Source organism: Mobula birostris, chromosome 10 (assembly GCF_030028105.1).
Source record: "Mobula birostris isolate sMobBir1 chromosome 10, sMobBir1.hap1, whole genome shotgun sequence".
Lineage (NCBI taxonomy): Eukaryota > Metazoa > Chordata > Chondrichthyes > Myliobatiformes > Myliobatidae > Mobula > Mobula birostris.
Window position 1 is genome coordinate 67,726,943 of NC_092379.1, and position 72,089 is coordinate 67,799,031.

Sequence of the window (72,089 nt, forward strand, 5' to 3'; positions counted from 1 at the left end):
AATATAATACATAACTTGTGTACACAGATTGATTGTTTGTCCATAAACTGATGCAAGGCACAGAAATGTCTGTACATCAAGTGACTCTGACAGGAAACGATAAAGTAGTGCTGGTGCGAGATGTGGAGGAGTTGGTTAGTGAGTGGAGGTGTTGATTAGCCTTACTACTTGGAGAAAGTAAATGGTTTTGAGTGTGGTGGTCCTGGCATGGATGCTATGTACTCCCTCCCTGGGACATATAGTCCATCAGAAGGGTGTCTGGGATCCTTCATGATATTACTGGCCATTTTCCAGCATCTTTCTGTGTACATGTACTTGATGGTGTTAGGCTGGTGCCGGCGACGCGTTTGGTAGTTTTGATTATCCATTGTGGAGCCTTCCTGTCCACCGCAGAATAGTTTCTGTACCAAGCAGTGATGCAGCTTGTTAGGATGCTCACTACTGCACATCTGTAGAAGGATGTGAGTATAGATATACATAATCCAGCTCTCTTCAGCTTCCTCAGAAAGTAGAGTTATTTGTGAGCTGTTCTGATACTGTAGGATGTATTCTGGGACAATGAGAGGTCGTGAGTGATGTGCACTCCCAGGGGTTTGAACTGCTTGCAGTTTCCACTGTTGTGTGAGCAGTGTAAGGAGGGGTGTGAATGGTTGAGTTCTCCTGAGTCAATAACAAACTCATTGGTCTTGTTGACACTGAGGAAGAGGTTATTTGCCTGACAACAGGCTTCAAGCTCCCCCACATCCTCTTTTCAAATCGTCCCGTCATCATTTCATCAGTGAACTTGCCAATAGTTGGAAACCTTTTATAAACTACCAAAGGCAACTAAAAAGCAATAAGGAGAGAAAAGGTGTATTATGCAGATAATCCAGCCAATAATCTAAAAGAGGGTACCAATTTTTTTCCAGATATAAAAAGAGAAAAAGAGAGGCAAAAAAAGAGGACAGCTGAAAATGGGTGCTGAAGAGGTAGTAATGGGATAAAAGAAATAGCAGATATATTGAATATATTAGACCAGAAGAACATAAGAGAAAGGACAAGAATTAGGCCATTTGGCCCATCGAATCTGCTCTGCCATCTTGTCATGGCTGATACATTTTGCCTCTCAGCCCCAATCTCCTGCCTTCTCCCCATATCCTTTCATGCCCTGACAAATTAAGAATCTATCAATCTCTGCCTTAAACATACCCAATGACATGGCCTCCACACTCTCTGGCTAAAGGAATTCCTCGTCATCTCTTCAAAATGGATGTGCCTCTATTCTGAGGCTATGTTCTCTGGTCTTAGGGGCCCCTGACATTGGACATTTCCTCTCCATATCCACTGTATCGAGTCCATTCAATGCTCAATACATTTCAGTGAGGTCACCCCTCATTCTTCTGAATTCCTGTCAGTAGAGGCCTAGAGCCATTAAAGGCTCCTGATATGACAATCCTTTCAATCCTGGAATCATTCTGAGAAACACGAGAAGCTCTGTAGATGCTGGAAATCCAAGCAACACATTCAAAATGCTGGAGGAACTCAGCAGGTCAGGCAGCATCTATGGAAAAAGATTAAACAGTCAATGTTTTGGGCTGAGACTCTTCATCAGCATATCATTTTTGTAAACCTCCTTTGAACCTTCTGCAACGTCAGCACATCGTTTTTCAGATAAGGGAGACAAACTGATCACAATACTTCAAGTCATGCCTCACCAGTGCTTTACAAAGCCTCAATAACACATCTTTGTTTTTATAGTCTAGACCTTCAGAAATAAATGTTAACAACACATTTGCCTTCCTCACCACCAACATAACCTTCTCAAAACTACTTACTTCTCCACCTTTGTATCATCCACTAACTTTGCCACACATCCACAATTCCATCATCCAAGTCATTGGCGAATAACATAAAAGGAAGTGATCCCAACACAGATCCCTGTGGATCACCATTAGTCACCAGCTGCCAACAAGGAATGTCTCCATTTATCCTCACTCTTTGCTACCTGCCATTCAGCCAATGCTCTATCCACATACTATCTTTCCTGTAATACCATGGGCTCTTAACTTATTAAGCTACCTCATGGAAGGCACTTTGTCAAAAGCCTTCTGAAAATCCAAGTACACAACATCCTCCAGCTCTACTTTGGCTATTCTGCTGATTATGTCTTCAAAGAACTCCAACAGGCATGATTTTCCCCTATGGAAACCGTACTGACTTTGACCTGTTTATCATGAGCCTCTGAGTACCCCGAAACCACATCCCTAACAACTGGCTCCAAAATCTTCTCAACCACTGTGTTCAGACAAACAGGGCTGTCTTATCACGCAGTTTTGATTTAAAGTGAGGTTTTACTTTCTATTTTAAGGTGCAAAAGTTGTTACCGGCATTTTCGCTAATCGCTGCCAGTTTTTGCTTGTTGCACCTTTGTTTTACCTTTACAGTCTAGTATTGGAGAGTGAAGACTTTACCAAAGTACGGGAACCCGAAGGATTGAGTAAAGTTGGTGTTGTTCGGAGGTTTTATAAATGATCGACCTTATTGTATCTTCCTTCAGGAATAATGGCCTGAGTCTGAGATAACCCCTGCAAGATCAGGAAAGTTTGTACAGTGTTCATCCTCCAGCAAAAAAGGTCAGTTCCTTTAAGCCATTTTATTTCCTTCGACCTCAATCCTTTGGACAAGGCATCTCTCGGCTGAGATCAGCAGTAATGTCACATCTTCAAAGAAATCAGTTTTCAGGGAAGTCTCTCCTTTCTGACTGTATAAATCACTTGGATTTCTGAATTTACCACTTTAAGAACTATTCCAGAGTTTGGCTGTTTGTTAAATTGCCATATAGCAGTTAACTTCCGGTTACATTAGTGGTTTGTTTACTTTTCACTATTGTTGAGGAGAGTTTAATAAATGTTTATGTTTGTTTATAAAACCTGACTCAATTCTATATTTAATGTGCCAACCACCTAACACAGCCTACAGAAAATACCCTTCCCAGACAATTTGCCCCGTAACCCACTCATGTCATGTTCCCATCAATCCCATCACTTGCCTGTACTTATGGCAACTTACAGTGGCCAAGTAACCTGAAACAGAGCATTTGGGGAAAAACCCATCCCAACACAGAAAGAGAAGTCAGGAAAAGGTTAAAGTGGGAACAACGGAGTCAGAATAGAACCCAGATCTGTTCTGGTCCCGATCATTTATTCCCTACCTTGCTCCTAATTTCCGTTGATTGTGCCACGGTTCCGACTGTTTATTTCCCAGTTGCTTCTAATTCGCTTTGATGACAGCACACCTGGTTTCCATCAAGAACTGCAGTACAGGAACCCCAGCGTCACAACCACTAGTCCCCAGTTCGTTGGTCTTATTCCTGTGAGTAAACTACTTTTCCCGACTGCTTAGAATTGTTTGTTCTAAGTTAGTTCCAGTTTCAAAGCATACCTACGAGACTCCATCTCTCTGAGTCAAGACTCTGTGTCATGGCTCCTTGTCAAGTTTCTGAGACAAGGCTCGACATCGGGGCTCCACGTCAAGATCTCTCCTGTTTCCTGTTCGGCGTTTACGCCCGTGTAAGCATCCAAACGCAGTTTCCGTGCCTGTGCCCTGCACTTGAGTTCACTCCCCTCGCTCATTGCAACAAGATCACTGAAGCTCTGAGGTGATAACTTTAACCCTCAGTTACCTGAGGTGATAACTTTAAATGTTTGAATAACTTCCAGCCCATAATTTGAGCTACTGAGGAGTCAAATTTGCCCATACTACCCCAGACTACTGTGGGTGGCGAGGGAGGAGATTGCTGAGCCTCTGGCAATCATCTTTGAATCATCAATGGGGGCGGGAGAGGTTCTGGAGGATTGAAGAGTTGCAGATGTTGTTCCTTTATTCAAGAGAGATAGTAGAGATAGGCCAGGAAATTATAGACCAGTGAGTCTTACTTCAGTGGTTGGTGAGTTGATGGAGGAGATCCTGAGAGGCAGGATTTATGAACATTTGGAGAGGTATAATATGATTAGGAACAGTCAGCATGGCTTTGTCAAGGGCAGGTCGTGCCTTACGAGCCTGATTGAATTTTTTGAGGATGTGACTAAACACAGTGATGAAGGAAGAGAGGTAGGTGTAGTGTATCTGGATTTCAGCAAGGCATTTGATAAGGTACCCCATGCAAGGCTTATTGAGAAAGTAAGGAGGCCTGGGATCCAAGGGCACATTGCTCTGTAGATCCAGAACTGGCTTGCCCACAGAAGGCAAAGGGTGGTTGTAGATGGGTCATATTCTGCATGGAGGTCGGTGACCAATGGTGTGCCTCAGGGATCTGTTCTGGGACTCTTACTCTTCGTGATTTTTATAAATAACCTGGATGAGGAAGTGGAGGGATGGGTTAGTAAATGTTGTGGATAATAAAATTCAAGTAGAATTTAGACGAGGATGCGTTGCCTCACCGGAACTATTTAATATCTATAGTAAAATGATTCTCAGGGAAATAGAAAACCTACATTGGATAAAAATTGGAAGTGTTAACATTAACAATATGAGATATGCAGACGATACCATCCTAATAGCAAGTGCTGCAGAAGACCTATAAATCCTCCTCAACAAAGTTGTACAAACAAGTGCAGATTTTGGTCTAACCATCAACTGTAAAAAAAAAAAAAAAAGCAGCAAATGTGTGGTGATACCAGAACAACAAGATACCCCCAACTGCCAATTATGCATCGGTAACCAAGAGATTGAACAAAAGACCAGCTTTAATTACCTTGGTAGCTTTCTATCACAAGATACTAGAAGTAAAGTAGAAAGAAAATGAAGAATTGCCATTGCGAAAACCAGCTTCCAAAAAATGAAACCCATTTTTACCAACAGACACACTTCTGTGACAACAAGGCTTTGGCTACAAAAATATTACATCTAGTCAATCTTGCTGTATGCTTCTGAAACATGGACGATAACACCAGAACTCCAAAGAAACTCAGAAGCAGCAGAATGCTGATAATATCATATAGAGATAGGGTAACGAATGAGACAGTACTCCAACGTGCCCATACAAAAAGATCTTTAATGAGAACATTAAATGAGAGGAAACTTAAATTCCTGGGCCATGTCATCAGAAAGGGAAAAAAATAGAATGTCTTACATTACGAGGCCATATGCCTTGGAAACGCGAAAGAGGAAGGCAAAGAAAGAGGAAGGCACTGAGAAAGAACTAACAGATCTAGATGAGCGAGATATCATTGACGCTGCGAGGGATCGTTCGATGTGTAGAGCCAAGATCGCCCAAGCGTGCAATGCGTAAGGCACATGAAGAAGAAGAAGGAGTATGTTGGCCAGATACACTAAGGTTAAAACATTAATGTTATTTTGAATATGTGTTGTACATTATCCAAAGAAAAATGAATGTAGTACTTGAATGATATTTCATTTCATTAATGGTTAATGATTAATCAGAGAAGGAGATTTCATAAAACAATATTTAGACGTAACTGCACGTTGAGAAAATATTACCCGCCCTGGCAACACAAAAGCTAATTTCTTAGCATTTCTTAAAGTCACACACTTCTGGGTTGTCAGGAACAACCAATCAATGACTTTTTAACTCATTTTTTTCCCATCAGTAATACTTTCGCTTGCATTGCTGTTCAATGTAATGAATGACATCATCCTTGCACAAACTTCAGACTGCCGTGCAGGGTTGTGATTTTAATCTTTGTAGCTATTACATGCATAACGTAGGGCAGAATTTATTCAAAGTATGTTCAGAATTTAATTACTACACAGGATACTACAAACTGGCAGCAATCTGAAATGCAATGCAACTGACCTGATATTTGATTTGGTATGATGAAACTACACTTCAAAGAGAATTTTAAAAAACTTTAGGTCCCAATAGGTTATATTTGTACCTGTTTTAATCATGTAAATTTGTCCTAAGGCAACTATACACACATTTTGAATTTACTACGTTAATTAAAGAACAAAGTACACCACAACACTAATCAATCCAGTATTCAAATCTGTAAATAAGTAGAATAGTTCAAGTGTGCTGGTGTAAGATACTCCCACAAGTTACTGCCAATGCAACAAGCCTTCTGAAGATGGCTTCTTTCAGATCATTTTCTCTCCTTTGATGGCACTGTAGTGCTGTAGCGTTCTGTAACCCACACAATGCTGGACGAACTCAGTAGTTCAGGCAGTATCTATGAAGAAGGATAAACAGTTGATGTTTTGGTCTGAGACCCTTCATCAGGATCTGATGAAGTCAAATAAATGTCAACAGATTACTCCTCTCCACAGATGGCGTCCGACCTGCTGGGATCCTGCAGCATTTTGCGTGTGTGAATCTGGATTCCCAACATCTCTGAGATAGATTGTGATTTTGCTGCCACCATTCCTGATCACAGCCCTTTTGACGATGATGGTGCAAAGCAGGCCCATGACGGCTCTACTGGAGACTGGATAATTCCTCTGAAAACTGAGTCCAGGGAAGAAAGCCTGGGGGCACTCAGTGTTTGTTCCGTAATGTCAATGTCATAATGTACACTGTTTTCTTCAATTATGTTGACCTATTTTCCCCACACAAATTAAAGAATCATTAATGCAGCAGAGCATTGAATTAATTGCCAAAATTTTAAGGAATTGAATTTACTTCACATATTTCAATGTTTTACTCTGTATTCTTACATTGATTCAACAATATTTTGTGATGTTTTGGTGATTATTACCAAACAAAGATGAGATTATTTCATGCTTTGCACTGAAGTTGATTCTGTGCCCTTCTGCTATACAAGGACGAATCACTGGAATATTTGAAGAAACTTTTGATGCAGTTTCAAATGAAGAGAATTGACTTGTATCATGAAATTTACTTCTCTCTGTTTAGTTGCTACCTGATTTGATGAGTATTTCCATCAGATGGTTTTCATTTCAGTTTTCGAGCAACTATGGCATTTTCTCTTATTTTTCAACCGGTGGGCGAGGGAATCCATGAAAGCAATAGTTCAGATAGAAGGAAGACAGTTTATAGATCTGTTTACCGCAGAGTTTCTATGCAAGGAATGCCACAGAACACTCAGGACAAGTAAACATTTAATAGGGCAAGGTCTTTTCAGTCCTCAATTTCCTACTGACAAAAAAAAATCCAGCTTGATATTGATGATGGGATATAATTAAATTCATTAATACTGGACTTGTGGTGGAAAAAGCTGAATGTAATATGCACAATCACAAATGGTGAGTTTTGAATAAATTCACAGAAGTGAGTTTCATTTTTGGAATAGTTAGAGATATCGTATGTGACACAGCACTGGTATCATCCAAAGCAATTTCCTCCAAGTGATCATAAATGTTGAGTTAAGCTCAATTAGAGCGAAAAAGGATATTAACTGAGCTTAGTTTATAGTTACAATTGAGATGTAAGGTTTGATGAGTTTATTTCAATAATGTAATTTATTCTGTTATCTTGCAATATTTTGTATTATTCCTTACTTTTTGCATTGTGATTTATTAACAAGTATTAATAAACTACTTAGAATAATCCTGACTTGCTGTGCTGTATGGGTAATTGTTCATGCAAAACTCTCAGAACCTGCAGAAGGGAGAATTATCAACAATTGTTTGACTATATTAAATGAGATCTAAACACGCAAGGCTTTATTGATTCCTAATCTTGCCATGAGGTTTGAGCCAATTTCTCTAATAATGCTTTTTAAAGCTTTTCAGAGGTTCTCTTGAAGGTAAGTGAAACTGTACAGGTCAACAAGCACTAAACACTAGCTGTGATATTCTTTCCGATAGTTAACATCAGATGGTTGGGGTGGCACTTGATCTTCCAACCAATGGTTTATGTCTTATTTGATACCAACACCTATAGGCTGCACAAAAGTATGAGCTATCATTTTTCCTCTGCAGCTCTTTTTTAAACAGGTAATTGGCTGAACAATGCAAGGTGCGGCTGATGTTTATCGGGTACATACTTCATGTACACTTCTGAAGGCAGATATAGTTTAATTTTAAAGTTTACTTCATAGAGTTGCACTCTGTTAATCTTGCACAAGTTTTCCAAGTGCCACAGATCGGAAACTCCATCTGAAGCCCCTTCAGTAATGAATGAGAAACATTTCCAGGAACAAATGTAGTGGAAGTGAACATTATCAACTAGAATTATAAGAGGATTTGGTGTGAGATAACATCAAATCCTTAACCACGGCATAATATAAACTCACTGGGTAGATGTTTGTACAGCTCAGTTAATCAGTTTCAAAGGCAACTTTCATCACTCTCCCTGCAATGTCTGTAAGATCTTTCAGTGCAGCACTCAGTATCTTGTACGTCATGAGAAATGATGAGCCTGCTCCGAAAATGGAGCCAAGGACAGGGACAAAGTTGAGAGCGAATTCCAGGGCTGAAACGGTAACAGCAGCAGCACCCCAACCTAACCTCATTATTGCATCTGGGGTCATTTCACCCAGCAATGGAGCTTTTACTGTCGCATTCAGCTTTTCTACAGGTTTTCCTGCTTTGTTGGCCAGTCTTTGAAGAGAAGCATCATCCAGATCCAGGCGTTTCCGGAAGTGGACAATAGCCCCAATCAATATACCGATATCACAAGTGAGAGAGAAGCCGGGAAATGGGACCGCTCCCAATCCCCCAGAGAGTGTTGCAAACATCCAGATATGTTTTTTCAGAATTGTATTTTTCTTCTGAACTATCTCCACACTTAGATTTGGAAGGGCCAGGACAAAGATCCTTTTCTTTACATTATTTAGATCACCTTCGAGTCCTTCACTTAAACGAATGAAATCAAAATGATCCGGCTCAAAACTGGATATCAGGAACACAGTTGGATCCGGAAACCCTTTCGCTGCCAACCTCATGACACAGTCAATCCGAATCTTTTCCAGCTCCTCCTCTTCATTAACCACCTTCTTCTCTTTCCTCATGGAATCAAGATCGACGTCAATCTTAGAGCGGACAAAGTAGAACTTTTTCCCCAGCCGCTTAATCTCTTTGGCAAGATTTAGATCATTTTCTTTGAATCAAAAAGTGGAGATTATGATAAAGAAATCAAATCTTTTGAATTTCATTTCTGTGAGATACTTAGCTGCTCGAAATTCTGGAGGTCCAATCCCTGGCAGATCCCAATAGCGAACATTGGGCAGAGTGGGATGTGAGTACCCGATTGGCTCCATTGTTGTTTCTATCGTCCCAGATTTAGCTGCTCCCAGATCAGTGCTCCGAAGTCCTCTCATGGCATTGATGAAGGTGGATTTTCCCGTACCTGCTTCTCCCGTCACTGCGATGTTAAGATCTGTTTTGTCCAAGTTAGTTATTTTCTTCTGTATCAGTGGTTTAACTTTTTCCAAACCACCTGTTTCAAAATCAGACTTCAGTTTGCTCAGTTCTTCCTGTGTGAAGAATGAGGGGGTCTCAGTTTCTTCCACCTGTTCACTGAAAGAAAATATGTTACATTAAAATTCTCAACTGAGACAACTTCCATTTATATTTCATATCATGGCATTCACAGAACATCCTCATGTCAGTCCTTACTTTCAGTGGTCCAAGTGCTCTTTCCTGTTACAGTTTGCTACCCAACAGCTATCTATATTCATTATTATAATGTGCATAAGCACATGTAATGAGCATAACCAACACATATTCCACTCTCCCCTCCTACCCGTCCTCACAGTCCCCCACCCTGCTCTCATGACTATACCTCTTCCCCACACGAAACCACCACGGTGGGCTTCACAGCTGAACAGGTGAGAAGACAGCTGAAACATCTCAACCCAAGCAAGGCTGCAGGACCGGATGGTGTCAGTACCAGGGTGCTCAAAGCCTGTGCCCCTCAGCTATGTGGAGTACTTCGCCATGTATTCAACCCAAGCCCGAGGCTCCAGAGTGTTCCTGTATTGTGGAAGACATCCTGCCTCGTCCCTGTGCCGAAGACGCCGTGCCCCAGCGGCCTCAATGACTACAGACTGGTGGCATTGACCTCCCACATCATGAAGACCCTGGAGAGACTGGTTCTGGAGCTGCTCCGGCCTATGGTCAGGCCACACTTAGATCCCCTCCAGCTTGCCTACCAGCCCTGACTAGGAGTTGAGGATGCCATCGTCTTCCTGCTGAACCGTGGCTACGCCCACCTGGACAAGCCGGCAAGCACTGTGAGGGTCATGTTTTTTGACTTCTCCAGTGCGTTCAACAGCATCTGCCCTGATGTGCTAGGGGAGAAGCTGACAGCGATGCAGGTGGATGTTTCCCTGATATCATGGATTCTTAATTACCTGACTGGCAGACCACAGTACGTGTGCTTGCAACACTGTGTGTCCGACAGAGTGATCAGCAGCACTGGGGCTCCACAGGGGACTGTCTTGGCTCCATTTCTCTTCACCATTTACACCTCGGACTTCAACTACTGCACAGAGTCTTGTCATCTTCAGAAGTTTTTGGATGACTCTGCCATAGTTGGATGCATCAGCAAGGGAGATGAGGCTGAGTACAGGGCTACGGTAGGTGTGAGCAGAATTATCTGCACCTTAATATGAAAAAGACTAAGGAGCTGGTGGTAGACCTGAGGAGAGCTAAGGTACTGGTGACCCCTGTTTCCATCCACGGGGTCAGTGTGAACATGGTGGAGGATTACAGATACCTGGGGATACGAATTGACAATAAACTGGACTGGTCAAAGAACACTGAGGCTGTCTACAAGAAGGGTCAGAGCCTTCTCTATTTCCTGAGGAGACTGAGGTCCTTTTACATCTGCCAGATGATGCTGAGGATGTTCTACGAGTCTGTGATGGCCAGTGCTATCATGTTTGCTGTTGTGTGCTGGGGCAGCAGGCTGAGGGTGGCAGACACCAACAGAATCAACAAACTCATTCGTAAGACCAGTGATGTTGTGGGGATGGAACTGGACTCTCTGACGGTGGTGTCTGAAAAGAGGATGCCGTCTAAGTTGCATGCCATCTTGGACAATGTCTCCCATCCACTACATAATGTACTGGGAGGGCACAGGAGTACATTCAGCCAGAGACTCATTCCACCGAGATGCAGCACTGAGCGTCATAGGAAGTCATTCCTGCCTGTGGCCATCAAACTTTACCACTCCTGCCTTGGAGGGTCAGACATCCTGAGCCAATTGGCTGGTCCTGGACTTATTTCATAATTTACTGGCATAATTTACATATTACTATTTAACTATTTATGGTTCTATGACTATTTATTATTTATGATGCAACTGTAATGAAAACCAATTTCCCCCAGATTAATAAAGTATGACTATGACTATGACTATGTAAAGTCATTGGAAAGTACAGAGCGGAAACAGGCATTGACCTGCACTGGGACCATAACCCTCCATACACCTATTATTGATGTACCTATCCAAACATCTCTTAAATGTTAAAATCAAGCTCACAAGATCCACTTACCCTGGTAGCTCATTCCACACTCTCACAACCCTCTGACCGGTTAATATGCTTTGACTTTGCTTAACCACCATTGATTTTACTAATGGAGCATGTAGATCTCGACCTGTTTGTCCAAAGATGCAGCATCTTCACACACTTCTACCATTTTATTTCTATTCACCAATGTTGCTTTACCATGTCATCTCCTCTCAGTCCAACAAAGTTTTCTTAGCTTTTGCCTCTCCGAAATTATATTGCCCGTGAAGTTGGTGATGGGATATTTGGAGCACATGAACCCCTATTTTGTGAGGGGCACTAGTAACTGTTTGATAGGGTGCAGAAGAAGAGTGGTTGTCAGATGTTCCTATGCAGATGATGCATTATGTCTGCAGTTTGGTGCATCAATAGGAATGGGAACGGCTCATTTCTGACCTGGCATACTTCAATCATTGATACTCTTTACCACAGTCAATAATCTAGTTTCAGCACATACAGTTCTGAATGATGCTGCATAGTCAATTATTTGGAGGGGAAAAAAGAAGGGAACAGTTTCCAAGAACATGCTCATCCTCAACCATTGTGGCTGAAATGTTCACAATAAATGTGTGGCTGACATATTCACAATTATGCTGTTTGATAACCAGGTCAAATGGGGATAGGACCAGGAAACTTCCACAATATAGTACAGAAGACCTAGACTCTGTCAATGTAAGTATCTACACAACAAGATGTAACATTGCTCAGTTGTCAAATTCAGTATGGGTAATGATCACCAAATCTGTCTACGCTAAATCATTAACAAAGCAATGGGTCTCACCATCATGGGCTCTCAAGAAGCTCTTATTCACATGCACACCTAAGCCTAATTTGGATCTTTTCCTGGACAATTTGATCTTCAAACCTCATTTTCAACATAGTTGAATTGTGGCCATGAGAGCTTCTTCCCATACATAATGAAAACTGCCTTTGATCCCAGACTAATACATCACTGAGTGTGGCAAAAAGAACCACACTCTTTCAGTAGGTAATAAAAAGAATGCATATCAATATTAGTGATGTTATCTATATGAACTGGTGTTTTAGATTATGAAGACATACAGTCGTCTTTTATTGTCACTTAGTAATGCATGCATTAAGAAATGATACAATATTTCCTCTGGTGTGATATCACAAAACACAGGACAGACCAAGACTGAAAAAAAACTAACAAAACCACATAATTATAACATATAGTTACAAACAGTGTAACAATACCATAACTTGATGAAGTCCATGAGCACAGTAAAAGTTCAAAATCTCTCAAATGTCCCACATCTCACGCAGACGGGAGAAGGAAGAAAAACTCTCCCTGCCATACCCGACCACGGTCCGACTCTGAGTCATCCGAAAACATTGAACTCAGATCAGCTCTCCGACACCGAGTACTGAGCGCCATATCTATCTGAACGATTCGACCTCCATCTCGGTCGCGAACAGCAGGCAAAGCCGGGGATTTTGGGGCCTTCCCTCTGAAAGATTCCCGACCGCGCAGTAATGACAGCAGCGAATGAGCTTTTCAGAAATTTTTCCAGGTGTTCCTCTGTGCTTTCACGTCCATCTCCATCAAAATAACAATAGTGAGATCTGTTTGGGTGGGGCATAGAAACGTGAAAATCTCCTTGATTGGAAGTTTCACTTGAGCCAATAAAATGTGTGGTTTAAGCAGAACAACCATTGTTGGCATGGGCAGTATTAGAGTGGTGAACTGAGACCTTGGGTCAAGAGGCTTCAATGAGAAGAAGTGGAACCCAAGATCTCAGAAGCCATTTTGGATTGGCCCTTGTGTGAGTGGGTTAGTGGATTGGTCTGACATCTGACACTGTGACTTGAGAGGCTTTGGTCAGGAAATGCAAGAGCGTAGCTGTTACATATAAATCTCAGGAGCAGAGGACAGAACAAATCAGGCCGATTCGGAGAACTGTTGCAAACTAAAGGACTTTATTAGACATGACATCACGGACAGCTTCCGTACCTAAAAGCAGTGCTTAGGGGCTCTCCTTAGCTTGTAGACACACTTCATTACATAGACACAGCGTACGTGAGTAAAAGCACTTAACAAGAACATTGCTTGACTTTGAACTTAGAACTAGATTGCAACAAACAACGTGGCTTTGAACTTACAACTAGATTGCAACAAACAACGTGCTTTAGAACTTATAACTAGATTGCAACAAACAACGTGATTTTGAACTTAGAACTAGATTGCAACAAACAAGAACATTACGTGAATGCGGCGCCACAAACTATCAATGTTAGTGATGTAGTCCATATGAACTGGAGTTTGAAATAGCAATCATGAGATCTGTTTGGGCGGGGCATTGTAACGTGCAAATCTCCTTGATTGGAAGTTTTACTTGAGCCAATAAAATGTGCAGTTTAAGTGGAATAACCATTGTAAGCATGGGCAGTGTTACAGTGGAAGTGTTCTTGCAAGGAACCCACCCTTCCCCCCCGCACAATAACAGAGAAAGGCAACATGATAACTAATCTATGCTCTAAACCCCCACCCCTGCACAAAATGCAAGAAGAACATCAGACACCACAAGAAATGCAGCAAGAACATCAGCCCCACTCCCCGTTCAGCACATTCCAGGCCCTTCGGCCCACAATGTTGTGCCGACCCTCAAACCCTGCCTCCCATATAACCCCTCACCTTAAATTCCTCCATATGCCTGTCTAGTAGTCTCTTAAACTTCACTAGTGTATCTGCCTCCACCACTGACTCAGGCGGTGCATTCCACACACCAACCACTCTCTGAGTAAAAAACCTTCCTCTGATATCCCCTTGAACTTCCCACCCGTTACCTTAAAGCCATGTCCTGTATTGAGCAGTGGTGCCCTGGGAAAGAGGTGCTGACTATGAACTCTATCTATTCCTCTTAATACCTTGTACAACTCTATCATGTCTCCTCTCATCCTGCTTCTCTCCAAAGAGAAAAGCCCTAGCTCCCTTAATCTCTGATCATAATCCATACACTCTAAACCAGGCAGCATCCTGGTAAATCTCCTCTGTACCCTTTCCAATGCTTCCACTTCCTTCCTATAGTGAGGTGATCAGAACTGGACACAGTACTCCAAGTGTGCCCTAACTAGAGTTTTATAGAGCTGCATCATTACATCGTGACTCTTAAACTCTATCCCTTAACTTATGAAAGCCAACACCACATAAGCTTTCTTAACTACCCTATCTACCTGTGAGGTAATTTCAGGGATCTGTGGACATGTACCCCCAGATCCCTCTGCTCCTCCACACTACCAAGTATCCTGTCATTTACTTTGTACTCTGCCTTGAACTTCCAAAGTGTTCCACCTCACACTTCTCCGGGTTGAACTCCATTTGCCACTTCTCAGCCCACTTCTGCATCCTATCAATGTCTCTCTGCAATCTTTGACAATCCTCTACACTATCGACAACACCACCAACCTTTGTGTTGTCTGCAAACTTGTCAACCCACCCTTCTACCCCCACATCCAGGTCGTTAATAAAAATCACAAAAAGAAGAGGTCCCAGAACAGATCCTTGTGGGACACCACTAGTCACAACCCTCCAATCTGAATGTACTCCTTCCAGCACAACCCTCTGCCTTCTGTAGGCAAGCCAATTCTGAATCCACCTGGCCAAACTTCCCTGGATCCCATGCCTTCTGACTTTCTGAATAAGCCTACCATGTGGAACCTTGACAAATGCCTTACTAAAATCCATGTAGATCATATCCATTGCACTATCTGCCCTTCACAAAGCCATGCTGACTGTCCCTGATCAGACAATGATTCTTTAAATGCCCATAGGTCCTATCTCTAAGAATCTTTTCCAACAGCTTTCCCACCACAGACATAAGGCTCACTGGTCTATAATTACCTGGACTATCCCTACTACCTTTTTTGAACCAGGGGACAACATTCGCCTCCCTCCAATCCTCTGGTACCATTCCTGTGGACAATGAGGACATAAAAATCCTAGCCAGAGGCTCAGCAATCTGTTCCCATACATCGTGGAGCAGCCTGGGGAATATTCCGTCAGGCCCCGGGGACTTATCCATCCTAATGTATTTTAACAACTCCAACACCTCCTCTCCCTTAATATCAACATGCTCCAGAACATCAACCTCACTCATATTGTCCTCATCGTCATCAAGTTCCCTCTCATTGGTGAATACCGAAGAGAAGTATTCATTGAGGGCCTCACTCACTTCCACAGCCTCTAGGCACATCTTCCCACCTTTATCTCTAATTGGTCCTACATTCACTCCTGTCATCCTTTTGTTCTTCACATAATTGAAGAATTCCCTGGGGTTTTCCTTTACACTACCCACCAAGGGCTTCTCATGCCCCCTTCTTGCTCTTCTCAGCCCTTTCTTAAGCTCCTTTCTTGCTTCCCTATATTCCTCAATAGACCCAACTGATCCTTGCTTCCAAAACCTCATGTATGCTGCCTTTTTCACCTGTCTAGATTTTTCACTTCACTTGTCACCCATGGTTCCTTCACCCTACCATTCGTATCTTCCTCAGCGAGACAAATTTATCCCTAACATCCTGCAAGAGATCTCTAAACATCAACCACATGTCCATAGTACATTTCCCTGCAAAAACATCATCCCAATTCACACCCGCAAGTTCTAGCCTTATAGCCTCATAATTTGCCCTTCCTCAATTAAAAATTTTCCTGTCCTCTCTGATTCTATCCTTTTTCATGATAATGCTAAAGGCCAGGGAGCGGTGGTCACTGTTCCCCAGATGCTCAACCACTGAGAGCTCTGTGACCTGACCCGGTTTGTTACCTAATACTAGATCTAGTATGGCATTCCCCCTAGGTGGCCTGTCAACATACTGTGACAGGAATCCATCCTGGTCACACTTAACAAACTCTGCCCCATCTAAAACCTTGGAACTAATCAGGTGCCAATCAATATTAGGGAAGTTAAAGTCACCCATGATAACAGCCCTGTTATTTTTGCACCTTTCCAAAATCTGCCTCCTAATCTGCTCCTCTGTATCTCTGCTGCTGCCAGGGGGTCTATAGAATACCCCCAGTAGAGTAACTGCTCCCTTCCTGTTCCTCACTTTCACACATACTGACTCAAAAGAGGATCCTGCTACATTACCCACCCTTTCTGTAGCTGTAATAGTATTCCTGACCAATAATGCCACCCCTCCTCCCCCTTTCCCCCCTCTCTATTCCCTTTAAAGCACTGAAATCCAGGAATATTGAGAATCCATTCCTGCCCTGGTGCCAGCCAAGTCTCTGTAATGGCCACTACATCGTTATTCCATGTATGTATCCAAGCTCTCAGCTCAACACCTTTGTTCCTGATGCTTCTTGCATTGAGGTACACACACTTTAGCCCTTCTACCTTACTACCTTTACATCCTTTATTCTGCTTCTCTTTCCTCAAAGCCTCTCTATATGTCAGGTCTGGCTTTACTCTATGCACTTCTTTCACTGCTCTATCACTCCAGATCCCAACCCCTTGCAAATTAGTTTAAACCCTTCTGAACCATGCTTGCAAACCTACCTGCAAGGATATTGCTCCCCCTCGTGTTCAGGTGCAACCCATCCAATCTGTACAGGTCCTAGATTCCCCAGAAGAGAACCCAATGAACCAAAAATCTAAAACCCTGCTCCCTGCACCAATTCCTCAGCCACTCATCCAACTGCCACCTCCTCCAATTTTTAACATCACTGTCACATAGCACTGGCAGCAATCCTGAGAATGCCATCCTTGAGGTCGTGTTCTTCAGCCTTCTGCCTTGTTCCCAAAACTCACACTTCAGGACCTCATCCCTCTTCCTGCCTATGTTGTTGGTTCCAACATGTATCACAACTTCTGTTTGCTTTCCCTCTTGTACTAGGATGTCGTGCACCTGGTCAGAGACATCCCGGACCCTGGCACCTGGGAGGCAGCAAACCATGCGGGTGCCCTTCTCACGTCCACAAAATCTCCTGTCTGATCCCCTGACTATAGAGTCTCCAATGACTACAGCTCTCCTCTTCTCCGTCCCACCCTTCTTCACCACAGGGTCAGACTCAGTGCCAGAGGCCCTGCCACCGTGGCTCACAGCTGGTCGGTCATCCCCGCCAACAGTATCCAGGACAGTAAACTTATTATTCAGGGGAATGGCTACAGGGGTTCTCTGCACTACCTGTCTGCTCACCTTCACTTTCCCCCCTCTGACTGTCATCCAACGACCTGCTTCCGACAGCTTAGGTGTGACTACCTCCCTGTAGCTGTCATCTATGACTGCCTCATTCTCCCTTATGAGTCAAAGATCATCCAGCTGCTGCTCCAGATTCTTTACATGGTCCTCCAGATCGCCCAGCCGTATGCACTTCTGGCAGATGTGATTCTGTGGGAGAGGGGCGTTCCCCCAAGTCTGCCAGATCTCACATGAGAGGCACATCACCATCTCAGGAGGCATTGTAAAGACTAACTGCGAGCAAGCTTGTCCTCCGCCTCTTCTCGTTGAAACCTCTCGAGACAAAGCCTCAAAGCTCTACTCCTTCACTGGCCCACTCACTCACTGGCCGCTTTCCACTTACTCAGAAAGGTCTCAAACGTATTATATATACATACATATATATATATATATATATATATATATATATATATATATATAATAGGGATATAAGATCATGTGATGTTTCAGTTAAAATGATGTGGGAGCGGGTGGGCTCCATTGTGGTTAATGGTTAGCAAATCTGAAGCATGTGTTAGTTGTTCAAGGAACTCAAGCTCAGATTTGTGGAGCTGAAATCTGACCTTCGAACACTGCAATGCATCAGGGAGGGCGAGAGTTTCCTGTTCAGTCTGTGATCAGGGCCAAGAGCTTGTGACTGTGTGTGAGGCACTTGGGGAATGGGGGTTCCAAGAGGGAGTGTTGGAGGAGTCTCAACCTTTGAACTTGCCCAACAGGTTTAAAATTGATGGAATACACACAAACAACTGGAGGAACGCTGTAGGACAGGCAGCATCTATGGACAAGACCAAACAGTCGACATTTCAGGCCAAGACTCTTCATGCTCCCCATGTGGATGAGAATGGGGGCCTGTAGGGAAAACGAGCAACAAAACCATTGCTCTTTGGTTCATGGAGCTGTCTGGTGCCTGAGTCTGGGGCATCTCATTGAATTGCAGGAAAATTATGCATGGGAAGGGGAAAGATTTGTTTTTTTTATGAGGGTACCAGTGATCTTCAAAGAAAACGGGAAGAATTTCAACTGAGGAAATTTAAGAAGTTAGGAACTAAGTTAAAATGCAGAATCAAAGAGATATTAATCACTGGATTGCTACCTGAGCAATGTGCAATTTGCACGGGGTTAATAAGATCAGAAAGCTAAATGTGTTGTGAAGGTTTAGTGTGGGAGAAGTGGGTTTAAATTTGTGGAACATTACCACCAGTGTTGGAGAAAGGGAACCGTTCTGATGGGGCAGGCTCCACCTGAACCAGGCTGGGACCAGAATCCTTGCAAATCACATAACCAGGGCTATAAACTAAATTGTAGAGGATGGATTGAACAGGTGGGAAAAGTGAGGATATCATTAAAGGGAATGAGAATCCAGGAGAGGTTACAGAAATCTCTCAATTAATGAATAAGACAAAGTTTAGAAAGGGATAAGAAGTTATCTTCAGAAACACGGCGACAAAATTGAAAAGAGTGGTGAATACAGAACTGAATCTGTTATATTTCAAGGCATGATCTATATATAATAAAGTCAATGATCTCATAGCAGATTTACAGATTGTCAGGTATGATGATATGGGTATCATTGGGTCATGGTGAAGGAAGGTCACAGCTGGGAGCATAACATCCACGGATACACATCGTATCAAAAAGAAAAGGCAGCCGGGCAGAGATGTTGGGATGGCTTTGTCTGTTTTAAAAAATAAATAAATTCACTAAAATGTAAAGGCATATCATTAGAAGATGCAGTCTACAAGGGTTTAAAAAAAGACCCCAATGGAAGTATTACATAGGCCTCCAAATGGTAGCAAAGTTGTGGGGTGCAAACTACAAAGGAAAATAGAAAATACATATAAAGAGGGTAAGGTTATATTGACCATGGGAGATTACAATATGCAGATTTTCGGAAAATCAATTTGGTACTCGATTCCAAAATAAGGAGTTTGTAGAATGCCTCTAATCTGGCTTTTTCAAACAACTTCTGGTTGAGATCATGACGGAAAATTCTGGATTCAGTGTTGTGTAATCAGATTTGATTAAGAGACTTAAGGCAGAGGAACCGATAGGAGGCAATCATAATACTAGTATAGAATACACCCTGCAGTTCGAATGGGACAAGATTGAATGTATCAGTATTACAGTGCAATAAAGGGAATTACAGAAGCAGGAGGGGAGAGTGGGCCAAAGTTCACTAGAATGTAACACTGGCAGGGATAACAGAAGAGTAATGGTTGGACTTTTTGAGAATGATTACACCATAAGACATAGGAGCAGAATCTGGCCATTTGGGCCATTGAGTCTGCTCTGCTATTTCATCACGGCTGATCCATTTCCCTCTCAACACCACTCTTCTGCATTCTCCCCGAAACCTTCCAACCCTGACTAATCAAGAACCTATCAACCTCCACCTGAACTGTATTGAATAACCCACCCCCCACAACAGCCAGTGGCAATGAATTCCAGATATTCCCCACCATCAATTTTTTCTAAGAAAATCATCTTCATATATGCTGTAATTGAAAGTTCTTCTATTCAGAGGGTGTTCCTTGCGGTCCTGGACTCTCCCATCATAGGATATATCCTCTCCCACATCTGAGGTATTCAGGCCTTTCAACATTCAATATGTTTCAGTGAGATCCCCACCCCTCATTCTACTAAATTCTAGTAAGTGAAGTCTCACAGCCACTCATCCCTTCATTCCTGGAATCATTCTTGTGAACTTCTTCTGTGGTGGGCACGTGGCAAGTGGTTAAGGTGCTAGTCTAGTCATCTCAAGGTCGCGGCTTTGAGCCTCAGCTGTGGCAACGTGTTTGTGCCCTTGAGCAAGGCACTTAATCACACATTGCTCTAGTCTGTGCGAGGAGTGGTGCCCCACACAGAGTTCCAATCTGCACCTTGTAAGGCATGAAAATGCCCGACGCAGGCCTCTTATGGTCTGAGCCGACATTCCTTCCTTCCTTCCTCTGAACCCTCTCCAATGTCAGCACATCCTTTCTTAAATAAGGGGACCAAAACTGCTCACAATACTCCAAGAGAGACTTCACCAATGCCTTCTAAAGCCTCAGCATTACATTGTTGCTTTTATATCCTAGTCCACTCAAAATGAATATTAATTTTGAATTTCCCTTCCTTATCATTAACTCAACATTCAAAAGAACATTTAGGGAATGCTGCACGAGGACTCCAGAATCTGTTTGCACTTCAGGCAGAAGTCATATGCATGCAGGATGACTCCTCACTTTCCTATAATGAATCAGGCTCCTGCAGCACTCAAGAAGTTGGACAGGTACGCCATATGCTACCCAAAACCGTCATACTTTCCGCCAGTACCACACAGAGGATGAAGTGAATACCATGAGCCAGATTTAATGATGCTGCTTATTTATGCAGTTCTACAGTAAAATGACCACCAAAGAGAATGGATTAAGGTTTTAGTATGAGATAACATTTCCTCATGTATCTTTATCTCCATCATGCACCATGCTTACGAGGAAATGTATCATGGTTCCTTGAGTGTCACCAGGCTTACTGTGATGAAATCATGGGCCAACCCCAGGATTGGATCAGGTTGATCGAGAATGCAAAATTTCAGGAAAGCAAGTGCTCAAGGCTGCTAGGAACTTTTAATATCTGCTGTTCTTGATGTCAATACCCACATCTCAAAAATCAACAAAAGGGATTGATTCTGCCGTAGAGCCAGATCTGTCTTGTTCTAAAAACAAAAGCTGAACACTGTACGGCTTCTGCTCTGGCAGGTTTTGTTGATGCAGGAGAGCTGGGAAGAAGCAAGGTGCGTAATTTCCAACCTACCTGGAGCTTGACCCTCCCATTCCTGATCTGCGTCGTTCGTTGGCTGGTCTGTATAGCAACCAGCGATGACAGGGCTTTAATCGGATGCTCAGGAAGCCTTTATCGCCTTTTCTTGTGTGATGTTTCTGCTTCTAGAGGAGATGACACAATGAGTTGTCGTTTTTTTATACCAGACATATTCAAGTCTGTGAGGCTGACTTGTTGAAGACATTTGCTGTCTTCACAGAAGGAATAAAATACTAAAGATATAGTTAAATACTAAACTAAAGCAAGAGGACGAGATTTTTCAGTGCTGTATCCATAAAGCATTGATAAGTGAGAAAACAAAGAGAGTGAATTCTAACTGGCTGCACCACCGTCTGGTCTGGAGGTGGGTGGGTGACCACTGCACAGTCTCGAAATAAACTGCAGGAAGTTATAAACTCAACCAGCTCCAGCATTGGCACTCGGCTCCCCGACATCCAAGGAACCAAGCCTCAAAAAGGCGGCATCCATCAACAACCGGGACATGCCCTCTTCTCATTACTACCATCAGGGAGGAAGTACAGGAGCCTCAACAGATTCTATATTTTGGCGATTCCAATGTTTATGCGGATAAGAGCTATCCGTACTGGAACGAGAGAGGCCGGGGAAATTGCGCTTTCGCTTCTATCTTTTGCGGGACGACCAACCACATCCTTCCCCAACTTCAGATTCTCTTCATCCTGTTTTTCACAACAAACCTATACCTTGTGGTTTCACAACTTCTCATATTCCGCTTTAGATATGTCTCCGAAATTTTTCCTCTAATATATTTTGTTTTTTTTCTCTTTAAATAACATCTTAAAATAACAAAGCCACACTTGAAATCTCGTCAACGCTCTGCTAGACGGCTCCAGCAACTTCCTCTGAAACTTTCCTCAGGAAGGCACTAGCCAGCCAATATGAACTGTGCGCTCACTCTCCATGGCATGTGATGACATTCATTCAGTGCTGGAAATTCTCAGAGAGGCTGGGAATGTGAACTAAACATATGCTGGAACTTGTTTCCGTCACTTGTTTTCTGGCGGTCTGCAATAAGCTCTTGTATTGCAGCACCTTACGATTAACTCTATAGTGATTTGCGGCACAGAGTTTTCCTACTTCCTGGAAACACCTTAACCTCTTTATGTACCCGACGACTTTTTAATTTATTGTGTTTTGCACTACTTGTTTTAACTTAACTACTTAATATATACATGCACACTTAGTGTAATTCAATGTTTTTTTCCCCCCCGTTTATAATGTATTGCATTGTACTGCTGCATCAAAGTTAACAAATTTCACAACGTACGCCGGTGATATTTAACCTGATTCTGATTGTGAATTTGGGGCAGTTTGCTGCTGTTGTTACGTTCTCAACTTCAATTTCATTCAAACACCCGCATATCCCCGAAGCGAAATCCCTACAAGTAAAATAGGTAGAAAATAGGACAAAAGTAACAGCTGTTCAGGAGTTTTCTCAAATTGTTTGTGCAATATATTGGTTGTACGATCATTGGCACCGAAACCCAGTTTACAAATACGCAACTGCCCACAATTTTCTCAATCGTTTAGTATTAACATTATGTAACGGTAATGAATAGACCCAGTTTGTCATTCAATTTCTTGTCTTTACCTGCACTGGGTCTTTGATCAAGGAGGCTCCGTCAGTGAAGGTCCGCTTTGATCAGCAGTCTGTTGCGATTTGTGTGTTCTGTGTTTCCTCTCTCACTCACACCGTGTGCCTTACTCGGATTGGGCAGATTGATTGATCCAATAAGAATTAAAGATATGCATGTGATTACTTGTTGCCGGGTGACTTTATTCTTTTCATTCTGCTGGTTCAGTGTGTGATGAGTGTAGATGCTGCACTCAGACACCGTGTACTTACAGAACGATCCCTATTAAATACAATAGTTAAATCACCACAACGTACTCTGTCAAGCTGCCAATCGATTTATACCGTCCTCAATTCCTCAGCCAGCCAGCTACATTGAGGATAATTTACCGCAGGATGTGGAAGGGCATATCAACCCTGGAGAATCCTTTAAGATCACGGAGAGAAGATTCAAACTGCCCTCTGTGTCAGGATCGAAGCCTGGTTGCAGGGTTTTGCAGATAAATTAATCCAGCACCATGATATTGATATAGAATTTCATCAGGTCCTAGCGGCAGGTAAAAACGGTTTCAAATGATCATTAACAACCTTCTCTCCTTCAAAGTTAGAACTAAATCAGAAGTTGGATGTTTGCTCATGACTGTACAATATTCCATCCCATTCGCAAGAAGATTCGATCATGTTTATACTAACAGACACGGTACTTGCAAAGGCATCCCACTCCCTCATCCTGGCCTCTCTGAGCCCATCTCCATAATGTTAATCTCAGCATTCCGACCACTGCTGAAAACGGAGGAACCTGTCAGAGGACCGTCACTGTGTGGCCCAATCAGGCAATTGATATGCTTCAGGACTGTTTTGAACGGATGAACTGACAAATGTACAAAGAAGCCGATAGAAACTGAGAAGACACAGACCTCGAGGAATATGCCTCATCCATCACCGGCTGCATTAGTAAGTATGTAGACAACGTTGACGACTCAAGAACGGTCATCTCACTGTCCAACCAAAAGCTCTGGCTGATATCTGAGCAGCGCTTCCTATTAGAATCCCGAATGCTGCCTTCAATTCTAGTGACAGAACGGCTCCCAGAGTAGCCAGGAGGAACCACAACTTAGGTTTCAAGAAGACCAAGACCATTTCGCCTCACAAAAGATCAATAACACTTGTTCGGTAGCGATTCCCGTTTACGTGACTGGGTAGCAAGGTATTCTGCAAGAAAAAAACCTTTTCGACTCTACCCCTGTACCAGTCGTGCCTCCCTCCCCGACACTCTAAACAACTTTAATGCATGCTTTGAGTCATGCAACACAACACCGGCCACAAAATCTACACTTTCCCAGGTGAGCAGTAACTGTAGCAATATCAACGTGAGAAAGACTCTGCAGAGTTAACCTCCGTAAGACGGCCAGGCTAGACAATATCCCAGGTCGCGTTCTCAGGGAATGTGCACACCAGCTCACTGATGTCTTCAGGGATATCTTCAACACATCTCTCATCCAGGTTACAGTCCCCACGTGTTTTGAATCAGTCACCATTATCTCTGTATCAGAGGACTCTACACCTTCACAACTAAACAGCTACTGCCCAGTGGTACTGACACCAATCATCATGAAGTGCTTTGAACAGCTGGTAATCAACAAGTCCATTCCTGTTACACCAGTCATCAACAGGCTTACTGAAAGAACCTCTCCAGAACAGATGGCATAGAATCCGCCATGCCCCTGGCTCTGACACACCTAGCAAGCTAAACACTTAGTTAGAATGCAGTTTCTGGATTTCGTTTCGGCATTTAACACTTTTGTCCCACAGACCTTGGTGAACAAACTTCTACTCCTACTCCTCTGTCTAAAAACAGCACTATGCAACTGGGTATTCTACTTCCTAACCAATAAACCTCAGATAGTCAGGATGCACAAATGCACGTTCATTCTATCATCCTCAAAAATGGGATCCTCCCCAGTGCTGTAAATTGAACCCATTGTTGCACAAGCTGCTCCCACGAGACTGCATGTCTAAACACCCGAGTAACATCACTGTCAAGTTCACTGATGACAGGACAGTGGTGGGGCTCATCACCAACAGCAATGTGTTGGCTTACAGCAGCGGTCTCCAACCACCGGGCCGAAAAGCATGTGCTACCAGGCCGCGAGGAAACGACCTGATTTGGCGATAGGAGTCAGCTGCACCTTTCCTCATTCCCTGTCACGGCCACTGTTGAGCTTGAACGCACGCGAGGTCATTACCCGTGCGTCATCCATGTCAGCGCGGGAAGGAGATCAACTCCTCGAGCTTGCAAATGACGGTGGGCTGAAAAGTATGTTTCACATAACATTTCTGCCGGCATTCTGGATCAAAGTCAAGGCTGAAAATCCTGAGATAGCCACGAAAGCACTGAAAACGTTGCTTCCATTTCCAACATATCTCTGCAATGAATGCAACGAAAACTAAATTGCGAAATAAACTGGACATAAGGAACCCCCTTCGAGTATCGCTGTCTCCCATCATCCCTCGATGGCACCGTCTTGTTGCAGAGAAACAAGCCCACGGCTCCCACTGATTCAGTGATATTGGTGTGTTGCAATGATTTTATATGTTCATACGGGGAAAATATGTGCTGTGTGTTTAATTTCCAAACATTACTTAAAATGTTATGATGCTATTGACTTATAAGTGACTTATATAACCATATGACAATGACCGCACGGAAACAGGCCATCTCTGCCCTTCTACTCCGTGCCGAGCGCTACTCTCACCTAGTCCCACCGACCTGCACAAAGCCCAAAAACCTCCATTCCTTTCCTGTCCATATACCTATCCAATTTTTCTTTAAATGATAATATCGAACCTGCCTCTACCACTTCTACTGGACGATCGTTGAATACTTACTTCAAGCTCCCCTGTCGTCCCCTGATAATTGACTTATCACTATATTCATGCGAGGAAAATATGCGCTCTGTGTTTAATATTACATTCGTTAGATAAACCCTTTTAGAAACGAAATTGAGTGTATTAGCCACTTATCACCTATATTCCGGTCGTCGTTAACACCTCACCCCGCGAACAGAATCGCCAAAAACGATCTGTAGAAAAAATCGGCACGTACACGCATGCGCACTGGTCCCGCGCAAGGCTTCATGGTCATTGTAGTCTCAATAGGGGCAAACACAATGTATTTGACTGCTACCCCTGTCCGTTGACAACACCCCGCCCACCGCACCCCCCCCCCCCGACAGTTGGCCGGTCTGCAAGAATATTATCAATATTAAACCGGTACGCAGTGCAAAAAAGGTTGGGGACCCCTGGCTTACAGAGAGTAGATGGAGGAGCTCCAGGGTTAATGCCAGTTTACTAACCTTTTCCTCAATGTCACCAAGACAAAGGAGATGATTATTGACAAACAACAGGAATTCTGCAGATGCTGGAAATTTAAGCAACACACATCAAAGTTGCTGGTGAACGCAGCAGGCCAGGCAGCATCTGTAGGAAGAGGTGCAGTTGACGTTTCAGGCCGAGACGAAGGGTCTTAGCCTGAAACGTCGACTGCACCTCTTCCTACAGATGCTGCCTGGCCTGCTGCGTTCACCAGCAACTTTGATGTGTGTTAGATGATTATTGATTACAGGAGAAGTCACACCAGTCATACCCCTTATTATATCAGTGGAAACTGCAAGCAGTATTGGACTTACGAGTGTACATCTCACACAAATTTTCATGGTCCCGGAACACATTCTACACTATCAAGAAAGTTCACTAATCTCTCTACTTTCTAAAGAGACTGAAGAGAGCTGGAGTATCCTCATCCATTCTCAAATTGTTCTTCAGGTGTGGACTAGAGAACATCCTAACCAGCTACATCACTGCAGGGTATGGAAACTGCATTGTGGAAGACAGGAACGCTCTCTAACAGGCAGTCTACACTGCCATCAAGGCCATGCAGTTGATACAGAAATGTGCCAGAAGAGGGCCAGTAACAACCTGAAGGATCCCACCCACCCAACTTGTGGATTGGCTGTCCCACTCCCATCAGGGAGTAGGATACAAGGACCATTAGAAACAAAAACAGTTACTTTGCCCAAGCAGTAAGGCTTATCAACATCTCCACCCATTAACTCACCTCTCCACACTTCTAATGACCAGTTGTTTATTACTTCCTGTCAGTAATCTTAAGTTGACACGCTCCTGTGGCTAGCATCATTTTCTGTCCATACAATCTATGTATATAAATTATCTTACATATTTATATTTATTATGTTTTTTTATAATATTATTGTGCTCTCTATCCTGATTTAGTGCTATCCTGGAAGATAAAGAGTTGTGGACATTGTTCCCCAACTCTTCACCCTCTGACAGCTGTCGTGTATCTCTCTGCTAAGTCTGACAATACACAATGCAGACTCTGAGTGGATCTTTATCAAGCGTCTTTATTCTTTGTCCACTTGCAAAGGGAAAAATCACCTCTACACACACCAGGGATGATCAGGGATGTCCAACACACCGTTTACAAAGCATTCCTTTTATACATAAGAATGAGGCAAGTGTCATATTTCCAGTGAGCTCAGTTCTTCTGATGCATTTGTTGTAGTCTGCTCATCTCTGCTACTTCCTTATTTTTGTCCCGCACAGTGTTCAGTAGATTGGGTGCTTGCAGTCATGTATTTCGTTAGTAAGCACATTTCTGTAGTCACGCACATATAATGCAACATATTAGCTTTGCACTCTGGGATTGTCTACGACTCCATTTTATCACATCAAACAGATACAAAAACTACAAAGTTCAACACCTGTCTCCACAGAGTTCGGTCATCTGGCTCGGCTCCTTACCCAGGTAAGAGTTCAAAGCAAGTTTTTAAACAATTGAATATACATAAATGGTTTCTTTTACACTTAATAATTGTTTTTGCTTTTGATTGTTTAAATTGTTTTTAATGCTTTGGTGAATATTAACAGTTCTAGAATATTATTTACTGTACAGTATATGAGTGCCATTCAATGATTTTTGACCTTGTGACAATCGCCTTAGAGATGTGATTTAGCCGTTGCATATTGCATACAATGTGTCTGAGGCACAATGTTGTTTTGTCTTGCTGTGTGAAGGGACCTAAATACATTAGACTCCCCTCTACCCACACTCAGATTGGTGGAAATGTCTATGATGTACTTTACCTTGGAGATTGTGCATAATGCAAAAGGGGGCAAGTGGCCGTTTCTGGATGAACTTCAGCCCATTGTAAAAACCATTTTTCTCTTCAATATACTGGAAGTTACACACTTCGGTTACACTGATTTACAATGCTCATATTATCATTAGAGAACACTAAACAGCATTGTTCATTTGTATGTGTAGTAGGGTCCATTATTTCTTGGAGATTATTCATTGTGACATTGGTAATACAGCCTCTCCTTTTCAGAATTCCCCGGGTAAGCACACTTTCTCCATAGTCAACGGTCAATAATACAACTCTAATATGAATTCTCAATAAAAAGCACTGACTAGAGTGATACAATGGCTCTGCAAGTAATCTGATGGGTATTTTATGGTCAGCACACACATACTGCATGACTCTTATGAATTTGGTTGGGTTTCTGTTGACTGAGACCTGCAAAAATATAATATATTGTGAATTATGGAGTAATTATTGGACCAAGCACAGCCCACATAGAGTAATACCAGAGAAGTTTCAGTAGCATCAGAAGGCATGCTAAACAAGATATTCTTTTCAGTAGTTACATCTCTTTATATCTTTTATCTGGAGCCGTAGTTGATAAACTTTCTTCCCGTTCCCGGTCAGAGAGAGTTATTTCATTTGACGACTTGTTGTTCTTTACCGACATGAGAATTGCAAGAAATGAAGAAAGTAAAAATTTTCATAGCTATTGACACTTCATTCAAAACTCTCACATTCAAAGTAAGTTTATTGTCAAAATGCATTAATGTTATTTTACACAGGAAAATAAAGTAACACAACAGAATTTATGAAAAACTATATATAAACAAAAACTGACAAACAACCAATGTGCAAAAGAAGACAAATTGTGCAAATGAAAAATAAATCAACAATAATGAGCACATGATCTGTAGACTCATGAGTTGTGGAGCCCCTGAAAGTGAGTCTGTCGGTTATGGGATCATTTCTGAGTTGTGGTGAGTGACGTTATCCATGCCGATCAAGTGCCTGAAATTTGTAGTGTAATAGCAATTCCTGAACCTGGTGATGTGGGACCTAAGGCTCCTGTACCTCTTGCCCAATGGTAGTAGTGAGAACACAGCATGGCCTGGATGCTGGAAGTCCTCGATGATGAATGCTGCTTTTTTTCTGACAGTGATCCATGTGAATGTGCTCAATGGTGGGGAGATGCTTTCCTGTCATGGACCTGGCTGTATCCATCAGTTTCTGTGGACTGTTCTATTCATGGACACTTACAGTGTTTCAAAAACCAGGCCATGATTCAACAGGTTAGGATACTCTCCACTTTGCACTTGTAGAAGTTTGTCAAAGTTTTGAGTGATATGAGCAGTTCCACTGCAAGTGAGAAATATTCTAATTGGATACTGGCTCTCAAACACACTCAAATTCTGGAGCTGAGATTCAGATGTATTCACAGTAAGCAATTGCATGAGGCATTTTACAGTTAATGAAGTGTGGTATAGTATATATTTTTCTTTCCAGTCGATGGTCCATTTCTGAGGGAGATGACAGAGGTTCTATACCATACTTTCATTCCATGAGGATTACGTTAGGGGATTGCTGGATGGTGTGCCTGGAAGGGCTAGAAGGGCCTTCTCCGTGTTGTATTTGAATGAATGAAAGACTGAAGGAACTGAAAAAATGCACCAGCATGACAAAAATTTCAAAACACTGCTGGGAAATAGATTTTATATATATATATCCAAGGATTAATACAGTAAAACAGAAGTTACAGTAGGATTTGACATTGAACTTCCTCAAAATATTAGAGTATGACATGAACTATGTGGATCAATGTTTGTAGTGACCAGTTAAATAGTCTGAAACACAACATTCACCACTCTCTGCGCTCACTGCCGGATCCTTCTTTACCTTGCTCAGTAAAAAAACAAGGAATGTTTATGCTTCTCTAAAAATGGATCACTGAGTAGGACAAAGTCAAAAGTGAATAACATGACTGAAACAACAACACTTGCACATTTCCCAAACACTATAAATTAGTCTAGTGCGATTTGTCTCTGCTGATGAGCTTTTAGTCCAACCTTCAGCTCGTCCACAGTTTCACCTGTGCTGTGGCAGTTTTCAAAGAGAAACATTATGCAGACCCAGGAATTTACAGCAAAAGATTATTTGTCTAATCACCATATAAATGTCACCAGGAGAGACTAGGTACCAGGATCGCTCCCAATTGTCCTGAGAAAATGGCCAACATCTAGATGCATTTCATCAGCATCTTGCTTATGTCATGAATAATTTCCACACAGGTTGGTAAGGGCCAGGAAAAGGATCTTTTTCTTGACATTAGATAGGTCTCTTTTAACTGTTTCATTTAATCGATGGAAGTCAAAGAGTCATAATTTCATAGAGAAGTACAGCACAGAAACAGGCCCTTTGGCCCATCTAGTCCATGCCAAAACCATTTAAACTGCTGACTCCCATTGACCTCCTCTGGGACTACAGCCCTCCATACCCCTACTATCCATGTACCTTTACAAACTTCTGTTAAATATTGAAATTGATTTCATATGCACCACTTGTGCTGGCAGCTCATTCCACACTCTCACAGCCCTCTGATTGAAGAGATTTCCCCTCATGTTCCTCTTAAACTTCTTACCTTTCACCCTTCACCCATGACCTCTGGTAAGAAACATTGAAAAACTACAGCGCAAATACAGGTCCTTCAGCCCACAATGCTGTGCCGAACTGGTACTTACTTTGCAAAATACTTAGGGTTACACATAACCCTCTATTATTCTAAGCTCCATGTACCCATCCAGGACTCTCTTAAAAGACCCTGTCATATCCACCTCCAGGACCATCGCCAGCAGCCCATAGGTAGGTGAATCAAAACTGCACACAATACTTCAGATTGGACCTCACCAATGTCTTATACAACTTTAGCATAACATCTCATCTACTGTACTCAATACATTGATCTATGAAAGCCAATATTTAAAAAGCTTTCTTTATAACCCTATCTACCTGAAACACCACATTCAATGAATTATGGACCTGGTTTCCCAGGTCCCTTTGTTCTACCAGACACCTCAGTGCCCTACTGTTCACTGTGTAAGGCCCACCCTGGTTGATCTGACTGAAGTGCAAAACCTCGCACTTGTCTGCATTAAATTATATCTGCCGTTTTCCAGCCCATTCTTCCAGCTGATGCTGATCTCTCTGCAAGACCCGATCGCTTTCCTTACTTCCACTGCGCACCCAATCATTGCGCTATCCGCAAATTTGCTGATCCAGTTTACCACATTATCATCCAGATCATTGATATAGATGACAAACAACAATGCACCCAGCACTGATCCCTGAGGCACACCACTAATCACAGGCCTCCTGTCAGAGAGGCAAGCATCCAGTACCACTCTCTGGCTTCTCCCACAAAGCCAATGTCAAATCCTGAATGCCAAGCGACTGAAGCTTCTTGACCAATCTCCCGTGCAGGACCTCGTCAAATGCCTTGATAAAATCTACATAGCCAACATCTACTTCCTGTCAGTTTTTCGAAATTATCTACTAGTACAGTTAGACATGACCTACCATGCACAAGTCCTTAATCAGTCCACGTCTATTCAAATACGTATATATCTGGTCCGTTTGAATATATTCCAATAACGTTCCCACTGCTGATGTCAGACTCACAGGCCTGTAATTTCCTGGTTTCTGTTGAGAGCCTTTTTTAAACAGTGGAACAACAGTGGCTATTTTCCAATCCTCTAGTACCTCCCCTGTTACGAATTATGATCTAAATATCTCTGCTAGGGCCCCAAAAATTTCTGTACCTGCCTCCCCTTGGGTCCAAGGAAACACATTGTCAGGTCCTATGGAATTTATCCACCCTGATTTGCCTTAGTACAGTAAACAGCTCCTCCTCTTTAATCTGTACAGGGTCCATGAAGTTGATGCTGCCTTGCCTCATTTCTATAGACTCTGTATCCATCTCCTGAAAAAATGCAGAGGCAAAGGATTCATTGTAGATCTTCCCCATCTATTTTGGATCCACACATGGAATTTCATACTGGTCGTCCAAAGGACAAATTTTGTCCCGTGCAAACCTTTTGCTCTTAACATATCTGTAGAATCTCTTAGGATTCTCCGTCACCTTCCCTGTTGGAGCAACATCATGCCTTTTTTTTAATCTTTCCTGACTTCTTTCTTAAGTGCTATCTTGCATTTCTTAGATTCCACAAGCATCTCATTTGTTCCTACCTTCCTATTCCTGCTTTGCACCTTTTTTTTTTCTTAACCGTGGTCTCAATATCACTTGAAAACCAAGTTTCCCTACTTTTACCTTTTATCCTGACAGGCAAGTACAAGTTTTGCCCTCTCAAAATGCATTTTTGAATGCCTCTAACTTACCAAGTACACCCTTGCCAGAAAACAGCTTGTCCCAATCCATACTTGCTACATCAAGATTGGCCTCTCTACAATTTAGCCTCTCTATCTGTGGACCATATTTACTTTGAAACTAATGACACTATGGTCACTGCAGGCAAAGTGTTCCTCTAGTCGTCTTCTGACACCTGATTCCCTAATAGCAGATCCAGTACTGCACACTTGTAGAGCTGAATACATTTGATGTACTCTAAACCAATATACTGATCCACCTCACAACCAGATATCATGGATATTGTTGGATCACAAATCTCTGTTTCTACCAGCTTCCTCACACAGTCAGCCCATGCTTTCCTGCACTTCTTCATAAATTACCTTATGCTGTTTCCTCATGGAATAAAAATCACTGTCAGTCTCATAGCAGGGAAATAGAAATTATTCCCCAGCTGTTTAATCTCTATGATGAGTTTTGCATCAGTTTCCCTGAATCTTACAGTTTTCATCATGATAACTAAATCATATCATTTAAATGTCATTGCCTTTAGCTATTTTCCATCAGAAAAACTTGTTGTTCCAATCCATGTTAGGTCACAGAATCAAACATTTGGCAGACATAATCTATTGTTTATTTTTTATTTTCTCCCATAATACATGTTTCCATTAACAGTACACATAATGTGCAGAGATACCCACTATACAGATGTGAGCGGGGAGTGAGACAGAAACATGTAGATTATAGATGGGAACATATAGTACGGTACAGGTCAACCCGATATCAAAGCATCTTGAAGATATTCTCAGGAGTGTGACATGCATCATTGGCCCCCACCTTTTGGGTAGGTACTCTTCTTGATGCTGCCATCAGGAAGGAGATACCAGAACCGGAAGTCCAACACCTCAAGGCTCAACATAGCTTCTCCTTCCTCATATTCAACATAATCAAACATCCTAATTGCACTTGCAAAAATACTGCAGCACATGTACATCATTGTAACATGTTCAACTGCACACACATCCTGTCAGTAATACTTAGAGAAATGGTATTACATCATCTTCTTCCTTGTTGAACACTGTCAACTACAGAGTCTCTGCTCTTTCTCCAGCTCCTGAATTACACTTTCCAGTCCATTCAAATGCTGAGCTGATAGTGTGCTGATAGTGTGCTTGCTGTGAGATGCTGTACAGTGTAACTGGTTCTGTAGTCTCCATATCCTGTCACTGGTGCTCTTGGCATTGGTAAAGTATGCTTTTGAAACTGAGAGAATTTCAGCTGAAGGTGGGAAAGTCCCTATGATTTGGTAACACAGTATCAGATCATACGTCTGAATAAATAGGCTCGTTCTTGCATCTCCTGAGAAGATTAGAACAACAGCATTTGCAGACATTTCCCTTTAAAGCATGGAACTCTTTTTTGGAATATCTTTTCCTTTAAGTCAATTTTAGATAAATTGTAATGGCATACTGATATTGTTTGTTTGATGTCCATTGCAGATGAACTACTTTTGATATCAAACAAAGAGTATGTCAGTACATTGGATGCATCACAAGCTCTGGTACTGAAGTCATTTCAGTGTCACTGGACACCTCGTTGTTAACCCTTGTTTTGAATGTTACTGTAAGGTTATGAGCAGATCATTGTGTTCATATTTGTGAGCAATCTGGATTTTGTAAATGTGTGAACAAATTCTGTGCAGATCATTCAGCAATCAGCAGTGGGCAATCTGTAGTGTGTGGAGTGAGAATCCTGCAAGGCACAAACTCGTGAGGTATTTGTAGTCAACAGGAATTCTGCAGATGCTGGAAATTCAAGCAACACACATCAAAGTTGCTGGTGAACGCAGCAGGCCAGGCAGCGTCTCTAGGAAGAGGTGCAGTCAACGTTTCAGGCCGAGACCCTTCGTCAGGAACTTTTATGTGTGTTGCAGGTATTTGTAGTGTCAGGTTTAGTATCTAATGTTATATCTACAGTGACCAGACTACTGTGACAGGTCTAGTGAGCTATCTGTGGTAAATGAAATCACATGTAGGGAAGATAGAAAATTGAATGCATGCAATGCCTTTACTTTCTGATGAATCACAAGATTATCGAATATTGTCCACCCTCACTCCACCTCATTCCATCCGTGATGAAATCTTCAGCCAGGTTCTTTACCTTTATTCCAAATTCCTCCCAGTTAGTCTCTCTTGTTCCATATTTTTCAGATTAAATATTGTGCAAAATACTCCAGTCTCCATTCTATTCTGGGTTTATCCATCACCTCTCTTCTGGAAAGTACTAGATACCTTCCAGAAAAGCAATAACATGTAGTAGTGAGGTCAGAGATGGTATTAAACAGGAAATTAGAAATGTGTGCAATAAAGGAACAGCAGTTATAATGGGTGACTTCAATCTACATGTGGATTGGGTGAACCAAATTGGTAAAGGTGCTGAGGGAGAGGATTTCTTGGAATGTATGCGAGATGGTTTTTTGAACCAACATGTCGAGGAACCGACTAGAGAGCAGGCTATTCTGGACTGGGTTTTGAGCAATGAGGAAGGGTTAATTAGCAATCTTGTCGTGAGAGCCCCCTTGGGTAAGAGTGACCATAATATGGTGGAATTCTTCATTAAGATGGAGAGTGACATAGTTAATTCAGAAACAAAGGTTCTGAACTTAAAGAGGGGTAACTTTGAAGGTATGAGACGTGAATTAGCTAAGATAGACTGGCAAATGACACTTAAAGGATTGACGGTGGATATGCAATGGCAAGCATTTAAAGGTCGCATGGATGAACTGCAACAAATGTTCATCCCAGTTTGGCAAAACAATAAAAACAATAAATCAAGGAAGGTAGTGCACCCGTGGCTGACAAGAGAAATTAAGGATAGTATCAATTCCAAAGAAGAAGCATACAAATTAGCCAGAGAAAGTGGCTCACCTGAGGACTGGGAGAAATTCAGAGTTCAGCAGAGAATTATGAGAGAAAACTGGCAGGCAACATAAAAACGGACTGTAAAAGCTTTTATAGATATGTAAAAAGGAAAAGACTGGTAAAAACAAATGTAGGTCCCCTGCAGACAGAAACAGGTGAATTGATTATGGGGAGCAAGGACATGGCAGACCAATTGAATAATTACTTTGGTTCTGTCTTCACTAAGGAGGACGTAAATAATCTTCCAGAAATAGTAGGGGACAGAGGGTTCAGTGAGATGGAGGAACTGAGTGAAATACATGTTAGTAGGGAAGTGGTGTTAGGTAAATTGAAGGGATTGAAGGCAGATAAATCCCCAGGGCCAGATGGTCTGCATCCCAGGGTGCTTAAGGAAGTAGCCCAAGAAATAGTGGATGCATTAGTGATAATTTTTCAAAACTCGTTAGATTCTGGACCAGTTCCTTTGGATTGGAGGGTGGCTAATGTAACTCCACTTTTTGAAAAAGGAGGGAGAGAGAAACCAGGGAATTATAGACCGGTTAGCCTAACGTCGGTGGTGGGGAAACTGCTGGAGTCAGTTATCAAGGATGTGATAACAGCACATTTGGAAAGCGGTGAAATGATCGGACAAAGTCAGCATGGATTTGTGAAAGGAAAATCATGTCTGACGAATCTCATAGAATTTTTTGAGGATGTAACTAGTAGAGTGGATAGGGGAGAACCAGTGGATGTGGTATATTTGGATTTTCAGAAGGCTTTTGACAAGGTCCCACACAGGAGATTAGTGTGCAAACTTAAAGCACACGGCAGTTGTACAAGGCCTTGGTGAGACCACACCTGGATCATTGTGTGCAGTTTTGGTCCCCTAATCTGAGGAAAGACATCCTTGCCATAGAGGGAGTACAGAGAAGGTTCACCAGATTGATTCCTGGGATGGCAGGACTTTCATATGAAGAAAGACTGGATGAACTGGGCTTGTACTCATTGGAATTTAGAAGATTGAGGGGGGATCTGATTGAAACGTATAAGATCCTAAAGGGATTGGACAGGCTAGATGCAGGAAGATTGTTCCCGATGTTGGGGAAGTCCAGAACGAGGGGTCACAGTTTGAGGATAGAGGGGAAGCCTTTTAGGACCGAGATTAGGAAAAACTTCTTCACACAGAGAGTGGTGAATCTGTGGAATTCTCTGCCACAGGAAACAGTTGAAGCCAGTTCATTGGCTATATTTAAGAGGGAGTTAGATATGGCCCTTGTGGCTACGGGGGTCGGGGGGTATGGAGGGAAGGCTGGGGCGGTGTTCTGAGTTGGATGATCAGCCATGATCATAATAAATGGCGGTGCATGCTCGAAGGGCCGAATGGCCTACTCCTGCACCTATTTTCTATGTTTCTATGTTTCTATGTTCATAGCATTCTCTTACCTGTATCCAACCCCCTCCATGGCGCCTTTCCTCTTCATCTCTTTATCTCCATCATTCTCTTTCATCTCTTTATATTTCCTGCCCCAGTCAGATTCCTAGCTGAAAAGAAAAGGGAAACAATAAACAATTGATTTATCACAAATTAAATCAATCGGGGGTGGGCTGATCATGGTACTAGACATGGACTGATATGTTGGAATGTGAGTGGGAACTGGAATTAAAATCAATGGACACCAGGAAAATCCACCTTTTGTGATGGACAGAGTGACAGTGCTCAATGAAGTGGTCCCCCCAGTCTATGTTGGGTCACCAATGTAGACGAGGCTGCACAGGGACCACTTGACTTGCAAGTGAAGTGTTGCTTCACCTGGAATGACTGTTTGGGGCACTGAATGGTGGTGAGGGAGATGGTATAGGGGCAGGTGTAGCACTTGTCCCACTTACAGCGGTAAGTACCAAAGGGAGATAGGTGGAGAGGGATGAGTGGACAAGAGAGTTGCATGATCCTTTCTGGAAGCAGAGAGTTGAGAGAAGTGTAAGATAGTTAGTGGTAGCATCCCATAGAAGACGTTACGGAGAATGACGTACTGGATATAATGGCTAGTGGAGTCGTTGGTATGGACAAGACGAACTCAATCTCGGTTATGATAATTGACATTTTAGGTCGTCTGCTATTGACTTTCTGGGCCATGCCTCACCGCTGAAGGTGCGAAAAACCTGCCGCCAAAGATCTCTTCCGAACGCTCGCCCTGTCCCCAACACAACAATAGCTACCACTACTGATGCGAAAAGTTGGTTGGACGCATATAGCAGCCTCAGTCGGTAGCTGCGCGCCCCCACCCCACCAACCTAGGGGATGTCTACGCCGGCATGGTAGCCGTACAAGCTACCGACCCAGAACTCCAGGCTTGTAGAACAGCTGTCACAAGCCTGCAGTTCGCTGACGTCTAGTTCGGGAACGCCGGAGTTTCTCTCCTGTGCAATGTAAACGGACAGTGCCAGTGAGATTAGCTTGGCTCTGACCAAAGGCCGTGAGGAGAGTGTGGGGCGTTATGATTGCTTTGTTATTAGTTTGAGGAGTGGCATAGCTGTTAGATAAAGTGAGGCAATAGCATTAGTTTAGGAACAGATGCAGGGCTGTGAAGAGAGAGTGTAGCAGTGGGATCAATTTGGGGAGTGAAGCTGGCTGTGGAGACAGTGCGGGACAGTGACAGTTGTTTGCGGACTGACACAGGGCTGTGGGGAGAGGGGTGGTCAGATTAGTTTGGGGACCGACACGGCGATGATGATAGAATTAATTTGTGGAATTTGTCTGGTGACAGACAGAGAGCTGGAGAGAGGGCGTTGTGCAGTAGGATTGATCTGAGGAAGGTATCGGGCAGTAGGACTGATTTGGGGATGGAGTGAATAAGTGGCACCTGAGGGATGTATTTGGGAAAAGGAGAGTGGGAGTGCAGTGGGGGAAGGGAGAAGGGGGAAGGGGGAAGGGATGGGCGTGCTGCTAATTGCAGGTGGTGGGGGAGGAGGTGCCAGCCAAGCGGCCGGAACGCATTCACAAAAATCACAGAGTTCACTCGGCAAGGATGATGCCATTCATTACATTGAACAGCAATGCAATCTAAAGTATTACTGATGGGAAAACAAATGAGCTAAAAAGTCATTGATTGGTTGGTCATGATAACCCAGAAATGTGTGACTTTAAGAAATGCAAAGAATTTAGCTTTTGTTTTGCCAGGGTGGATTAATAATTTCTCAATGTTCAGTTACGCCTAAATATTGTTTTATGAAATCCACTTCTCTGATTAATCATTAACCATTAATGAAGTGAAATGTCAGTCAAGTACTAGATTCATTTTTCTTTGGGTAATGTACAACACATATTCTAAATAACATTAACGTTTTAACCTTAGTGTATCTGTCCAACATACACATGCCAGTGAAAGTCCTGTCCATGAGAAAATTCGACTGATCAGTAGCTCAAACCATGGGCTGGAAGTCATGCAAGTATTTAAAGTTATCACCTCAGAGCTTCAGTGATCTGGATTTTGTCCTGTCAGCTGTGGTTCCCGCTTTAACAGTTTCCTGCCTCTTATTTCTGCGTTGGGATGGGGTTATCCCAAATGCTCTGGGATAAGTCCCAAGGTTACTTGGCGACTGTAAGTTGCCACAAATGCAGGCAAGTGATGGAATTAATGGGAACATGGTATGAGTGGGTTACGGGGCAAATTATTTGGGAAGGGTATTTTCTGTAAGCTGCCATAAACTCAGCATGCCAAAAGGGTACCTGCTACTGGGCTACCTTGAAATATGTCCCATGAAGATTTTTAAAACAACAAATGAAATATGTAATATATGACCCTGTTAACCTTATGGGGATATTTTGATTAAAAATAATATTAATCACAAGAACCGTTATCACGGTACTTTCTAACATACTGTATATATTAGACTGTGGATTTCAGAGTGCTCGGTGTCACAGGAGATGTGATGGGAAGTGAATTGTGCCTGCCTGAACTGGGCATCAATGACTTTAAACTGGCAGTCCTTCAAGGAATGGGAGGTAGGTAGATGCAGCGACGAATTAGCACCCAGAATGAAACAAACTGATTTAACTTTTCAATACTGATCCGAGGCTGCCGACAGATTCCGAATCGCAGGGATACATTCCTGGTTGTTTTTAACCTTTTTTTTTAAGATTCTCCTCTCTGGACGATCAGTCGGGACTTTGTTCACGATGGAGAGCGGTGTGGGATGCGAAGCGAATATCTGCTCCAATGTAACAGAAAAGTTCCCACCTGTCACAGTCCAGAGTACGTAGATGAGCAGTCTCTTCATTCGTAGCAGCTATTACTCCTGCAGTAGAGGAACCTTCTGCAATTAGATTCCTTCTTTTTATTCTGGCTCTGCCCCCAACTTCGGAGTTCCATTGAAGAGTTTCAGCCCGAAATGTCGCCTGTTTATTTCCCTCCGCATTTTTTTTTCCAAATAAAGCTACCGAGGATTATTCACTCGTAAAATACACACGCTCATCAGCGGTGAATGAAACTGATAAGGATTTCAAATTAAAATACAAACACTATTATCCACAAAGCACTCAACTTTCGAGTGTGGGAGGGGCAACCCTTCTCGGAAATCCCGCTCTCGTCCCAAATAACCGCATGCTGCTTCTCTAAGCACACCCAGGCACGGTTCAGGAGTTGGGGAGTGCGGTGTCATTGGAACAAACAGAGTTCGTTCCTTGACCTATTTCATGTGGGTCCATGTCACCACAGAAATGTGCCGAAAAAACTCAGAGGGAGACAGATGAGCAGTGTACAGGGAACTGGATATTCTTTTTCGTTGTAAAGATCTCCCATAATTCGTTACTGAATATCGTATTTGTGAAGTAGGATACCGTGAACAAATCCGGATTTGATGGAGACAGCCGTGACAAGCGCAAGGAACATCTGGAGAAACTTCTGAAATGCCTGTTTCCCTGCTGCTGCTACTGTGCGATCAAGAATCTCCGGAGACGAAGGCCCCAAATCCTCGGCTTTGCCTATTTCCTGTTGCCGGGGCCGGGGTCGAAGCGCTCGGCAGAGATGGTGCTCGGAGGCTCGGAGTTTTCGGAAGGACTCGGAGTCGGACTGTGGTCGGATGCTTCCAGTATGCTGCATCGACAAGTTGGCGGCGCTGAAGGTTTACCATCTGCGTGAGATGATGGAACTTTCGAGAGACTTTGAGACTTTTACTGTGCCATGGGCTGTTCTTATTAAATTACGGTATTACTTTGCACTGTTGTAACCATATGTTATAATTATGTGGGTTTTGTTAGTTTTTTAAGTCGTGTGTTTTCGTGATTTCATTCTGGAAAAAAACATTGTATCATTTCTTAATGTATGCATTTCTAAATGACAATAAAAGGGGACTGCGTGTCCTCATAATCATAATCATAATCATACTGTAGCGCAAATTCAGTCCTCTATTTGGGTCACTACGCTAATGTCTGTAACGAAGAGTGTCTTAAAAGATATTTGACATAATGGACTGAAAGTCTGAAAGGCAGAAAGCGAGGAATGGCTGACGAGAGTTTTAGGGAAAGTGTGTATGGATATCTAATTATTATTAAGTGTATTTAGGACAGTTTCTGGTTCATGTTCTCCGTGAGCTTCTCTTAATGTTCAGCGGGAGGAGTGCCAGATTTTAAAGGTAGGAAGAGTCATTCCCGCCTGCAGCCACAAGTGGGTGCCATAGCACTTCTCCGTCCCCAATGAAAATGTCAATAAGGCATTTTAATGTAACACTCGCTTCGCCTAGCGTCCTAATCTAGGGGATGATAATCCCCTTGCCCGGCCAAATTTAATAAATCTCGTTCGGGTGGATGCTGCACCATGTGTCCCCTGTGCCAAATCAGTACCTAGAAATAACAAACAGTACACAATATTCGGTTAAATGATTAAGATTTATAACTCTTACTTTGACTATGTTGTTTGTAGAGAAACAAATTTTAAAAAGAATAAGGCGCTAGTAATCTTATTGAACAGCCTGTGCACAAATCGTTGGAGCTCACTCAGCAAGATCTTCTATCCACCATTCGATCTCCTCCGTGCGTCGCCGCCTCCGGACTCGCGCCCGGAGCCCACCCGGTCGGGCGGCCCAATGACTCGCTCAAGTCTCGTCTCCTCTCTTCATTCCCCTCGTGCCTCTGGCAAAAGCCCGCGAAACCAATAGCTTTCAGACGCAGACACACAAGAAAGAATAACTTTTCCGCCATTGGATAATCACCTGTTATCTCTAGTTATAACCCAAACATTGCTGCTACAGGGAAACCATTACCTCATCAGTTAACATTACAGAGAAGACATTACATTACCCTTAGCGGTTAACGTTACGGAGAAGCCCTTACACTATCACGAAACAAAATTTAGTCATGTCCTCATGACGTTGAGATAATTGTCTACCCTTCCTGCAAACACAAAACCCAATCCAGGTGCAAAAAGCAGTGACGTAGCTCTACAAACAGTAGATATCACGCCCTGTTCCCCAGGCGCTACATAGGCGACCCTACCCGGTGGTTTCTTAATTCTCTGGGATCTCCGTACTCCCTCACCTAACTCTTCAGGTTCGGACGCTACTGGGGATATTTCGGGTCTACTTGCCGAATCGTCTCTCGATCTATCACGCATGCCCCCCTGCAACTCAAAGCCCCCTGTCCAGTGTCCAGCACCGCTTCCTCTCCTTCAGGGTCCTGAGGTAACCCAGGCCGCCCACAGATAGCACCCTCCCCCTACTTCACCTGACTCAGTGGCAGAAGAGCCAGGAGTCTCTTCCTCAATCAATGGGAAATTAGCGAAAAGCATCACATACCACACATTCAGCTCATCATCCTCCAAATCAGTTTTTTTCTCCCTTTCATCTGCCTTCACGGTGATGGCAAACTGACACATGGCCTTCGCCCCAGGGGCAGGAACGCTCTTCCACCCCTCTTCCATGTCCAGCCCCTCATGCATCCGCCGTGACAAAATATCCGCATCACTGTTCCGGCTCCCCGGCCGGTACTTCAGGCTGAAATCATAGGCGGACACCGCTACAAACCACCATTATTGGCCCGTGGCATCCAGTTTCGCCGAGGTCAGGATATGAGTTAGGGGGTTGTTGTTCGTCCTCATCCCAGGCTTGGCCCCGTAGAGATAATCACTCAGCTCATCCACTACCGCTATTTCAACACCAGGAATTTCAAGTTGTGCGTGGGATAATTTCTCTCAGAGGGCGACAAACTCCGGCTGACACACGCCTCAGGTTTCAACCCGGTGCTCTGATCCTGATACAGGACGCCCCTAAACCTTCTCGGCTGTCATCTGTGTGCAGTACACGGCGGGTTTAAATATTCTCCACCCTCCGGTCCTTTGTTTCCCCTCACTTTCTTCCTCCAGGAGGGGTAACCACACTGAACCTGAACTAATGCGTGTCTTACTTTGCCGTAGCCTTTCACGAATCTCCGATAATAACCACAGAACCCCAGGAACGAGCGCAGAGCGCTCACAGTCTGGGACCTTTGGCAGACCTAGCACTTGTCCAGGGAAAGTTTAAACCCTTCAGCTTCCGAGCGGCCGAACACCTGCAGTAGCCTCGCTTCATGTTCTTCCAAGGTAGATTCAAATACTAGGAGATCATGCAAATAATGCCAACACCTCAAGCAAGTTCATATCCCCCACCGTCTTCTCCATGTCTGCCTCACTCATCGGGATCTGGTAATACCAACTCCTCAAATCCAGCACACTAAACCACTCAGACAGCCCAGCGCGTCTTCGACCCTCGGGACTGCATGCTGGTCAGGGACGGTGAGTCTGTTCAGAGTCTTGTAGTCCACACACATGCATACTTTCCCGTTCTTCTTCCGGGCCACTACTATTGCGGACGCATGGGGACCTCAGGACTCAGCGATGATCCTAGCTTCCTTCAATTTAAACAAATGCTGCCGCACGTCTTTCACGTCTGCATGGGCCAGTCGCCGCGGCCTCTCTCTAAGCGGAGTGTCCTGGGCGGTCAACTTTTCCCCCATTGTGGTATTCCGGAGCGTCCACTAAGAGGACTTCACCCTCAGACACTCCGGGAAATGTTAGAGTCCCCATCACTCTTGCTACTTCCCCGGGCCGCACCACCATTGGCTTTGACTGGATTAACCACACATCCCTCATTTAACCCGTACCCGGCACAATGCTGCCACAAACGTCCTCAAAAGCAGCTCGAAACTTTGGGTGCACGGACAATGTCCCGAAACCGCTCTCACCCGCCTTCTTCTGGCAGGCCCCCATGAGCCTCCTCACAAGCGGGGTGTTGGTCCCCTCCAGAATCGGAACGCTGCCCGTTTCAACAGGGTCTCAACCAATCAGCACTAACGATTCAAGAACCTCAGACACCCACAACTCAGCCTCCGGGAACTCCAGTTTCACTGACCAATAACCGTTGTAGGGATAATCACCAGCACTGATACCCAAATCTCCAGTGCACTGAATGGCGTCAAGGGTAAGTGCTCCAGATACCGGCTGTAAAACTAACGGTACAGTAACTTGACCTGCGACCCGTTGTCGGGTATGGCTTTAGCACAGATTCCGTCTATCCGGAACGACGCACTTGTTCGTGGTCCCACTAAGCCTTCAAGAATAGGGTCTTTTGCGTTCAGGAGATTCTTGGTACATTGCTGGGAACGTGTTCCCCCGGAGCCACCAGGCCGTTATCCCACTGGATCTCCCCTAAGTTTCCCAACACCTTTCCCTGCTTGGATACCCGTGGGCTCTCTCTGCGAGGGACATGCTGCCGCTCACATTCCCGCCATAAGTGTCCTTCTTCCCCACAGTTATGCACACACTGCCGGCCCCTCTTCTCGATGAACCCCAGCCGCCCACAGCCTCTGCGTACTCCGTCCCCTTAAGGGGGGGGGAGGGGGTCTCTATCAGTCCTATCATACGGAGGGGCCTCACCCGCTGTTAACACCCGGGACATCTCAGTTCTCAGCTCTGCCACTTCCCCAGAAATCAATTCCGGCAGCTGCCTGTCAGGCCATTGCCCCGCCTCCCCTGGAGCACCGAAAGACGCTGGCAATCCCACCGCCGTTTCCTCAGCGCTAGTCTGAACTGCAACAAGGTGTAAACCCGCCATTTTATCAAACATTCGCGCCACGATATCAACTTTGCCACCAGTTTTAACCATACCCAAAAATCGAATTAACCCTTCATCCGGCGTACGAATATCCACCCCACTCAAAACGCACGCATTACTTGGAATCCCACAGTGGCACACCAGCTAAGATTTAAGCAGGGCGATCACACAGCATCCAACGGAATTAATCCCAGGACGTAGCCCCCATATTGCAACACTCTCTTCGCCTAGCGGCCTAATCTATGGGGTGATAACCCCCTTGCCGGCCAAACTTAATAGATCTCGTTTAGGTGGAAGCTGGGCGATGTCTTCCCTGTTCAGTACCCAGAAATAACAAACAGTACACGATTTGCGGTTAAACGATTAAGATTTGCATCTCTTACTTTGACTATGTGGTTAGTAGAGAAACAAAATATTAAAAAAGGCGCCAATAATCTTATTAAACAGTCCGTGCACAGGTTGTTGGAGCTCACTCAGCAACATCTTCTATCCACCATTCGATCTCCTCGGTGCATCGCTGCCCCCGGACTCCCGCGCGGAGCCCACCCGGTCGGGCGGCGCACCGACTCGCTCATGTCGCGACTCCTCTCTTCATTCCCCTCGCGCAATCTGGCAAAAGCCCGCTACACCAACAGTTTTCAGACACACAAGAAAGAATAACATTTCCCCCATTGGATAGTCACCAGTTATCTCTAGTTATAACACAATCATTGCTGCTACAGAGAAACCATTACCTCATCAGTTAACATTACACAGAAGCCGTTACATTAGCCTTAGCAGTTAGCATTATAGAGAAGCCCTTACATTGATTGTTAACATGCATCAACCTATAACGAAAATAAGGCATCTGTTGACATGTATTCCATTAAGACCCATATGGATCTTATAAACTTTTAGTGGTAGCTCCATTCTGTTCAACATTATTGTCGAAGCTTTCCTCTTGAAAAGAGTTTCAATAGGTGTTTGCCAGGCTGGGTTTGATCCGCAATTGTTATATCAAAGTTCTGCCGCTTGAACCAGTGGAATACCCGGAAAATCTAAGACCAGGTAGACCCAAGTGTACGGAGACTAGATACAAGGATGGAGTTGAACAAAGAATCTTCACTTGTAGATTGTAGAGACCACTGAGTAGGACTTGAGAATCAATGCATGCAGAGGAGGTAAACTCAAGACTGAACGAAGAGAAACAGAACAGAGAGAAATAGAGAAACAAGAGACAGGTGAAAGTAACTAATAATTAGGGGTGGAGGATCGTCGGTGCCTGGAGGAATCTGGTATCCCCGAGAGATCAAACTGAGGTATGATAAAAGGAAATCAACTTACAGGATCATCTGGTACCCGGATATGTCTGTTATTGCCAGAACTTAAAGAGATCAAAGATTTGTGATGGACTGTCAAAATAAGATAAAATGGTAATCACTTGGACTGCAATGATTTCTGTTAACCCCGTGCTTGTGCGATTGCATTCAGATGTCCATTATATCTTGTTTTATTTCTGTCCAGCAATCATGACATACCACAGTTTACCTCGACTAGCAATTTACTTTTGGTAGTCTGTCGCTGATTCCAATGTATCTTTCGAACCATTGCTCTGATGGCCTGAGTAGATAATATTTATCCCGTCTGTCAGTTGAGTCTGTCCAGATGACGACCATCTTGGCTTCCACGGACCAAGAAGAAGTGACAATTTGTACCTTTCCATCTCATTGGTTATGATGGTGGATTTCCCTGCCTGGTACATGGTCTCACATTCCAGGTACCCAAGGTAGATAGGGACTTTGGTGACAAAAGAGTTTTCGGCTGTGCAGGATCCTGATGACTTTCCCTGCGCTGCGTCATGTGCTCACTCGATGACGAGCCTTTTCTCTCAAAGTTGATAGTCTGGTTGGAGTCCATCAATGTTTCGGCAATCTATTGCATTCACTCTACAGGGGATTGGCCTATACAGCTTCACCAGAGCCCTGTTGGCCGGCGTTACCTATTTCCCCCTTTCACGAGGGGGATGTAGGGTTGGACTTTGAGAGTTCATTATTGCAATGTGATTTAATAAGTATGTCCTTGGCTTGAATGCGGAATTTATCTCTCCAGAGGACTGTGCGGTGGTCATCCGTACTAATGCCAACAAGGACAGACATACCTCTGACGTGTAGTCAGATGAGTTTGACATCAAGGGCGTTAATCTCTGGTGCTCTTTCGTCCACTAGGTGAGGCAGGAGCATTTGTCACGTACGTACTTCAGGATTGGAATGTATAATTTGATGTCGTTGCTAAGCGCCTGCAGCGAATTCTACCACCACGGCCACATTCGGTGTTGTCGCAGCTTTCAGCATTTCTTCCAAGTATTGTTCACCAGAATAGGGGCTGATGCATCAGATGACCGACGAAAGGAGGTGTAAATCTGCAGAGTTTGCTTGTTTGCTTCCCCAAATATATGATATAAGGAGGTTTTAGGAGTGGAAAAAAATTTGAAATCCCAATTCTGTTCCCATTTTCCGAGAAGATGTTTGAATGGTCGACTGGGCCGGGAGAACATTGCCCCATTTTAAGGTCAGTGATTCAGTTAACACTGGATGGACTGTTGGTCTGATGTCCCATGTAGGTCTGGTCAAAGACCGTGCGGCAAACTTCATCCTTTGAACGACGTCGGAATGAGCGTGATACTGTATAATAAAATAGCATCGTGTGGAAAGCAGATTTTAAGTAACGTAATTTAAGAGGTAAAGGATAACTCTAAGCTGAAATGTCCCCCACAAAACAAATTTAGACGTGGTGATTTGCTGACGTCATTCCCTTTCGTGTCACAGATTCCGGTTCTATACTACACAACTCTCAGTAAATCTCTCCTTTCCTTGGGTTTGAAATATCCACAAAACTTGCCCCTATTTTCATAATTAGACACAAAACAATTAACGAATAATTCTCTTTGTCAAAATCCGGATAACAACTGCGACTGGTTGGGAATGACCAAAGCTGTTCAGACAGGGTTGAAATATTGCCCATTGTAGCTGGTAATCCGTATGTGATGATTCGTAGGACATGGCCAATGCTCAGATTGTCTACAAGGCACTGCGTTGCGTTTCCGCTCAGTCGGTCCCAAGTATGAGAATCTTTGGTCAGCGCGACTGTCTGATATGGCTGGACGAGCGGAAATGAACGAAAGTGAATCCTTTCTTTCCAAGTGTCCTTTTTCGTCTTCAGGTCAGCATGTCTGTGTGATTTGGAAGATGTCAGGGTGCGAGGTTGGATCGTTCTGGGCGCCGAGCTGATCCAAATCTGGGCCCGGAGCCTTTGGCTGCAGCTGGGTCCCAGTGTGAAGTACGATTCCCTGTCTAGACAATTTAAATGCCGGCCCAGATCGGAGATGAGAACCAGTTTCACTTGCCTTCCGCGATCTTCACTCCTCTCTGAAGGGCGCCAGAGCCTTTCGCTGTTCCGTCGTTGGGTTAATTCAAACGCCCGCTGAGAAGGATTGAAAAGATAGAGTGTCAGTCAGGAAGAGAGCCGATTTCACTCACTCTCCGTGATGGGCATTCCTCTCTCCACAGCGCGGAGGCCATGAAGACTGCCCTGGCTGCTGTGCTCCGTACCCGCTAATATGATGAACTGAGAAGAGAGGCTTTTGGCCTACTCCGGGGTTCCTATCTGAGGAATCAATTTTGGTTCAAAATGCTGCTGTTTGCTTCAATTGTTTGCATGATTTTGTTTTTTTTTTCCCCCTTTCTCTTGTGCATCGAGTATTAGTCTTAATTATTTATTTATATTTTTCTGTATTTGAGTTCTTTCAGGTTTCTTGATTTGTGACGACCTGTAAGCAAGCAGATCTCAAGGTTGTACAATTTCTTTGTACTTGAATAATAAAAGAATCTTGAAACTGAGTTTTTCCTGAGAGTGTTTCCGAAATCTGATTGGATCGTCGTTGATTCTTTGCATTTGTTCAAGTGCTGTACTTTTTTGCAGTAAGTTATTTTTAAACAGAAATGCCCTGTCGCAACAAATGACTGAGGACGAACCCAAGTGCAGGACACAGGCACGGAGGCAGGGTTGAGAGGTACTAGCACAGTCGCGAACATGGAATAGGTAACCTGGGGAATCTTGGCTCGGAGAGGAGGTATTCATAGAATATCTAGAGAATGGTACGGAGCTTAGAACTAACGGTCCCAAAAGATCAGGAAACGAGGTTAACACACACTGGAATCGACCAATGAACTGGCGACCGGTGTTTGTGATGCCAGAGTTCTGAGCTTGCAGTCTCTGACGGGAACCAGGTGTGCTGTAATTAATCGAAATAGCAGCAATTGGGAATCAGACGACTGGAATTAAGGCATAATCAAGGTGATAGGAGTGAGAAGGGGGAAAGCCAGACGAGAGCCTCCAGGCCATCCCCCAGGCTTGTCTCGATTGTCCCGATGGAAGTCACAGATGAGGGAAGGGTCCAGGATGAAGGAGCGGTGAATCCAGGAACGGTCGTCTGGTCCGTATCCTTCCCAGTCGACCAGATATTGGAGGCCCCTGCCCCGACGGTGCACATCCAGTAACCGCCGGACGGTGTACGCCGGGTGGTCGTCAATGATCCGGGTGGGTGAAGGAGGTTCGGTCGGAGGCAACAAGGGGCTGACAGAAACCGGTTTTAATAGGGAAACGTGACATGTAGGGTGGATGTGCATAGATTTAGCTAGTTTGAGTCGAACCACTGTGGGGTTGATAATACTTTAGACCTCGAAAGGTCCCAGGAAGCGAGGGGCGAGCTTCTTGGGCTCGTTCTTGAGAGGAATGCCTTTGGACGAGAGCCACACCTCCTGTCCAGATCAATCCTCAGGTGCAGGAGTCCGATGGCGATCGGCAATCCTCAGGTTGCGGTCGGCTGAGCGGAGCAGGGCCGTGCGTGTGTTTACCCAGTCCTTGAGGCACCGGCGGATATGGGCCTGAACAGACGGCATCGCAATATCCTCTTCTTTAGCGGGAAACAGCGGGGCTTGGTACCCAAGAGAGCATTCAAAAGGAGATCTTCCGGTGGCGGTACTGACTAGAGAGTTGTGGGCGTACTCTACCCACGAGAGGTGGTCGCTCCAGGTAGACAGGTTGTTGATTGTTATGCAACGTAGCGCCGCCTCCAAATCCTGGTTGATCCGTTCCGTTTACCCGTTTGCCTGTGCATGACAGGCTAACTGAGGCACCCAGAGCTTGACAAAAGGATCTTCAGACTTGCGAAACGAACTGGAAAGCCCGGTCGGAGATAATATCCGCAAGAATTCTGTGGAGGTGGAAGACCTGGCGGACGAGAAGGTCTGCGGTCTCCTGAGCAGAAGGGAGTTTAGGGAGGGCTACAAAATGCACAGTCTTGGAGAAGCGGTCCACCACGGTGAGCACAGTGGTGTTTCCTTGTGAAGGGGGTAGTCCCGTGACAAAATCCAGTGCTATGTGCGATCAAGGAAGAGTAGGGACAGGTAGGGGACGAAGTAATCCAGCAGGTGGCTGGTGGGAGGCTTTTCCACGGGCACAGACTGAACATGCAGAGACAAAGGAATGGGTATCCGCCGCCATGGAAGGCCACCAAAAGTGTCTTTTCAGAAGAAACAGTGTCCGATCACTCCCGGGGTGGCAGACGAACTGAGACGTGTGCACCCACTGGAGAACCTGAGACCCCTGACGGAATCGGATACAAAAAGGCGATTGGCGGGTCCGTTGCCGGGTCAGAGTCATCCCGTTGGGCCTCTTTTACTGTGGACTCTATTTCCCAGGTGAGGGCCGCCACCGTACAGGATGGTGGGAGGATGGACTCTGGGCTGGAAAGGTCCTCCTTGGAATTGTATTGGCGGGAGAGCGCGTCAGGTTTCCCGTTCTTGGACCCCGGACGGTAGGTGAGAAAAAACTTGAATCTGCCAAAGAATAATGCCCAATGGGCTTGGCGGGAGTTCAGACCTTTGGCGGTTTGGATATATGCAAGGTTCTTATGGTCTGTCTAGACGATAAACGGGTGTTTCGCCCCCTCCAGCAAATGCCTGCATGCCTCCAACACCAGCTTGACCGCCAGTAGCTCCCGGTTCCCCACGTCGTAATTTCGGTCAGCGGGGATAGCCGGCGAGAAAACAGGGCACAGGGATGAAAATTCTGGTCAGAACTTGAACGTTGGGACAGAACTGCTCCCACCCCGGAGTCGGAGGCGTCAACCTCCATAATGAATTGACAGGAGAGGTCCGGTTGGACGTGAAATGCCTCTTCAGTTCAGCGAATGCCGAGTCAGCCTCAGAGTTCCAAAGAAAAGGTGTTGTGGGTGAGGGGCGCCGCCACCCGTCTGTAATCCCTGATACTTCGGCGATAGAAATTCGCAAACCCCAGACACTACTAGAGTTGCTTGCGGTTCGTGGGTCTGGGCCATTGCGCCAACGCCCGGATCTTCTCGGGATCCGCCCTCACTTGCCCGCTCTCGATGATGTAGCCCAAGAAGCTGACTGAGGGGAGGTGAAATTCACACTTTTCAGCCTTCACGAATAACTTGTTCTCCCACAGTTTCTGTACGCCTTGATGGACATAATAAATGTGTTTCTGGAAGTTGCTGGAGAAGATTAAGATGTCATCTAGATAGACGAACACAAAGCGGTTAATAAAGTGTCTCAGCATATCACCAATCAGGGCTTGAAAAACGGCGGGGGCATTAGTGAGGCCAAACGGCATGACCAGGCATTCGAAGTGACCTATCGGGGTATTAAATCCCGTCTTCCACTTGTCCGCTCCCTTATTCTGACCAGATGGTTGACGCTGCCAAGATCCAACTTCGAGAAGATGGTGGCTCCGTGAAGTGGGTCAAACGCTGAGTTTGTGAGGGGCAGTGGGTGCTTCTTTTTAACGGTTATGTTGTTAAGGCCTCTGTAATCGATACAGGGACGTAGCGACCCATCCTTCTTTTCTACAAAGAAGAAACCTGCGCCCACCGGGGAGGATGATGGTCGAATAATTCCCGCCGCGAGAGACTCACCGAAGTATTTCTCCATGGCTTCTCTCTCTGACCGGGACAATTTTTAGGAGCGAACGGTAGGTAAAGAAGCCCCGGGGAGAAGGTCGATAGCGCAATCATAAGGGCGGTGTGGAGGCAGGATAAAAGCCCGTTATTTACTGAATACCTGTCCCAGGTCGTGGTACTCTGCTGGAACCCTGGACAAGTCGGGGGGACGGGACGAAGAAATTGTGGGTGAACTGAATAAGTATTTTGCATCAGTCTTCACTGTGGAAGACACAAACAGTATGCTGGATGTTCAAGAGTGTCAGGGTCCAGAAGTGTATGAAGTTGCCATTACTGGGGAGAAAGTTCTTGGGATACTGAAATTCTGAAGGAAGATAATTCACCTAAAGCAGGTGGTGTATACCCTAGGCTCTGAAAGAGGTGGCTGAAGAGATTGTCGAGGCATTAGTAATTATTTTTCTACACTCACCAGATTCTCGGAGAACTGGAAGACTGCAAGAATCCCTCCACTCTTCGAGAGAGAGAGAGAGTCAGAAGAAGGGAACATTTATGTGATTGTGTCTGACCTCTGTGTTTGGGATGTTGGAATCAATTGTTAAGAATGTGTTTTCGAGGTACTTGGAGACACCTGATAAAATAAGCCAAGGTCAGCATGGTTTCCTCAAGGAAAAATCTTCGCTGACAAATCGCCGGAATTCCTTGAAGAAATAACAAGCAGGATAGACAAAGGAATATCAGTGGATGTTGTGTGTGTGGATTTTCAGAAGGCATTTGAAACAAAGTTCCACACATGGGGGTACTTAACATGTTAAGAGACGCTGGTATAACAGGAAACATACTAGCATGGATAAGGCACTGGCTGATTGGCAGGATGCAAGGAGTGGTTACAAGGGGAGCCTTTTCTGGTTGGCTGCTGGTGACCAGTGGTGTTCCACTGGGGTCTGTGTTGGGATCACTTCTTTCTACATCATATGTCAATGACTTTGATGACAAAATTTGTTAATTTGTTGCAAGGTTTCTGGATGATACAAAGTGAAGGGGCAGGTAGTTTTGAAGAAGTAGAGAAGCTGCAGAAGGACTTAGACAGATGAGGAAAATGGACAAATAAGTGGCAGATGCAATACAGTGTTGAGAAATATATGGGCATGAACTTTGGAAGAAGAAGTAAAAGGATAGACTATTTTCTAAATGGAGAGAAAATTCAAAAATCTGAAGTGCAAAGGGACTTGGGAGTCCTTGTGTAGGATTCCCAAAAGGTTAATGTACAGATTAAGTAGGTGGTGAGCAAAGCAAATGTGATGTTAATATTCATTTCTGATGACTAGAATATCAAAACAAGGATGTGATTTTGAGGTGTTATAATGCACTGGTGAGGCTTCATTTGCAGTATTGTGAGCAGTTCTGGACCCCTTATCTTGGAAAGGATGTACAAACATTGGAGTGAGTTCAAAGGAGGTTCACAAAAATGGTTTCATGATCAACTGGCTTGTCATATAAAGAGCATTTGCTGGTTCGGGGCCTGCATTCACTGTAATTCAGGAGAATGAGAGCTGACCTATTTTTATCCTATCGAATGTTGAAAGGCCTGAATTAGAGTGGATATGGAGATGATGTTTCCTATGGTGGACAAGTCTAGGAACAGAGGACACAGCCCCAGAATAGAAGGGAGTCCTTTTAGAACAGAGTTGACGAGGAAGTTCTGTAGCTAGAGAGTAGCGGATCTGTGGAATTCATTGCTGCAGGCATCTGTGGAAACTAAAACGTCATTTCTTATAGATGACATTGATGTTGAGTTGAGGTGTACACATGAAAGAGCTGTCTGAGACCACTACTATCTGTAGCATTTTGCATTCCTGTACATTTGAATTTCCATATGAAGCCATGATATAACCAGTCAGAATGCTTTCTACTGTACATCTGTCAAAGTTTGTTAGTCTTTAATTACATGCTGAACCTCCTTTAATAAGATTGTGGCATGTATTCTTCATAATTGCCTCTATGTTCTGGCCAAAGACAGATCCTGCAAAATATTGACACCCAGGAACGTGAAGCTGCTCAATCTTTCCACCACATTCTTCAACGAGACCAGAGTATGTTCATGTCACTTCTCTTTCCTAAAATCTACAATCAGTTCACATTGCCAATGGATTAAAAATTCTTGCACACCCTTGCCTCACTCTCAGTATATATATGGCACTAGTATCCTTGTAGAGTTTGCCTGAGCTTGTGTATTTAGCCTGATTTGGTCGACCTGTCCAAGCACTCAGATAAAGTGTGTCCAAAGTTCCATGGGGAATGTTATCAGATGTCCACTTTTCCAATGCTTGCATTTATTTAGGCTGTCCACAGTAATCTCCCTATTCTGTCAATTTGCAGATGGGATCACCACCTTAAATTCCTCTGAGCACCCTCCCCATCCTAGGGATTGGACAAAGCAGGATACAGCATGGGGCGCAGACACATAGGTATTAACTTAATCTTCTCCAAGTCTCTCAGACCATGTAGTTCCATTTGTCGGTGAGTATTATTCAAGAAAGGCAGACCAGTGGGAGGGGATGCAAATTTATGAGCCTGTTTAGCCATTTCTGTCATGGTCCAGTCCGTGAAGTCCACATTCCGGTTCACGGTCTGGTCTGTGGACTCAGGACTCTGGGTCTTCCAGCTGTACCTTGTTTTGGTTGAATTAATCATAGGCACCTGATTCCCACCTTGGGACTTGGAATATAAGTGACCTTGGGGTCGAGTGTGGGTGGCTGGTTTGTCTTGTCAAGATTCTCTGAGAGCAACCTGCCGGTGGAAGGCTGGAGTGGCTACTTGCCATCTTTCGGCAGCGTTAGAGAACCATCGCTTCATGGAGCCTTTCTGTCAGTAGTTGGAGCTGTCTTTGCGGTATGGATTTGGTGGTTTCCTGGGCCAGCTGAGTGGTCGTCAGCCACTCCGAGCTAGGTAGGGATCTGGCTGTTTCCGTACCCAGCCGAAGATGCTGGCCATAACTGCGACTCGGAGCAACCCTGAGGTGGAGATAGAACTGTTGGTCATTCTTCGGTGCTTGTCTCTTCTTGTCCTCGCCTCTGTGGGGTGAGCCAGGCCATTTTTCCGTTGCACTGCGGGGGGATCTGTCTTGTCCTGTCCTTGCCTCCGTGGGGTATGCCAGGCCGCTCTGCCGTTGCCCTGCGGGGGGATCTGTCTTGTCTTCTTCTCGCCTCAGTGGGGTAAGTCAGGCCGTTCTGTTGTTGCCCCGTGGGGGACCTGTCTTGTCTTGTCTTTGCCTCTGTTGGGTAAGTCCAGCCGTTCTGCCATTACCCGATGGATGGACCTGTCTCACAATGGTGTGGAGAAGAAGTTGAGTCCCGGCTTGTCTAAATATAAGTCCCGGTTCTATGTCTATGTACTGTCCTGTCTCATGTTGGTGTTATGTTAAAGATGAATCCTGGCTTTTCGAAGGATAGTCCTGGCTCTATGTTGATGTACAGTTCCCAGTCTGTCTCCGAGCTCCAGTATCTGAGTTATCAGCCTCTGCAGCCTCAGGACACAAGACCCCATCCTGGAGCCTCAAGACCCAAGACCCCAGTCTGTCTCCAAGCTCAGGCCTCAAGACCCCAGTCTGTCTCCAAACTCAGGCTTCAAGACCCCAGCCTGTCTCCAAGCTCAGGCCTCAAGACCCCAGCCTGTCTCCAAGCTCAGGCCTCAAGACCCCAGCCTTTCTCCAAGCTCAGGCCTCAAGACCCCAGTCTGTCTCCAAGCTCAGGCCTCAAGACCCCAGTCTGTCTCCAAGCTCAGGCCTCAAGACCCCAGCCTGTCTCCAAGCTCAGGCCTCAAGACCCCAGCCTGTCTCCAAGCTCAGGCTTCAAGACCCCAGCCTGTCTCCAAGCTCAGGCCTCAAGACCCCAGCCTGTCTCCAAACTCAGGCTTCAAGACCCCAGCCTGTCTCCAAGCTCAGGCCTCAAGACCCCAGCCTTTCTCCAAGCTCAAGCCTCTAGACCCCAGCCACATCCTGTCCTGAAGCCATGTCATGTCCTTGGCTGGTTCTGGGGTCTGAGCCCAAGGCAAGACCCAGGTTCTGGGTCCTTGTCCAGTCTCTGGCTCAGAGTCCATGGTTTCTAGTCCTGGCCCCACTTTCCTTAGCCCAGGCTCCTAGTTATTAGTTCCTTGTGTGGGTTCCCTGTCTAGTCCATGTCCTAGCCCAAGTCTGCGTTCATTCCCTGCTCCTTGTCAGTATCCTGTCACGTCCCTACTCTAGTCAAGTCCTGTTCCTTGTACTTCAGTGTCTGTGTCTTACATTTGGGTCCGTTCCCAACGCCCCCCACTGTAACAATTTCTTTCAATTGTTATACTGTAAAAGGGATCATGTACATGATGCTGGGTTTGTCCAGGCCATTTCTACAGCTGGGAACAAGGGGATTCATTGGGGTGGAAATTGATGAAAAACTAGTATAAACAAAGACTGATGTACCAAAGTAGAAAAAATAAAATATAATACCGAGAATATGCGCTGTAAATAGTCCTTGAAGCTGAGTCTGTAGGTCACAGTTCCAGACTGTGGTGAGTGAAGTTATTCACACCAGTTCAGCAGTCTGATGGCTGTAGGGTAATTACTGTTCCTGTAGCTGGTGGTGTGGGACCTAATCCTTCTGTGCCACCTGCCTGATGGTAGTAGTGAGAGGAGTGCGTGGCCTCGATGGGATGGGATTTGATGATGGATGCTGCATTCTGTGGCAGAGCTCCTTGTAAATGTGGTCACTTGCTGGGAGGCTTTTGCCTGTGACAGACTGGACTCTATCCACCACTTTCTGTAGACTTCCATTCCTCAGCATTGGTGTTTCTGTACTAGGCTCTGATCAAAGATTGTCATTCCCAGTACACAAGTGTAAAGGAGAACTCAATAATTGTTAGTTCAGATCTGATGCATAAGAAAAACACAATAAAATGAAGAACACAATAATATAAAAACATAATAAATATCAATCAGAAGATAGTTTATATACATACATAGATTGATTGTCTGGCCATGAAATGATACAAGGCACAGGTGCATTTGTACAGAAGGTGACTGACAAGAAATAATAAACTGCTGGTGGTAGGAGTGTGGAGGGGTGGGTTAGTGGGTGGAGATGTTGATCAGTCTTACTGACTGGGCAAAGTAACAGTTTTTGTTTCTGATGGTCTCAGTAGCCTCCTCCCTGACGGGAGTGGGACAACGATCCATAAGGAGGGTGGGAGGCATCCTTCATGATTTCACTGGCACTTTCCTGTATCTACCATATGTCCGTGACAGGTGATAAGCTGGTGCTGGTGATGTGTTGGGTAGTCTGGCTACACTTTGTATAGCCTTCCTGCCTGCTGCATTGCAGTTTCCATATCACACAGTGATGCAGCTTCTTAGGATGGTCTCTAGTGTGGAACTGTAGAATGGCTGGGTATGGATGTGGATAGTCCAGCTGCCTTCAGCCTCTTTGGAAAGCAGTTGCTGGGGTGAACTTTCCTGATTCTATAGGATGTGTTGCAGGATAATGAAAAATTGTGAGTGACGTGCACTCCTAGGAGTTTGAACCGGCTAACAGTTTCCACTGCCGTGCTGCAGATTAAAGAGGGGTGTGACTGGTGCAAGTTCTCCTGAAGTCAATAATCATCTCCTTTGTCTTGTTGACATTGAGGAAGTGGTTATTAGCCTTGCACCAGGATCCGAGCTCTTCTATCTCCCCTCTGTAGGACATCTCATCCATCTCATTGTTGTTGATGATGAGCCCCAGCACTGTTATACCATTGACAAACTCGGCAATGTGATTACTATAATGTCTTTAGCCTTGCAGTCATGTGTGAGCAGAGTGTACACCTAATGAGCTCAACACACAGCCCTGGAGAGGATCCCATTCTGAGGATGATGGGGAGGAAGATGCAGTTCTGCATCCTGACTATCTGAGGTCCGTTGGTTTGTCCAACACCCAGTTGCACAGTGGTGTATTTAGACTGAGGAGTAGGAGCAGCAGTTTGTTCACCAAGATCTGTGGGACAATAGTGTTGAATGCCGAACTGAAATCCAGAAACTGCATTCTGACATAAGTGTTGTTGCTGTCTATATGTGTCAGGGCCAGGCGCATGTCAGATGTTATACCATCTGTTGTCGAGAGGTTCTGTCAATAAGCATGTTGATGACTGTCTAGTGTGGCAGGAGGTGAATTTTTGGTTGCCAGCTATTCAAAGCATTTAATGATAATTGCCTCAGTGCCAGTGGGCAGTAGTTATTTGGTTCTGAAGGTGCAGACTTCCTTGATACAGGGATGATGGTGACTGATTCAAAACACGTGGGACAGCAGCCTGGATGAGTGATGTGTTGAAGATATCCCTGAAGACACCAGTGAGCTGGTTTCCACATTCCCTGAGAACTCTACCTGGGATATTGTCTGGCACGGCCGTCTTAGTGAGGTTGAATCTGCAGTCTTTCTCACGTTTACGGTTGCTACAGTTACTGATCACCTGGGAGAGGGGTATATTTTGTGGCTGGTGTTGTTCTGCATGCCTCAAAGCATGCATAACAGTTGTTTAGAGTGTCAGGAAGGGAGGCATGACTGGTACAGGGGTAGAGTTGAAACAGTTTTTCCTTGTATATTACCCTTGCTGCCCAGCCACACACAACAGGGATCCTTATTGGACAGGTGTTCATCTTTTCTGAGGCAAGGCGTTCTTCGCCCTCTTAATGCCTAAGATGAGGCTTCTCCAGGCTGATCTAGGATCCGTTCCGTCACTGGAATTGAAGGCAATGTCCCTTGCTTTTTAAAGGAAGCTCTCATCACCACTTAGCCAGGGCTTTTGTTTGGACAGTGCAATGGTCGTTCCTGAGTCACCAACGTTTTCTACACACTGATGTAGCCGATGATAGATGAGGTACATTTCTCGAGGTCTGTGTCCTCTCTGTTTCTGGCAGCTTCTTTGATCGTCTACCAGTTGATCCGTTCAAAACAGTTCTGAAGCATAAAAATCACATTATTAGGCCACACAGTGATGGTCCTCTTGACTGGTTTCTCCATTTTCAGCAGTGGTCGGAATGCTGTGATTAACATTATGGAGATGCGCTCAGAGAGGCCAGGATGAGGGAATGGGATGACTTTGTGAGTACCGTGTCTGTTTGTATAAACATGATCGAATCTGTTTACCTCCCCCAGTGGCCATGTTGATGTGTTTGTGGAATTTGGGTAAAATGCAATCCAACCAGTTAGGACACTCCCCACTGTGCATTTATAAACGTTTACCTCTCACATTATTTTATATTTATAGAAGTCTCTCATGTTCTATTCAACTCCTCACATTGTCTGTCCAGCTGAATTGGGGTCAATTTCGAGTGACCCATTCACCCACCAAACCGCATGTCTTTGGTATAGGAGAGGAAACTGGAATACACCAAAAATTCCGACACGGTGACCAGAAAACATGCACATTCCGTGCACAGCCATCATCGAAGGTCAGGAGGACAGGACAGCTGCACCTCCCGCTCTGCCATTGTGTCACTCCGCGTCATCTCGCTGCCTGCAGGCAAAGATTGGCTTGTTTTCATTGCGAATGGGATTGAATATTGTGCAGTCATGAGCAAACAGCCATCTTCTGATTTAGTTCTGAATTTAGAAGAAGGAAGGTTATTTAGATTAGATTAGATTATGAGGACATGCAGTCCTCTTTTATTGTCATTTAGTAATGCATCCATTATGAAATGATACAATTTGTTCCTCCAGAATGATATCACAGAAACACAAGACAAACCAAGACTAAAAGAAAACTGACAAAACCCACATAATTATAACATATAATTACAACAGTGCAAAGCAATACTGTAATATGATGAAGAACATACCATGGGCACAGTAAAAAAAAGTCTCAAAGTCTCTCGAAAGTCCCATCATCTCACGCAGACGGTTGAAGGGAGAAACTCTCCCTGCCATGAACTTCCAGCACCACAAACTCGCCGATGCAGCATCCTGGAAGCAGCCGCCCACAGTACGACTCTGAGTCCGTCCGAACTTTGAGCCTCTGACCAGCCCTCTGACACTGAACATCAGGCACCATCTCTGCCGAGCGTTTCGACCCTGGCCTCAACAACAGGCAATAGGCAAAGCCAAGGATTTGGGGCCTTCCCCTCCGGAGATTCTCAATCGCACAGTAGCAGCGGCAGTGAAGCGGGCATTTCAGAAGTTTCTCCAGGTTTATAATACATTTGAAATTGGTTTTACTTGACGCTGGGACCTGATGAAATCCTACATCGATATCATGGTGCTGGATAGATTTATCTGCAAAAACCTGTAACCAGGCTTCGATCCTGACACAGAGGGCAGTTTGAATCTTCTCTCCGTGATCCTGAGAGCTTCCCCAGCGGTTGATATGTCCTTCCACATCCTAAAGACATAATGACTCTTCCAGTTAGTTGGCTGCGGTAAATTATCCTCAATGTAGCTGGCTGGCTGAAAAATTGAGGAAGGCATAAATCGATTGGCAGGTGTGACAGAGTACGTAGTGGTTATTTAACTATTGTAGTTAATAGGGATCTTCCTGTCACAATGGGGTACTGGGAATGGACCCAAATGCAAGACACAGACACTGAAGTACCAGGAACAGGACTTGACTAGAGTAGGGATGTGACAGGATACAGGCAAGGAACAGAGACAAGAACGCAGACTTGGGCTAGGGAAAGCGGGACCAGGACTAGAAACCATGAACTAGGAGACAAGGTTTCGACTCCGAGTCCGAGACTGGACAAGGACCCAGAACCTAGGTTTTGCCTCGGGCTTGGACTCCAGAACCAGGAGAGGACAGGACGTGGCTGGGGTCTAGAGGCCTGAGCTTGGAGACAGGCTGGGGTCTTTGCTCTAGAGGCTTGAGGCTGGGGTCTTGGGTCTTGAGCTTGGCTGCAGGCTGGGGTCTTGGGTCTTGTGTTCTTGGAGCTTGGCTAGGATCTTCGAGCCTTGTGTTCTTGCAGCTTGGCTTGGGATCTTCGAACCTTGTGTTCTTGCAGCTTGACTTGGGATCTTCGAGGCTTGTATTCTTGCAGCTTGGCTTGGGATCTTCGAGGCTTGGGTTCTTGGAGCTTCTCCTGGGCAGGACGCGGAACTCTTGGGTAGGACACGGAACTTCGCCCCACAGAGGCAAGGACAGGGAGGGACAGACCTAACCGCAGGGTAATAGCAAACGGCCTGCTTACCTGATGGAGGCAAGGGACAGGAAGGGACAGAACTAACCGCAGGGTAATGGCAATTGCGTCCTGGCTTACCCAACAAAGGCAAGGACAGGAAAGGAGCTCAATCCAGGGTGGCTCTGAGTCTCGGGGCAGCCAGCAACCTTAGCTGGCTACAGAAATGGCCAAATCTATACCATAATGACTGCTCCAACGAGTGGCAACAAGTCTCCACGAAGCGGTGGTCCTCCAACCAGGCCTAGAGATCACGAATGGTTTCACTAGCCTTCCATCAGCAGGTTGCTCCAAGGGGGACTGATGAGATAAACCAGCAGCTCACACTCGACCCCATGGCCACTTATAATCCAAGCACAAGATGAGAATCAGGTGCCTATGATTAACTCAACCAAATGAGGGACAGCTGGAAGACCCGAAGTCCTGAGTCCACAGACCGGACCGTGAACCAGAATGTGGACTTCACGGTCCGGACCATGACACTTTCTGTAAGTACACAGTACCTGCGTGCACCATCTGTACTCTTCACACACTGAACCAGCAGAATGAAAAGAATAAAGTCACCTGGCAACAAGGATCTCGTGCATATCTTTATTTCTTCTTCGATAACACCCATCAATCTGTCCAAACCGTGAGAGGTACACAGTGTGAATGAGAGCGGAAGCGCAGAATATACAAATCACAACGGAGTGCCGTTCAAAATGAACCTTCACTGACGGAGCCTCCTTCCTCAAAGATCCAGTGCAGGTAAAAAAGGAAAGATACATCACATCAGGAGTTTCTTCAGTGAGCGGATGATTTCCCTCCACGCCTCTCTGACGTAGTGTGGAACTGCATGCGAGGCAAGTTACAGCAGTGATTTACCATTGCCTTCTGCAGGTGAGTTTCCAAACAGATCACCAGCTCGTAACCCAGCACGGATGGAAGCGTGCAGGGGAGCCAGCTGGATGCGAACTCGGGACCTTTCATCCCGAAGTCCGGCACTGATGCAACTATGCCACCAGCCGGGTCCCAGTGCAGGTAAAGACAAGAAATTGAATGACAAACTGAGTCTATTTATTACCATTCCATGATTTTAATACTACTCGATTGATAAAATGGTGGGCAGCATATCCTGCGAGCTTAAAAGCAGTGTCTCAGTGTAAACGACCATAAGACCAATGTATAGCGCAAACAATTTGAGAAAACTTCTGAACAGATGTTACTCTTGTCCTATTTTCTACCTCCTTTACTTGTATGTAGGGATTTTACATCGGGGATCTGTGGGTTCTCGAGCGAAATTGAAGCTGAGCACGTAACAACAGCAGTGAACAGTCCTAAATTGACAATCAGAATCAGGTTTAATATCGGCAGCATATGTCATGAAATTTCAAGATTCGGGTTCAAGATTCAAAAAAACTATTGTCATTCTAACCGTACATCAGCTCTGCAGGGCAGAATGAGACAGCGTTTCCCAGGAGCAGTGCAATCATAACATAACAAACGCAGCACTAAATAATAAACATGACAATAAATAGTAAAACACAACAGCCACATGTCAGTTAAAATCAAGTTATAAGTGTCCAGTGCAAGTTAAAAGTGTCCAAAGCAGAGTCAGGTGGAGCAGCTATTTAGCAGTCTGACTGCCTGTGGGAGGAAGCTGTTTAGTAGCCTTGTGGTTTTAGTTTTGATGCTCCTGTAATGTTTGCCTGATGACAGAAGAACAAACAGTTCATGGAGAGGGTCTGAGGGGTCTTTAATGATGTACCGTATTTTCTGGAGGCATCGACTCTGAAAGAGGTCTTGGATAGAAGGTAGGGAGACCCCAATAACCTTCTCTGCTCCCCTAACCACCCTCTGCAAGGGTTTTTGTCGACAGCACTGCAGCTGGAGTACCAGGTTGTGATGCAAAAGGTCAGCACACTCTCAACCACACCTCTGTAGAATGTAGTTCAGATGTTAGTGGGGAGTGTTGCTTGTTTAAGCTTCCTCAGAAAGTGCAATCTCTGCTGGGCCCGTTTCACAATCCCAGTGGTGTTCCTGAACCAGGTGAGATTGTCTGAGATCTGCACCCCAAGGAACTTGATGTTTTCCACTCTCTCCACTGTGGAGCCGCTGATACTGAAGGGTGTGTGCTCAGGCTGAGACCGTCTGAAATTGACGATCATCTCCTTGGTTTTGGTGACATTAAGCATCAAGTTGTTATCCCTGCACCAGCTCTCTAGGTGTTTGACCTCCTCCCTGTACATAGTTTCATCATTTTTGCTGATGAGCCCCACCACTGTGGTATCATCTGCAAATTTAATGATCAGGTTCTCCTTGAATCTGGCTGCACAGTCATGTGTTAGTGGTGTAAGCAGCAATGGGCTAAGCTCACAGCCTTGTGGGGATCCAGTGCTCAGTGTGATGGAGTCAGAGATATTCCTGCCAACACGGACTGACTGTGTTTGTTAACATTGCAGCAGCAGTACAGTGCAACACATGATAAATGTAAAAATAAACACTGAATACACCAAGTATATATCTGTGTATATTAACTAGTTAAGTAAAATCAAGTAGTGCAAAACACAACAAATAAAAAGTAGTCGGGTACATAAAGAGGTTAGGGTGTTTCCAGGAAAGGAAACATAAATGTAAGACGCAAATCACAATTGAAACAACCCAAAGTGCTGCAATACAAGAACTTATTGAAAACTGTCCAGAAACAAGTTCCAGATTACGTTTAGTTCACTCTCCCAGTCTATCTGACTATTGCCAGCACTGAATGAGATGTCATCACAAGCCGCTTAACGTAAGGTACAAAGAGACTAACAAAATCCTATCACCAACACACATCAAAGTTGCTGGTGAACGCAGCAGGCCAGGCAGCATCTCTAGGAAGCGGTGCAGTCGACGTGTTCACTCTTCATTCAGTTAGTCCTGACGAAGGGTCTCGGCCTGAAACGTCGACTGCACCTCTTCCTAGAGATGCTGCCTAGCCTGCTGCGTTCACCAGCAACTTTGATGTGTGTTGCTTGAATTTCCAGCATCTGCAGAATTCCTGTTGTTTGCGTTTAAAAATCCTATCACTCATGGTATCACTCAGTGGTTTGCGGGATTGTCTTTCAAGTTTCCATGCGGACCAGGTGTCCATGGAGAGTTAGAACACAGTTGATATTGGCTGTCTTGTGCCTTTCTGAGGAAAGTTTCCGAGGAAGTTTCTGGAGCCATCCAGCAGAGCGTTGCTGAGATTTCAAATCCGGCGTTGTTATTTTAAGATGTTATTTAAAGAGTGATACAAAATACATTTAGAGAAATTTCGGGGACATAGCTAAAGTAGGAAGTGAGAAGCTGTAAAACTAGAAGGCATGGGTTTCTTGTGAAAAGCACGATGTTTAGATGGAGAGAGACTGAAGTTGGGGGAGGAGGTGGTTGGTCGTCCCGCAAAGGATAGTTGGGATTTAAAACACAATTCCCCCAGCCTCTCTGGTTCCAGAAAGGATAGCTCTTATCCGGATAATAATTGGAATCGACAAATTATATAATTCGTTGAGTGTGTGTCTTCAGGTCAGACTCCTGTCTTTCCTCGCTGATGATAGCAATGAGAAGAAGACATGTCCTGGGTGTTGCTAGCTGCCGATTTTTTGAGGCATCGCTCCTTGAAGATGCCATGGATGTTGGGGAGACGAGTGCCTATGATGGAGCTGGCTGAGTTTGTAACTTTCTGCAGCTTGTTTCGATCCTGTACATTGGTCACCCACCCACAATAATACCCAATGGTGATGCAGCCAGTTAGAATTCACTCCACGGTGTAACATTGTCTCACTGTATTCTCACTTATCAATGCTTAAAGGATACAACACTGAAAAATCTCATCCTCTTGATTTAGTTTAGCATTTAACTATATCTTCAGTATTTTATTACTTTCTGTGAAGACAGCAAATGTTCGACAAGTCAGCATTTTATTTTAATTTAACTGCAATTTCACTGACATCTTCTGCCTATAGAATTAACATATTTCTGTAAATTGCTGGGAGTGTGAGTGCAAAATATTATTTTTCCCCCAAAGTGTTTGTCTTGGGCTTTCCATTGAGACAGTAAGTTTGAGAGTCCAATAATTGTCACTGTTCCCATTCACCTTCAGTTCTCTTTGCACTGAGCTTCACGGCAGGTCCTTCTTCCTTGGAACACTGAGAAGGAAATACGACTGCCCACACAATCTCTTTCTTCAGGTTGACTAAGCCAAGGTGAGTAAATGCAATTGTTTATTTTCTAGTTGCTTGCATTAAACCAAATGTTACTAATGGTGATTTGTCTTAGTGTCTGGGATATGTCTTGTGTGTATATATATATATATATATATACAAGACATATCCCAGACACTAAGACAAATCACCATTAGTAACATTTATATATATATAAAACAACTCATTCTGTCTTCTCCTCTAGAAGTAGAAAAAAACACACAAGAAAAGACAAAAAGGCTCGCTGAGCATATGTTTAAAGCCCTGTCATCACTGGATCATTATACAGGTGGGCCAGCAAGAGACAGAGATCAGGAATGGGAGGGTCAAGCTCCAGGTAGGTCAGAAATTATGCACATTGTTTCTTCCCAGCTCTCCTGCATCAACAAAACCTGCCAGAGCAGAAGACAACAGTGCTCAGCTTCTTCTTTAGAACAAGCCAGATCTGGCTCTTTGGCAGACTAAATTCCTTGTGTTTGTTTTTGTGATGTGGGTATTGACATCAAGAACAGCAGCTATTACAACATCCCAATAGCCTTGAGCATGTAGCTGGGACCTGCCTTCTTGAAAATCTGCATTCTGGATAAATCTGATCCCATCTTGGGTTTGGCTCATGATTTCATCATAGTAGACCTGGCAACACTAGAGGAACAATGATATCTATCCTCATAAGCATGGTGCATGATGGAGATGAATGTACATGAGAAAATGTTATAGAAACATAGAAAACCTACAGCATAATAGAGGCACTTTGGCCCACAAAGTTGTGCTGAACATGTCGCTTCCTTAAAAATTACTAGGCTTACCTATAGCCCTCTATTTTTCTTAGCTCCATGTACCTACCAAAGTCTCTTAAAAGACCCTATCGTATCCGCCTCCACCACCGTTGCCTCCACCACCATTGCTGGCAGCCCATCACACGCACTCACCACCCTCTGACAAAAAATTACCCCTGACATCTCCTCTGTATCTACTCAACAGCACCTTAAACCTGTGTCATCTTGTGGCAACCATTTCAGCCCTTGGAAAAAGCCTCTGACAATCCAAACGATCAATGCCTCTCCTCATTGTATACACCTCTATCAGGTCACCTCTCATCTTCCGTCACTCCAAGGAGAAAAGTCCAAGTTCATTCAACCTATTCTCATAAGGCATGCTCCCCAATCCGGGCAACATCCTTGTAAATCTCCTCTGCACCTATTCTATGTTTTCCACGTCCTTCCTGTAGTGAGGCGACCAGAACTGAGCACAGTACTCCAAGTGGGCTCTGACCAGGTTTCTATATAGCCGCAACATTATCTCTCGGTTCCTAAATTCAATTGCACGATTGATATAAGCCAATACACCGTATGCCTTCTTAACCACAGAGTCAACCTGCACAGCTACTTTGAGCGTCCTATGGACTCAGAGCCCAAGATCCCTCTGATCCTCCACACTGCCAAGAGTCTTACCATTAATACTATATTCTGCCATCATATTTGACCTCACAAAATGAACTAACTTCTCACTTATCTGGGTTGAACTCCATCTGCCACTTCTCAGCCCAGTTTTGCATCCTATCAATATCCCGCTGTAATCTGTGACAGCCCTCCAACTATCCACAACACCTCCAACCTTTGTGTCATCAGCAAACTCACTAACCCATTCCTCCACTTACTCATCCAGGCTATTTATAAAAATCACGAAGAGTAAGGCTCCCAGAACAGATCCTTGATGCACTCCACAGGTGACCAACCTCGGTGCAGAATATGGCCTGTCTACAACCACCCTTTCCCTTCTGTGGGCAAGCCAGTTCTGGATCCACAAAGCAATGTCCCCTTGGATCGGCAAGGGAGATGAGGCTGAGTACAGGGCTACGGTAGGAAACTTTGTCGCATGGTGTGAGCAGAATTATCTGCAGCTTAATGTGAAAAAGACTAAGGAGCTGGCGGTAGACCTGAGGAGGGCTAAGGTACCAGTGACCCCTGTTTCCATCCAGGGGGTCAGTGTGGACATGGTGGAGGATTACAAATACCTGGTGATACGAATTGACAATAAACTGGACTGGTCAGAGAACACTGAGGCTGTCTACAAGACGGGTCAGAGCCGTCTCTATTTCCTGAGGAGACTGAGGTCCTTTAACATCTGCCAGACGATGCTGAGGATGTTCTATGAGTCTGTGGTGGCCAGTGCGATCATGTTTGTTGTTGTGTGCTGGGGCAGCAGGCTGAGGGTAGCAAACACCAACAGAATCAACAAACTCATTTGTAAGGCCAGTGATGTTGTGGGGATGGAACTGGACTCTCTGACGGTGGTGTCTGAAAAGAAGATGCTGTCCAAGTTGCATGCCATCTTGGACAATGTCTCCCATCCACTACATAATGTATTGGTTGGGCACAGGAGTACATACCGCCAGAGACACATTCTACCGAGATGCAACACAGAGCGTCATAGGAAGTCATTTCTGCCTGTGGCCATCAAACTTTACATCTCCTCCCTTGGAGGGTCAGACACCCTGAGCCAATAGACTGGTCCTGGACTTATTTCCTGGCACAATTTACATATTACTATTTAACTATTTATGGTTTTATTACTATTTAATTATTTATGGTGCAACTGTAACGAAAACCAATTTCCCCCGGGATCAATAAAGTATGACTATAACTATACCTCCTTACTTTCTCAATAAGCCTTGCATGGGTTACCTTGTCAAATGCCTTGCTAAAATCCATATACACTACATCTACTGCTCTTCCTTCATCAGCATGTTTAGTCACAACCTCAAAAAATTCAGTCGGGCTCTTAAGGCACGACGTAACCTTGACAAATCCATGCTGACTATTCCTAATCATATTATACCTCTCCAAATGTTCATAAATCCTGCCTCTTAGGATCTTCTCCATCAACTTACCAACCACTGAGGTAAGACTCGCTGGTGTTTAATTTCCTGTGCTATCTCTACTCCCTTTCTTGAATAAAGGAACAACATCCGCAACCCTCCAATCCTCCAGAAGCTCTCCCGTCCCAGTAGATGATGCAAAGATCATCACCAGAGGCTCAGCAATCTCCTCCTTCACCTCCCACAGTAGCCTGGTGTACATCTCATCCAGTCACGGCGACTTATCCAACTTGATACTTTCCAAAAACTCCAGCACATCCTCTTTCTGTCATGGTCTGGTCCGTGAAGTCTGCATTCTGGTTCACAGTCCAGTCTGTCAATTCCTTAGCCAGGTTTTCCTGTTTCCTCTTGTTCCATTGGGTGCCTTAATTGAGGCACCTGATTCTTGTTTTGGGTTGTCACATAAATACCTCTCAAACCAAGGATTCCCTGCTGGACTGTTCCCTTCCCCTTCCTTCTGAAGCCTCGCTTGCATCCCCGTCAAGTTCAACTGCTAGAGTGAGACCGGAGCCTTGCCATGCTAAGATAAGGAACTATCTATCGTTTAGTTTGGAACTATCACTTTGTGTCCCTGTGTTTAGTGTTCGTGTTAAAGAGGAGTCCTGGCCTTAGGTCCTTTCCCCAAGGAGAGGTCCTGACTCTGTGTAAAGCCCCGGCCTTAAGTCCTGTTTCCAAGGAGGCATCCTGCCTCTGTGTTCTGTGTTCCTGTGTTAAAAGTTCCAGGCGCCATGTTGCAGTCCTGTCCAAGTCAAGGCTTTGTGTTCTCGTCCAGTCCAGGAGTCTCTCAGCAGTTTACCTCTGCAAGTGTCCTAGAAAGCATCCCAGCCCTGGGTTCAAAAAAGGATCCCGGCGCTGGGTTCAAGAAAGGATCCCGGCCTTGCATCCTAGAAAGGGTCCCAGCCCTGCGCTCCAAGGAGGAGTCCCGATTCCGCACCCAAGAGTCTAACCAAGCCGAGTCAAGAGCTGAGCCAAACCCTAGTCCAGGAGCCACGTCCTGCCCTGGAATACCTCGTCCAGTCTATGTCCAAGGCTCTGAGGGTCCAGTCCACGTCCAAGGCTCTGAGGGTCCAGTCCACGCCCAATGCTCTGAGCGTCCAGTCCACTTCCAATGCTCTGAGCATCCAGTCCTCGTCCAAGGCTCTGAGCATCCAATCCACGTCCAAGGCTCCGAGAGTCCAGTTCAAGTCCAAGGCTCTGTGTTCCTGTGTTCCAAGACCAAGTCCAGGCGCCGTGTTCCAGCCCTGTCCAAATCTGAGATTCGTGTCCTCATCTAGTTCCGGTGCCTCGCTCAACCCAGGGGTTCTTCGCCCAAGCCAGGAGCTCCTCGCCCAACCCAGTGCTGGAGGTTCCTCATCCTGTGCTGGAGTACCTCATCCTGTCCTGTAGCCACGTCCTGTCCTTGCCAAGATTCTAGTCCCTGGTCCTAGCCTAGACCCGGGTTCCAATTCCGAGTCAAAATCCCGGTTCCAAGTCCCAACGAAGACCCAGGTTCTGGGTCCTTATGCAGGCTCTGGTTCCGGAGTTCCGTGTTCCTAGTCCAGGCTCCTCGTTCCCAGTTCCCCGTCCGGGTCCCATGTTTCTAGCCCAAGTCCTAGCCCAGGCCCTGAACCCTAGTCACGTCCAAGGCCTGTGTCAATGTCCAGCGTCGTTTCATCCTTACTCACCTTGCTATGTCGATAAACCTTGTCCTGTTCCTAGTACTTCAGTGTCTGTGTCTTGCATTTGGGTCCGCTAGCAACGTCCACCTGGTAACACTTTCTTAATATCTACATGCTCAATCTTTTCATGCTGCTGGAAGTCATCACTACAATCACCAAGATCCTTTTCCATTGTGAATACGGAAGTCAAGTATTCATTAAGTACCTCCGCTATTTCCTTCGGTTCCATACACATTTTCCCACTGTCACGCTTGATAGGTCCTATTCTTTCACGTCTTATCCTCTTGCTCTTCACATACACGTAGAATGCCTTGGAGTTTTCCTTAATCCTGCTCACCAAGGCCTTCTCATGGCCCCTTCTGACTCTCCTAATTTCCTTCTTAATCTCCTTCCTATTAGCCTTATAATCTTTTAGATCTCTAACATTACCTAGCACTCTGAACCTTTTCTAAGCTTTTATTTTCTTCTTGACTAGATTTATTACAGCATTTTGTACACCATGCTTCCTGTACCCTACCATAACTTCCCTGTCTCATTGGAATGTACCTATGCAGAGCTCCACACAAATATCCCCTGAACATTTGCCACATTTCTTCTGTACTTTTCACTGAGAGCATCTGTTCCAATTTAAGCTTCCAATTTCCTGCCTGATAACGTTCTAATTCCCCTTACTCCAAGTAAACGCTTTTCTAACTTGTCTGTTCCTATCTCTCTCCAATGCTATTGTAAAGGAGATAGAATTATGATCACTATCTCCAAAATGCTCTCCCACTGAGAGATCTGACACCTGACCAGGTTCATTTCCCAATACCAAATCAAGTACAGCCTCTCCTCTTGTAGGCTTATCTACATATTGTGTCAAGAAACCTACCTGCACACACCTAACAGACTCCACCCCATCTAAACCCTTTGCTCTAGGGAGATGCCAATCGATATTTAGGAAATAAAAATCTCCCACCACAACAACTCTGTTATTATTGCACCTTTCTAGGATCTGTTTCCCTATCTGCTCCTCAATATCCCTTTACTATTTGGCGGCCTATAGAAAATACCCAGTAAAGTTATTGACCCCTTCCTGTTCTGAACCTCCACCCACAGAGACTCAGTGGACAATCCCTCCATGGTGTTCACCTTTTCTGCAGCCTTGACACTAACTCGGATCAACAGTGCCATGCCCCCAACTCTTTTGCCTCCCTCCCCGTCCTTTCTGAAACATCTAAAGCCTGGCCATGAAGTAACCATTCCTGTCCCTGAGCCATCCAAGTCTCTGTAATGGCCACCACATCATAGCTCCAAGTATTGATCCATGCTGTAAGCTCATCTGCTTTGTTTGCAATACTCCTTGCGTTAAAGTAGGCACATCTCAAACCGTTCATCTGAGTGCGTCGCTTCTCTATCACCTGCCTATCCTCCCTCTCGCACTGTCTCCAATCTTTCTCTATTTGTGAGCCAACCTCCTCTTCCCCAGTCTCTTCAGTTCGGTTCCCACCCCCCAACAATTGTAATTTAAACTCTCCCCAGTAGCCTTAGCAAACCTCCCTGCCAGGATATTGGTCACCCTGGGATTCAAGTACAACCTGTTCTCTTTGTACAGGTCACACCTGCCCCAAAACAGGTCCCAATGATCCAGAAATCTGAAACCATGTTCCCTGCTCCAATCCCTCAGCCACGCATTTATCCTCCATCTCAATTCTATTCGTATTCTCACTGTCGCAAGGCACAGGCATTAATCATGAGATTGCTACCTTTGCGATCCTGCTTCTCAACTTCCTTCCAAATTCCCTGTAGTCTTTTTTCAGGACCTCTTCCCTTTTCCTACCTATGTCATTGGTATCAATATGTACACGACCTCTGGCTGTTCTCTCTCCCACTGCAGGATATCTTGGACGCGATCTGAAATATCCCGGACCCTGGCACCTGGGAGGCAAACTTCATCCAAGTTTATTTTCTGCATCCACAGTATCGCCTGTCTGACCCCCTAACTATAGAGTCCTCTATCACTACTGCCTTCCTCTTCCTTTCCCTACCCTTCTGAGCCACAGGGCCAGACTCTGCACCAGAGGCACGGCCACTGTTGCTTCCCCCAGGAAGGCTGTCCCCCTCATACTAAAGCCCTGGTCCATTCTCTTCGTGGTCATTTTATTGTTTGAATAGCATAAACAGGCAACATCTTTAAATCTTGTGAGTGATATTTACTTCATCTTCTGTGTGGTACTGATGGAAAGTGTGACTGTTTTGAATAGCATGTGGTGTAACAGTTTGACTTCTTGAAGTGCTGATGAGCTTGATTCATTATAGGAATTTGAGGGGTAATCCTGCATGCCTATGACTTCTGCCTCAGGTAGTAGAAGGCTTTTGGGGTGTCAGGAGTTTTCAGTAAGTTTCCACCCCCCACAACACTTTCTTCTAAACTCACATGACTACAGGCCCACAGCTATCAACGACTTCTTCTACATTAACTGTTTCAGCCTTGGTACATTCTCGAGAGTATATGCTGGTCTCTCTAGCATATCCTTTTATAGATATGGGGTCCAGGGAAGCTCACAGTACTCCAAGTGCAGTCTGTCCAATGCCTGATAAAGCCTCAGTATCTCCTCCTTCCTATAATATTCTAGTCCTCAGAAATGTTGCATTTGCCCTCCTTACCACATTAGAAACTAATCTATATCTTAATCCCTTCGACCAAA

At 44.7% G+C, this 72,089-nt stretch overlaps 2 pseudogenes; one reads left to right on the top strand and one right to left on the bottom strand.

The window, feature by feature from the left end:
• Window positions 1-5,307: 5,307 nt before the first annotated feature.
• LOC140204526 (interferon-inducible GTPase 5-like) lies at window positions 5,308-22,775 on the bottom strand (annotated as a pseudogene).
• Window positions 22,776-68,764: 45,989 nt separating this feature from the next.
• The window catches only part of LOC140203696 (interferon-gamma-inducible GTPase 10-like), a 12,043-nt pseudogene continuing 8,718 nt past the window's right edge, over window positions 68,765-72,089 (top strand).